This window comes from Tachyglossus aculeatus, chromosome X4 (genome assembly GCF_015852505.1).
Source record: "Tachyglossus aculeatus isolate mTacAcu1 chromosome X4, mTacAcu1.pri, whole genome shotgun sequence".
Classification (NCBI taxonomy): domain Eukaryota; kingdom Metazoa; phylum Chordata; class Mammalia; order Monotremata; family Tachyglossidae; genus Tachyglossus; species Tachyglossus aculeatus.
Window position 1 is genome coordinate 58,156,797 of NC_052098.1, and position 72,089 is coordinate 58,228,885.

The 72,089-nt window shown below is 43.3% G+C and overlaps 1 protein-coding gene across 1 annotated transcript; it reads left to right on the top strand.

Moving 5' to 3' along the window:
* The first annotated feature begins 25,440 nt into the window (after nt 1-25,440).
* LOC119947922 (cysteine-rich protein 1-like) lies at nt 25,441-50,889 on the top strand. The gene is made up of 4 exons (XM_038769573.1): nt 25,441-25,471; nt 26,939-27,033; nt 42,035-42,089; nt 50,798-50,889. The coding sequence occupies exons 1-4, from the start codon at nt 25,441-25,443 to the stop codon at nt 50,887-50,889; spliced, it is 273 nt and encodes a 90-aa protein (XP_038625501.1).
* The last annotated feature ends 21,200 nt before the right edge of the window (nt 50,890-72,089 follow it).

Here is a 72,089-nt window from a genome sequence, read left to right on the forward strand (position 1 = left end):
CAGTTCTGAGTTCTTTTTATTTTCATTGTCTCTGTTCATTTTTGCAATAATTCTATGGGGAACCTAGATGTCTAGCATTGTGTACTTTCACAAGCTCTTTGTACATTCCCAGGCACCTAGTACAGTGCTCTGCACACAGTAAGTGCTCAATAAATCCAATTGAATGAATGAATGAATCAACCCCACTGGGGAAAGAGAGGAACGGTTAAGTGATCAAAAGACTTAGGTTTAGTTGTCCTCTCCTCTGAATAAAAACACCCATCAATCAGAGATAAATAAGGAGTCAGGGTAAAGCAGACAGCTATACAGAGACTTCAAAAATGTTATTGTCCCACTGTTCCCCATCTTGGGATTTAACAGCAGAATGACAAAGAGCTGTATCCCTATGTTTTTCAGGACATACACTCTGGGACTTATTCAAACCAAGCTGAGTAGAGGACTAAGAACATGGAAAAAGAACAGTTTTCAAAAGCTAGAGGCAGAGAAGATCAATCATTATTTTATCTAGACCCATGTTCCTCTATGTCATTTCAAAACCCTCTCCAGTTCGACATTTCTTAGCTTACTCTTGTTTAAGAGGTCACTTACTGGGCTGCTCAGTGTTTTATATTACATGGTATTTTCAGTAAGAATGAGTAGGGTAGCTTTTCATTAGTATTTCTAAAGCTTTAGGCCTTTGATTAATTTGCTGTAGTCTTAGATATAAGCTTTGAAGTCTCTCTTCGAGGGAAATGAAGAGGACAGGCACTACTCATCTTCTGGTTGCCCATATGGCATATCAGATTAATTGTAGACCTATCACCCTCTGAATGTACATCCCTAGGCCCAAGGATGAAAGCCAAGGACTTGGCCTTTATTGCCTACTTATCCCCAAGTATCCCAACCCCAGTTCTTATCAGTGAAAACCAGCTGATATGCATGAGGGATTTGTAGGGATTTTTTGATACTTCCCTGAACTCCCTCTCTTCACTTCCTGTTCTGTCTCTCTCCGCAGTCTGTCTTCCACCTTCCAGGCTTTGTTTTCTCATCTCCACTGGTCCCTAATTCTTGCTACCAGTTCCAGGCACAGCTCCACGCGGTCCACTCTGGATTGAGCTTCAACTGCTAGGTGTAGCTCCAAGCACCCTGTTCACCACTAGGAGGTTCTGGCCTACTGTCAGGTTCTAGCTCTCTCTCCTCCTGGTCCTGAGGACTGTTTCTCCATCTGATGCCCTCCTGCCAAAGCTGATGGCCAGGCTGTGACTTTCCTCTCTGCTTCCTGGCTACCTACCAGACTAGCTCTGCAGAGCTACAGAACTGCCTGACTGGCTTCCTGGGCTCACCACATATGAGACAAGGGCACTTCACCACGGATACACTTCCTCCCTGTCTTGGGTTACTGCCTTAAGACCACATCATGGCTTTCCTTCCTCTCCCACCAAGTGGCTGACTGGGTAGATTTGAAGGTAGGGAGAGGGCCACCATCATTCACCACTATTTCTCTCAAGATTGCATAAGCAGCTTTCTCATGCTGGCTGATTGTCAGTCAAACCAATTCACATCTGGATCTCTGTTCCAACTTGCATAGGTGGGGGGCTTAAATTGACTGCCATTAAATTGATATAAGCCTCAGTACATGTTTTAGTCCTTTTCAGTATCTGTCTCTCCATGGGACTGGAAGCCATGGTACAAATCCTAAGTGGTCTTCAGCGTAACTCCTAGTTTGGGGCGATTCATATAAAGAAGTGCTCAGTTGCCGAATCAAGCAGCAAAATATGTTTTGGTAAGAATGCCTTTCTTGCTGGCTCTGATGTCCAGGGGAAATGAGATTTTGCAGCCCGGTAGTCTTGTTAAGGGTTAACTTTGTGTTTGCATTTGGCAGGCCTGAGATCTGAGTTTCATATGCAAATTTCATGGTTTCTGTTTTCTTCCCATATTATGGCACCAGCAGGTGTCATGGAGCTGGCAGACTTCTGCAATTTGAAATAATGTCTCTGTTATTCCAGAGAACCCATTTACTGTCCAATTTAATTTATTTTTTATTTCATGAATTTGGAATATGGCTACAGAAAAGGTGGCGAATAATGCATAAACAATACAGACACTTAATAAAGTGCAACAGACTTGGGTCTAGTAATAAAATGATGGATATATAAATTCCACCTGATTAGTTGACATACAGAGATGCTGAGAGCCACCCAGTACACGTAAGGCAGTGTTTGCATCACCAAAATTTTGCCCGGATCCTAGTAGATCATTTGTAATAGACTTTGTCATTGGTGAAGGCTCGTGTTTATTTTTACTCCCCATTCACTGATTCCTTTTCTTCTGCAGTCACTACTGTCTCCTTAACGTATAGATGGGATCGGTTTGAGGATAAGCATAGTAGCAATACAGATATTTTAGCAGGTAGCAGGATGGAGTTGTTATTTGAACATGAACAGAGTACTTGTTTTAAATGAGTTCTGCTCTTGCAAGCATGCTATTATTCTTGAGAAAGCCACAATGCATGCAGGCTGAGAAATTCTGATGTGATTGGCAGGAAACAGGAAGTAAAAGTCATCAACGAGCAGACTTCTTAAGTCTTCTACAGGAAATAGCAATCAGCTCCTGGTTAGGCAGTTTGTTCTGGTGTTGGTAGACTTTCTGAAGATTACATATGAAGGCTTAAAAAAGCCCATGTTCTAAGCAGTAAATCCTAAAATTAGGCCTAAATGCATTGCTCATCTCAAAACATTTCTTCAAGAAAATTGCTTCTTGAAGAAAATATAGATTAGGATTTCTTTTAAAGAGGAGATGGTACTTATGTAACTTGAAGAGACATCTGGCTTTAGCCAGTTGGGATTCTGCCTCACCTCCTAAAAAGCCAATCGGGTCCTATGTCTGGTTGGGTAGCAGGAGGGGACTTCACAATCATGGTCAAAAGTAGCAGCAGGAAAGTAGAGGAATGGAGGAAAGAGCCTTTTTCTCCCCTCCTATCCTTCAGCAGTAGTAGAAGCCATGGCTGCAGTCTCATCATCAGTAATTGTGACTGGAATGGCTGCAGCTCCTTGAGGGCAGGGATTTTTATTTTTAACCAACTCTATTGAATTATTCTCTTCCACATGCTTAGTTCAGTGCTCTGTACCTAGTAAATGCTCAGAAAATACCATAGATGGATGTTTTTCAAGCGTGGTCACTCAGAGGTGTTTGTGCCAACTTTTATGCCTCTGTGATTGCTTCTTGCAGTGGGATTTATGCAGTGGGATTGCCCCCACTCAGCCACCACTACATTGGCGCTGTCATTGTCCATGCCATACTGGCAGAAACCCAGCCACTGTGCCCTGGGTGGTGGAGCCCTGCCACCACAAGCGGTCTGAAGAATGGACGTCTCACTGTCCTGCTAAAGACCATGGCAATCAATCAATGGTATTTATTGAGCACTTACTGCATGTAGAGCTCTGTACTAAGTGCTTGGGAGAGAACAGTACAAGAGAGAGGGTCCCTGCCCTCAAAGAGTCTATAGTCACTCCCCAGCCTGGGTTGACAGAGGCTCCTTCTCCTAGAGTGTGTTGGCCGAGTTCCTGCTGGTCCAGAGGATGGGACAGGCAGAGGAGCCACAGCTGTCAAAAGTAATTATACCCTCATATCCCCACTCCTGCTTCTTCCACATCTCCCTTTTACCTTTCTCCCTTTCTTCCTTTTTTTTCCATTTCCCTCATTTTCCCTTCCCCTTCCTTTGTCCCACCTCACAGGACCAGAAATTTGTGATGTTGATAGGATTCTTCCTTGTGTCAGTCAGTTGTATTTATTGAGCATTTACTGTGTGTAGAGCACTATACTAAGCACTTCGGAGAGTACAGTATAGCAATATAACAGGCACATTCCTTGCCTACAATGAGCTTACAGTCAAGAGGACGAGCTTACAGTCTAGGAGCTCATCCAAAGTAGCTTGACAGCATCTGGAATTGACTACAGGGGTGTTTGGTACTAAAGCTGAAAGCAATGGCTAGGTCTTGGGAATGTTGTAGCACTGTGACAGACAGCACTACCCTATCCCCATACAGTGGATAGTAGTGGATGGGGCCATCATCCTTTGCAAATGTGTCCAGGTCAGTCATTGAGAACTTATTAACCCACACTGATGACTCCTCTTCAAGAGATAGTTTTTTTATTGCACTTTTGAATTTTTTTCAATCGGGATTATTAGAATATGATTTTTATCATAATTAGGTCTTTTTTAAGTGTTTACTGTCTAATGGGCCCTAGGCTAAGGATTAGGGAAAGGTATAATAATATTGAGTTAGATACTGTCCCTGGCCCAGAAGGGACTCACACAGTCTAAAAGTAGGGGAAGATGAGAGACACACTGGAAAAGAAATGATGGGGTAAATTTGGAAAAAAATTACAATCCAACCATAGTAGTGAGAATAGCAGTCCATCTTCTAGACACTAAGCTCACTGTGGGGAGGTAATGTGTCTACCAACTCTGTTATAGTGTACTCTCCCAAGCACTTAGCACAGTGCTCTGCACATAGTAAGCACTCAGTAAATATGATTGATTGTTGCTGGGAGGAAATACTTCTCTGGCTCGTCACTGCTCCAGGTAAGGCCACCATTCGTGAAAATAGCCACAGCCTTCACAATGCTCTGGGAGTTGGGGCCTTTTGCTTCTGTCTCTCCCTGCTCCAGCTTAATGGTTTTTACCCAGCAATGGCCTTATACCTCTTCCTTTATTTGAATAAGGTAAGCGCCAATCATCGGTACTGGTATTGCTGTCTCTAAGAAAGCACTCTGTTGGAACACTACCTGGAAATCTACTTTTAATATCAATGTCATATGGGATTTGTACTGTGTGCAGAGCACTGTACTAAGCACATGGGAGGGCATGGTACAGTAGAGTTGGTAGACAGGTTCCCATCCCTCAAGGAGCTTGCAATCTAGAGGGGGAGGCAGACATAAATATAAATAAATGAGTCACAGATATGTGAAAAAGTGTTGTGGGGCTGATGTAGGGTACTGTGGGAGACAGATATCAAGTGCTTAAAGGGTTCGGATCCAAGTGGACAGGTGACACGGAATGGAGAGGAAGTAGGGGAAATGCGGGCTTAGTCAGGAAAGACCTCTTAGAGGAGATATTATTTTACTAAGTATTTGAAGGTGGGGAGAAGGGTGCTCTGCTGCATACTGCGGGGGCGGGAGTTCCAGGCTCGAGGGAAGACATGAACAAGGGGTTGATGGCAAGATAGATTAGACCGAAGTACAGTGAGTTAGAACAGAGAGTTAATTGGCGTTAGAGGAGCAAAGCATGCGAGCTGAATTGTAGTAGGAAATCAGCAAGGTAAGATAGGAGGGGATGAACTGATTGAGTCCTTTAGAGCCAATGGTGAGGACTTTCTGTTTGACATAGAGGTGGAGGGGAGAGGTGGACTGAACTTTTTTTTAGAAAAATGATCTGGGCAGAAGAGAGAAGTAAGGACTGGAGTGGGGAGGGGCAGGGAGGCCAGTGAGGAGGCTGATGCAGTAGTCAAGGAGGGACCGATAAGTGCTGGATCAACGTAGTAACAGTTTGGATGGATGAGAATCTTCTGTACATTTATTCAGGTTCCACAGCATTTGGAAGAATTGATTTTAAAACTCAACATTACAACTTTTTATTCCTTTCACTAGATTGTAAATTCTTGAAGAGAGGGACTGTGTCTACAAAATCTATTGTACTATACTTTCCTAAGAGCTTAGTACAGCCCCTTGCACACATTAAGCTCTCAAGAAATACCATTGATTGATTGTCCCTTCACTTCCAGTCTGTTCCTGGAGAAAGAACTCTTATCCTACTGAAGAAAACTGTTAAGGAAGTTTACCGGAGTCAGAGGGTCCTGAAAACTGACCATCAGGTAATTATGCAGATGTATTTCTGTATTTAAAAATGTAATTTAAATGGACTTTTGTAAACATTCCCAGCGGCAATAAAGGCCCACAAAATGTGCAACATAATGAGGGGATAACTTGGTGAATCCCCTCTCAGAGTCTCACCTGGAGAGTTTCCAGTACTCTACCAGTCTCGACTATGGGAGGGAGAGTCAAGCAGAGGCATATCCACTCCATTCGTAGCTTGTGGAGGACAAAACTCACCTATGCTGGGCAGCAGCGGCATGGGAGAAAGTTGAGAGCGGAGACTCAAGTTTACTGCACAGAAGGAGGCAATGGTGATCCACTTCTATATTTTTTACCAAGAAAACTCTACGGATACACTACCAGAACAATTGCAGATGGAGGTGGGGCATTCAGGGAGAGACACGTCCATGGCGTCGCTGTGGGTCAGAGTCGAATCAACAGCATAAAAGAAGACAACTTGGTGAATATTGCTTGTCCTTTCACTCCCTTTCTCCAATATGATTACTTAGAAGCACACTAAACCCTCGGCCTAATTATCTCCATTACACACATTTGTTGGTTAACACACTCTTCAGTCCCCCAAGTCGCTTCCTATAGGGTTTTTTTTTACTTATTGTGACTTGCTTCTTGTTTATGAGATTAATTATCTCACTTTTGAGACTTTCTCAAGAGATAATGGGTACACAAACATTACCAAATGTGGTCGCAAGCAAAGCAAGACTATTAAATGCACTATAAATCAGTCTGATGGATCTTGAGAAGTTATCTGTAGCTGGATAAATTTGAAAAAATGGAAACCGGGTGGCCAGTGATGTTTTTCAGGAAACTGTTCTATATATAGCACACACTACTTGATCAAGAGCTGAGCAGATCTGTTGATATGCTATTTTCAAAGGAGACAAACCTCTTTGCTTGCCTTCAGAAGTGGAAGATTTTTCTTTCATTTTTGTTCTTCTACTGCTGCTTTGGAAGCTTTGGAAGCAATGGAGAGCCTTGCCCAAGATTACAAATGCTGAATTATTATTAAATCAAAACTAAATGATTTCTGACTCTATTTGCCACAGACCATTTAGTTTGATCAATAGCTGGAATCAAATTTGGTGTGTTTTTGATGCCAGAACTTAGTTAAAGTTAAAAAAGGGCAAATTTGGGCTTTGAGTTCTCATCTCCTTCGTGTCCTATGGAGACTAACTTCCAGAACTTTCCTTAAGGTTCTGGGACACATAGAATAAGACAGATGAGGCACTTTCCTACCCAAAATGGGGAGAAATAGGATTAGGCTGAGAGGGCAGTATGGTCTAGAGCAAAGAGCATGGGACTGAGAGTCAGGAGACCTGGATTCTAGGTCCAGCTCCTCTAATAATAATGATAATGATGGTATTTGTTAAGCACTTACTATGTGCCAAGCACTGTTTTAAGCACTGGGGTAGATACAGGGTAATCAGGTTGTCCCACATGGGGCTCACACTTTTAATCCCCATTTTACAGATGAGGTCACTGAGGCACAGAGAAGTTAAGTGACTTGCCCAGGGTCACACAGCAGACAAGTGGTGGAGGCGGGATTAGAAGTCATGTCCTTCAACTCCCAAGCCTGCTGTCTTTCCACTAAGCCACGCTGCTTCTCTAACCTGTTGTGTGACCTTGGGCGAGTTAATCGATCAGTCAACCAATGGTACTTATTGAGTGCAGAGCACTGTACTAAGCACTTGGAAGAGTGCAATAGAATAAAGTTAGTAGGTATGTTTCCTGCTCACAAGGAGCTTACAGTCTTTTAGAGGGGGAGACAGACATCAATATAAATTATAGATAGATTACAATATAAATTACAGACAGATAATTACTCTCCCCCACTTCAAAACCTTATTGAAGGCACATCTCTTCCAAGAAGACTTCCCTGACTAAGCCCTCTTTTCCTCTTCTCCCACTCCCTTCTGCGCCGCTCAAACTCGCTCCTTCTTTCATTCTCCCACCCATTCCCACAGCACTTATGTATATATCTGTAATTTATTTATATTAATGTCTGTCTCCCCCTCTAGACTGTAAGCTCGTTGTGGGCAGGAATGTGTCTGTTGTTATATCGTACTTTCCCAAGTGCTTAGTGCTTTGCATGCTGTAAGCACTCAATAAATGCGATTGAATGAATGAATAGGGAAAATGGTAGAGTGAAAGGATATGAATGTAAATGCTGTGGGGCTGAGGGTGGGGATTAAGGTCAGAGATCATGTCTACTAATTTTATTGTACTTTCCCAAGCTCTTAGTACAGTGCTCTGCACAGAATAAGTAGTGTGGCTCAGTGGAAAGAGCCCGGGCTTTGGAGTCAGAGGTCATGGGTTCAAATCCCGGCTCCGCCAACTGTCACCTGTGTGACTTTGGGCAAGTCACTTAAGTTCTCTGTGCCTCAGTTACCTCATCTGTAAAATGGGGATTAAAACTGTGAGCCCCCCTTGGGACAACCTGATCACCTTGTAACCTCCCCAGCACTTAGAACAGGGCTTTGCACATAGTAAGCACTTAACAAATACCATCATTATTATTATTTTTATTATTATTATTCAGTAAATGCTATTGACTGATTGAATGATTATCTTCCTCACCAGGAGAATCATAATAATGATAATAATAATAATAATTACGGTATTTATTAAGCACTTACTATGTGTCAAGCACCGTTCTAAGCACTGTGGTAGATACAAGGTAATCAGTTTGTCCCATGTGGGGCTCACAATCTTTTCTTTACCCCCATTTTACAGATGAGGTCACTGAGGCACAGAAAAGTTAGGTGGCTTGCCCAAGGTCACACAGCAGACAAGTGAAAGACATTAACCACATTTATCTTGTGGACTATCATTCCTCTGCCCACCAAACTGTTTAGAGATGATGAATTAAATAAGTGATGAATTAGGAAGTAGGAATTAAACAGGTCAACTGATGTTTTTCCTCATTTTTGCTACTTTTGTCAATAGCCATATTAGGGTAATTTATATTTATATGTCCTCAATATATTGTAAGCTCCTCAAGGGCAGGGATTGTATCTTTTACTTCCCAAGTGCCTAGTGAAGTGCTCTAAACACAGTAGATGTTCAATGACTGCTAGTGATGGTGAGATACCTATCATATTTCTATAACTCAAATGCATTTACAGGAAATTAACTTTATAAGAGCCTGAGATTTACTTCTTATTCCTATTCTGAAGGACTACACCTCTATTGTGAGCTCAGTGATTTCCGTGGAAACAAATTGTGAAAGTGCAGGATCCAATTTTAAAATGTCAGATCAGTGGATTAATAATGTTCAGGATCGGATGGAATTTTAAAAGAACAAATTCCAATTTACGCAAATGCTCATAATGATGAAGTAGATAGATGAGCAGAATATAAAAATATATGGGATACTGCACAACTAAATTTTGATTAAGAGCCTGATTATCCAGTATGTGGACTGTTTAAATCCTGAAAGCCCACTACCCACCTGAAACCTTCCCAGACTAATATCCCATATCCTTCATCACATTATGAACTCACTTACTTCACTGAGATTTTTATCAGTAGGTGTGAACATGGCTGAAAATACCCATGTGTGATCCACAGTCCCTTCTGAAAAGCGTAAATGTAACATTTGCACTGTTGTAGTTGTTACTCACAATACTTGGTGTGAGATTTATTTCTCCCTCTTGGGGGTCATGATTTTCATAATAATAATTGTAATAATGACCTTTGTTAAGTGCTTACTATGTGCTAAGTGCTGGGGCTATCGTATTAGACACAGTCTCACACAGGGCTCACAGTCTATCTCACCCCCATTCTGCAGATGAGGAAGCTAAAACACATAGAGATTGTCACTTCTCCAAGTTCACTCAGCAGGCCAGTGACAGATCTCAGACTAGAATTTGGGTCTCAGTCGTGTGCTCTTTCCACTAGGCAAAGTCTCTGCTCCAAGATAATCACCCTACTGCTGATTGATACATTCCAGGTTGACTTATCTGCTGCTGCTCTCTCCCAACTGTTCATTGCTCTGCTACAATCCTTGAAGTTTTGCTTGGTTGTATTTTTCAGACATTTCTGTTGTCCATCGTGTTTGGGGTACACAACGACATTGTGACTTGTTATGGAGAAACCGCCTTGAAACAGAAGGTTTTTGGTTACCTCTTTCAGGTTCAACCCAAACCCAGACATTGTTTTTTGACCCACCCCTCCTATTCCATCTTCTGATTGGTTCCCCCTAGAAGGATCTGATTAGTGGTCAGTAAGGTGTGGTAAGTTTGTTTAAGGTTGTCACATATGAGCTCACTATAGAGAAGTTGTTTGGATATCTTGCTGTCATCCATTCTGCTTGCATGTTGAATACATGGAAATGCATGAGAATACTGAGGTGGCTGATGGGATGGCATGCTTGGGAAAGTAGGGAGATTCATTCTTCTTGGGTATTTTATTTTAGTACCTGCTACACTTCTGGGCATAAAGTAGGTGCTCTTGATGCTGCTGCTGATGGGTTGAGGCAAGATAAGAGGAGAGGGTAATCAGGGAAAGCTTCCTGAAGGAGTGGCCCTTGAAGTAGAATGTCCAGAAACAGATGGAGGAGGTTATGACAAGCAAGAGTACGGAAGAACAGCTTAGGCCAAGTTTGAAGGTGGAAGAAAGAGACCCAGATGTCAGATTCTGTCGGAGGGGAAGATTTGCTGGGATGGGCGGTGAAAATCAGAATGTAGCAGCAAGTGAGAGCATATTGGAAGGGTGGAGTACCTTGGATGAGAGCTTGAGACCACATTTAGCGATGGGCGGAATCTGGGAGAACAAATAGAAGGTCTGATGTGACCCGGACCTGGGCAAGGTATTACGTGGTGGAGCCAGAGAAGGTGCCTCACTGTACCTCGATCTCATCTGTCACACTGCCAACCCCTTGTCCACATTCTTCCTCTGGCCTGGAACTCACTCCCCTCTCAAATCTGACAGACCACCACTCTCCCCACCTTCAGAACCCTCCTGAGGTCATATTGCCTCCAAGCGGCCTTCCCTGACTAGATCCTCATTTCTCCGATTTACCCTCCCTTCTGCTTCACCTAGTCACTTGGATCTGTACCCCTTAAGCACTTGTTACTCACCACAATCTCCAGCTCACAACACTTATATACCTCTCCTTGTACTATGCCATTTCCCCTATTTGTAAATTAAATTAAGTTCTTTTAATATCTCCCCTTCTAGACTGTAAACTCTTTATGGGCAGGGAGCGTATCTACCAACTCTACTGTATCACACTCTCCCAAGTGTCTAGTACACTGTAGGTAGCACACAGTTAGTGCTCAGTAAGTACTATTGATTGAATGATGGGTGGGTACCAGTGATAATAGGAGAAAAAATGCATATTAGCCACTGATTGTAGAGGATGAAGAGAGGAAGGTGTTTAAGATTACATAAAGGTACTGAGATTAGGGGAGAAGTAGAATTAGGATACTGCCCATATAGGGACGACTTTGGAATAAAGATGTCTTCATCATCTTGACTTTGAGGTGGTCACAGGGAATTGAATTAGAGATATCCTCTAGGTATAGGAAGTATGGGGCCATAAAGAGAGAGATCAGGGTGAGAAGAGAGATTTGGGAGGCATCTTCTCACAACAGGTGGGAGAAGCCTGGAAACCAATGAACTCCCCAAGTTACTGAGTTCAGAGAGATAAGTATAGAATGCTCGGCTAGAGCTCTGGAGAACATCCATATTGAGGGGGTGAAGAGAGGAGGAGGAGCCAGTGGAGGAAACTCTGGAGGAGCAATTTAAAAGGTAAAAGGAGAATTAAGCAATTGAAATCCATTTCAGTCATTTCACTGCGGCTGCTTTATTCAGCTACTGATTCCAGAGATGTCCTTAAGTGAAGGAAAGTGCGGGGCCTATTAAAAAAAATCAATACTAGGTAATGCCGTTAATTGACATGCAGGCTGAAGACACCGAGAAGTAAAGAATATCAAGTATATTATCTCCAGGCCCAACACAGCCTGGTTTAAAGAAAACTAAAACTGACTGGCAATTTGTTTCATTCAGAACTGAAAGCTGAGTGGAGGTACTTTAAGTAACACAGGTTCTCTTATATTTATTTTTCTGTTTCACATGTCAGTTATGTTTTATGTCTCACTATACACTCTAAATACTTTCTTCCATTCCTGAGGAAATGAATGAGACTGGATTTATCTGGCATAGTTTAAAGCAACAGCCTCATTATATCATAAAGCATGTATTCATCTTTCACATGTATCTGGCACTATAGTATGAAAGAGTCAAGTGGTGCTTTTCGGTCCGATACCCAATGGGTGATAAAAGATGTATTTATATAGTTGTCCTTTGTAGTCAAAGATGACACCAGTGTGGAGAATCACTATTAATGTTTGTGGTTGTGGATGAAGGATCTGCTACATGATACATGGTTATGTATCAGACTGACTGTCTCTCACATTTGCACACATAAATATTCTGTGTTGGTTTGCTCCTGGTGTTGCCATTTGCCACAACTAGTGCTGTTTTTGGTGTTTGCCGATTTGATTTGCATTCTAATTGATCTATGTATTTATAACAAGAGTTGAATCATTGTCTAATGATCTATGTCAGTAGTAATAATAATAATAGTAATACTGTATCAGCCTCCTTTACTATATCAGCCTCCTCTCCGATCTCCCTTCCTCTTGTCTCTCCCCACTTCAATCCATACTTAACGCCACTGCGCGGATTGTCTTTGTCCAGAAATGCTCTGGGCATGTTACTCCTCTCCTCAAAAATCTCCAGTGGCTACCAATCAACCTACGCATCAGGCAGAAACTCCTCACCCTCGGCTTCAAGGCTCTCCATCACCTCGACCCCTCCTATCTCACCTCCCTTCTCTCCTTCTACAGCTCAGTCCGCACCCTCCGCTCGTCTGCTGCTAATCTCCTCACTGTGCCTCGTTCTCGCCTGTCCCGCCGTCGACCCCTGGCCCACGTCATCCCCCTGGCCTGGAATGCCCTCCCTCCCCACATCTGCCAAGCTAGCTCTCTTCCTCCCTTCAAGGCCCTACTGAGAGCTCACCTCCTCCAGGAGGCCTTCCCAGACTGAGCCCCCTCCTTCCTCTCCCCCTCCTCCTCCTCTCCATCCCCCCGCCTTACCTCCTTCCCTTCCCCACAGCACCTGCACATATGTATATACATTTGTACGTATTTATTACTCTATTTATTTATTTTACTTGTACAAATCTATTCTATTTATTTTATTTTGTTAATATGTTTTGTTTTGTTCTCTGTCTTCCCCTTCTAGACTGTGAGCCCACTGTTGGGTAGGGACCATCTCTATATGTTGCCAACTTGTACTTCCCAAGTGCTTAGTACAGTGCTCTGCACACAGTAAGTGCTCAATAAATACTATTGATTGATTGATTGATTATTATACTAATACTACTACTACTAATAATAGTAATACTAGAGAGGAAAAAGGCTGAGCCATACTCAGTCACACAAAGAAAACCAGAGAGACCCAAAGAGATAGTGTAGTAGTAATGGTATTTATTAAGCACTTACTGTGTGCAGAGCACTGAACAAAGCACTGAGAGAAAACACACAGGTAGAAGTTAAACATGGTCCCTGTCCCTCATGGAGCTCACAATCTAAAAATTTAAATGGGGAGAAGGGATTGGAGATAGATGTAAAAGGCGTGAAGAAACATTAAAACACACACAAACAGACAAAATAAGTTCCAACTCAGTGGTGATGGAGGCATCTGAGAGCATGCGGGGAGCAAGCCAGGAGCAGGGATTCTCGTTGGTAGGAGGGAAGGTGGAGATTAATGCAGTGCTTTTCTTTATGGCAACGGAAGAGTCCAAGAGCACTTGGGAGTAGCTTTCATCCCTGTCTCATCACACAAGGAGCATACTGGGAGAGAGAGACCTCGATGGTGTGAGGGAAAGCCATGGTTACCACAGTGCTTTTCTCAGCAGCTATGGAAGAGTTTGAAAGCGCATGGGAATAGCATGTATCCCCAGTCTGGCACTCATGAGAATGCCAGGAGTGAGGACCCTTGGTGCTGGGAGGGAAGGCAGTGGTTACTTTGGTAGGTTTCTTGGCGGCGATGAAGTAATCCAAGAGCAAAGGATAGCGGCTTTTATTCCCAGCCTGGCATGCCTGGAGCACGCTGGGAGCGAGATCCCTCGTGGCAGGAGGGAAGGCAGAGGTTACTGCCATCCTATGAGACAGAAACACAAGCCATCTAGAAAAAAGGACCATAAGGCATATTTTTAAATGGTATTTGTTGAGCACTTATTATGTGGCAGGCAGAAGATAATCAGGTTGGACACAATCCATGTCCCACACAGTCTTAATCCCTATTTTACATATGAGGTAACTGAGGTACGGAGAAGTTTTAAATGACCTTTCCAAGGCACAAAGCAAACAAATGGTGGACTCAGGATTAAAACTCAGGTCCTCTGACTCCCAGGCCTGTGCCTGGGAGTGATGAAACATTAAAACACACACAAACAGACAAAATAAACTCCAACTCTCAGTGGTGAGGGAGGCAACTGAGAGCATGTGGGGAGCAAGCCAGGAGCAGGGGCCCTCATTGATGGGAGGGAAGGTGGAGATTAATGCAGTGCTTTTCACTGCATTAAACACCACTTGTTTAATGTTTCTCCAGGCCATGTTTCTTCTTGGGGAAGCACTGGTGAAAGTACAATATTCATATATTTTAACGTGGTACACCTAAAGCCAAAAAATTATCCATGGGAAAAGCCTAACAGAAAAATAAAATCTGAGGTCCTATAGAGAAAGAGGAAGCAAGCGTTTTGAGTAGAAGTAAGACAACTGAGGAAACAAAAATTCAATGACTTGATTACAAGATATACCATAAGCAAAAAATATATATATATTTGAAAGATGGTCAGAAAATGACACCCGTATTTCATGGACTCCTACTAGTGTCCAGGAAGGGCCTACCAGCTTTGTCTGCTCCTATTGCCTTCCCACATTTACTGGGACATTTTTCTCAAGACCACTTGGTCAAAGTGATAAAAACTGGGACTTTACTGAGAAAACTGAGCCTGTGAATGGTATAGGTCTCACATCCCTTCTTCTAGACTGTGAGCCCGCTGTTGGGTAGGGACCGTCTCTATATGTTGCCAACTTGTACTTCTCAAGTGCTTAGTACAGTGCTCTGCACACAGGAAGCACTCAATAAATACAATTGAATGAATGAATGAATCCCTATAAAATGTTGGTTACTGCCATCATTCTGTAGGACTTTAGTTTGATCTCGAGCTTGATGCTCTTTTGATCCCACACTCTAACAGCTTGATTGTTTATTTATTTGTCAACTAACTAATAAACACTGGGTGACCATCTTCAGATGTATATTTCCAACAAAAATCTTAGGATGTGACAGGTTGCCTGGTGGAGGTTAGAACATATCTTATTCTTCTTAAGGTTTATCACTAATCTGTAGCCTTGCCCTGACTCTGCAATTTTCTCCAGGATTTATCACAATCTCAGACTTTTGTATTGGACTGGTATCTTAGTAACACCAACTTCCTCGCCCCTTGTTGCATTCTCAAGGATGGATATATAAAATAGGCTGTATAAAACGTTTTACTTTGTTGACGATAGGGAAAAGATTAAACTAAGTATTCATTCATTCAATTGTATTTATTGAGTGCTTACTGTGTGCAGAACACTGTACTAAGCGCTTGGGAAGTACAAGTTGGCAACATATAGAGACGGTCCCTACCCAACAGTGGGCTCACAGTCTAGAAGGGGGAGACAAAGAACAAAACAAAACGTATTAACAAAATAAAATAAATAGAATAAATATGTACAAATAAAATAGAGTAATAAATACATACAAACATATATACATATATACAGGTGCTGTGGGGAGGGGAAGGAGGTAAGGTAGAGGGGAAGGAGAAGGGGAGGAGGGGGAGAGGAAAGGGGGCTCAGTCTGGGAAGGCCTCCTGGAGGAGGTGAGCTCTCAGTAGGGCCTTGAAGGGAGGAAGAGAGCTAGCTTGGCAGATGTGCGGAGGGCGGGCATTCCAGGCCAGGGGGATGACGTGGGCCGGGGGTCGACGGCGGGACAGGTGAGAACGAGGCACAGTGAGGAGATTAGCAGCAGAGGAGTGGAGGGTGCGGGCTGGGCTGTAGAAGGAGAGAAGGGAGGTGAGGTAGGAGGGGGCGAGGTGATGGAGAGCCTTGAAGCCGAGGGTGAGGAGTTTCTGCCTGATGCGTAGGTTGATTGGTAGCCACTGGAGATTTTTGAGGAGGGGAGTAACATGCCCAGAGCATTTCTGGACAAAGACAATCCAGGCAGCAGCGTTAAGTATGGATTGAAGAGGGGAGAGACAGAAGGATGGGAGATCGGAGAGGAGGCTGATACAGTAATCCAGATGGGATAGGATGAGAGCTTGAATGAGCAGGGTGGCGGTTTGGATGGAGAGGAAAGGGCGGATCTTGGCAATGTTGTGGAGGTGAGACCAGCAGGTTTTGGTGATGGCTTGGATGTGAGGGGTGAACGAGAAAGCGGAGTCGAGGATGACACCAAGGTTGCAGGCTTGTGAGACGGGAAGGATGGTAGTGCCATCAACAGTGATGGGAAAGTCAGGGAGAGGGCAGGGTTTGGGAGGAAAGACAAGGAGTTCAGTCTTGGACATGTACTGATGTAACCGGCTATATCATTGTGGAGTAACGATAGAGTGCTGACCAACATTTCTGGGCAGTTTAATATCTCATTAAGTAGACTGTGAAGCCGAGGCCCAGTGAGGGTGTCAAATGCTTTAAGAATTTGTCAGTTACACAATAGCGAGCTAGCCATTTCAGTTACAGCCATAACCAGACCTCAGACTGTAAAAGGAGGTACATGTTATGGATCATATGCTCACAATGGCTAAGAGGAGTGGTAGTTTCTGGTTTTAGTCCTAGATTTTGGAGAGCATCTTATTTTTGAACTATATTTCCCAGAAACCCATGGGAACAAATATGGCATCTGAGCACTAGGACTGCAGCCCTCTCAGACCATTGCAAGATTTGTTTCTCTATTGAATGTGTAAATCTGAAAGAAGGCAAATGCATATTTGGGACTTTTGACAGGGGTGAGATGGAAAAATAAGGTATTTTCCAGGACTCTAGGACTCAACTAGAGGTGTCGAGTCATCTGAAAAATAGAGGTCTGGATATGGTTCTTTACACTTCTTCTGTCTCTGGAATGTACCAATGACCATGCTTGCTGCATCAAATTCCAATCTGAATCCTGGTTGTGCTCTGGGGTGTGCATTGTTAATAATGTTGTTAAAGTAATCAGTCCATATGGGTCCTGGCTAGGATCTTGCAAGCAATGGACAGCTGTGAGGTTTTTTTATTAATGGTATTTTTTAAGCATTTACAGTGCGCCAGGCACTGTAGTAAGCTCTGAGGTAGACACAAGTTAATCAGGTCGGACACAGTCCATGTCCCACACGAGCTCACACTCTTTATCCCCATTTTACAGACGAGACACCTGAGGCCCAGCAAAGTTAAGTGACTTGTCCAAGGTCACGCAGCAGACAAATGGGCAGATCTAGGATTAAGACCCAGGTCCTTCTGACTTCCAGGCTTCTCCTCTATCTGCCACAGTTGTGTCCACAGTTAGCTTTCTCTCCTTTCTTCTCGAAGATGGTGATGAGGGTGGTGTCTTGAAAACTCTGCAGCGTGGCTCAGTGGAAAGAGCCCGGGCTTGGGAGTCAGAGGTTCTAATCCCGGCTCCGCCACCACTTATCAGCTGTGTGACTTTGGGTAAGTCACTTAACTTCTCTGGGCCTCAGCTCCCTCATCTGTAAAATGGGGATTAAGAGTGTGAGCCCCACGTGGCACAACCTGATCACCTTGTATCCCCCCAGCACTTAGAACAGTGCTTTGCACATAGTAAGTGCTTAAATACCATTATTATCATTATTATTATCATTATTATTTCCTAGCTGTTCAGTAGGCTGTGGAAAAGCCTTTGCACATATGTCAGCAGTATATCACCTCCTGATCAATTGGTGGTATTCATTAAGTGCTCATCCTGTGCAGAGCACTGCACTAAGCACTTAGGAGAGGAAAATAGAGTAAGATAGACATGATCCCTGCCCTTGAGGAGGTAATACAATATAGTGGTTTTTCGATCTTGGCAGGAATTCCAATGCATCAGGGAGTTTGACCATTCTTCATGCTTTGTTTGCACTCTAGACATCTTCAGAAGTTGGAATGAAGGCCATCCTCACAGGTTGAAGAGTTGTTTGTAGTTTATAAGTCCTTATTTTCCATGATGGAGGGAGTATTCAGAAAACCATATAAGTGTTTTTGCCATCTTTTACCTTCAAGTTCCCTGAATTTTCATTTCAAATGTTAGTGGAGGTTACAGGCATCTAAGGGTTGGGATGTCAGCCTCAAAAGCCTTAATGGAAATTGCCTAGCAAGAACAGAACCATTCAGTTTGATGTCCTGCCTCTGCCGTGTCCTCTGCAGCCTTTCCTCAAGCACTACATCTAGCTGATTAAACAGCCCCAAAGCAAAGGAGGAACAAAGGAAGATTTCTTCTTGACTTCAAGTAGTGATCGGCTTATTCCCTAAAGCATTCATTGTTGGAAAATGCCTTTTATTGAAAAGCCAGTCTGTTGGCAGGATATAAGATGAATTTTAAGAAACGCATGCATTTCAGTTCAGAATGATATCTATGCACACCCACTCAGGTTTCCCTATCCTAACATTAGCCTGCCTTGGCTTTCTTATACCAAAGCTTGGGAAATTTTTTTTTTTGTTTTTGGCTCCCTATGTACAGTTTGTCTTGGAGAGACTTGATCCTCCATCAACGTCCTTGTCAGTTGTAAAGGTCCTTGAGCAACCTCGGGACTCCTTTGGGTAAGCACAAGCACAATTTGCACACTCACAAGGAGTGGAACGCACCTGCTTCATCCGTGGTTGAAAATCGATGCTGGTGCATGCCAACTGAGCTGCTGGTGTGCCCACCTCCCCATTTGTGCCTTCAGTTGCCCACGCACAAAGAATAGGCTGGCGGAATTTGGGCTGACATCAGGGAGAAGCCTTGAAAATAGCAGGGCCTTGGCTGAGGAAGGGATTTATTTGGTTTCCTGGGGAGCTAGAGCTGTCCAAATTGTATTTAGTGAGCTATTTGGCAGCTGCTTTAAGTTTGGAAAAAGCTGTGTTTCCTGCTTCCCCAGGCAGATGGGAAATAACACAGTGGCAATTTGTAATGGGAGGAGGAAGTAGGCGCACACTAAATACCCGGGGTGGGGGTGGGGAAACATAAGTTTGATGGAGCTAAGGTAAATGAAAACCTTTAGTATCATTTTGGGTGAGAGAGAAAGAGAGAGAGAGAATAAAAGAGAGAGACATTCTAAGATGAAACCAAGACATAAGAAACTGGAACACAAGGATATGAAGTTCATTGAGTTGATTAATTTAAAGTGTCTTATAATTCCTACCAGATTTAATTCTATAGGAAGTGGAGCCTTCTACAGACTTTTAATGCAAATGAGTCTGTCATGAGATGTGCTGACAGGCTAATGTTTCACCTCTCCATGAAGAGAACAATGCTCATAGCACTGACACAAAGAGAAACTATTGGATTAAACACCACATTGGCATCCCTGCAATTTAGCAACTGAAGGAAAAGGTGTTTGAAAGAAAAAAATCATCCACCACCCCGGGCTGAACTATACTTTTAACACAGACTATGACATGATAAAAGGAGGTTTGACAAATCAACTGATGTTACTGCTCTGTGGAGGTAGGGTGGAAATGGAGACACTGCATTTTAATTAAAGATGGGCAAGAAAGTTCAGTTAAAATTAGAACTGTTTAGTTGCAATCTTCACCTGGGACTCATATTTCACCTTGGTCTCTTGGTGAGTACCCTAGCCTGCCCTCGGTTGGGTTTCTTCCTTCACAGTAATTTGCTGGTAACTTTGAGGAAATCCATGAATTGATGTGACTCAGTCAGTTTCCCCATCTGTAGAAAGGAGATAGGAATTTCTCCTCCCAGTTGATCACATGGGAATGTTGGAAAAATTGATGATTCATGGACATCGATTTGGAGGAAAGACTATTTGTTTTTTGGAGGAAAGACTATTTGTTTTTTTACTATTTGAATAGTTTTCAAGATATAAATGTCTTTGCATTTATCTGCAAATAGGTAAATGCATCTGAAGATAATATGCACAAAGGGAGACCAGAGTTTTGGGAAATTCCATCCAAAAACAAGTTCTTGTGTGATTTTTTTCTGCTCCGTTTTGCAGTCCTACCTGGTTTGGAGAATTTGGATCAAGTTTTATTTATTCCATCTCAGATTTATATAGTCATTTTTATCCCAGATGTCCTACTCCTTGCTTTAAACTCTACTGCTTCACAAGTAAATGGTGAGATTGCATTGTGCCTCTCCAGGAACAGGTGAGGTGTGTAGACTAGAAGCAAGTAGCTGGGTTCATGTCTGGAAAATGAAAGCCATTTGGGACTACTGAACACTGGATTAATTAGTTAAGTTATAGATTTGGAGTTAAAGGTCGTAGGCAGTTGTAAAGATTACTAATGTTTCCTGGGCTGTCAGCTTAAGTAAGTAGCTTTCTTACCAGGCCTCCCAGGCTCAACCACATCCCTTAAAATGTCTTAATTTTGCAGTTTAAAATGTTATATGCATATTGCAAGTAAATGGCGTTGTTTTCTGGAAAACGATTTAAGCATCCCTTGCCCTCCAAAACTCAGAGACGGTGGGTGCTAAAATGAGCATGATGTTGGACATCAACATTCTCGGTTTTTCCAAAAGTCAGACATTTTGTTACTCAACCATATGGATTTCAGTATCCCGCACCCCTTAAGCATACAGATTCTCACTTCTTTGGGCTCCCTATGGGCCACATAAATGTCTTCCCTGTTATGTCATAGAAATAAAAAAAGAGTGAGTAACAGAAGAAAACTACTGTCTTTCCCCGCTCCTGAGACCAAAATGCTAATCGTCTTTTAAATGTTTGTCTGAACCGTCATATTCATAGCTCTGAGCTATTTCCTAGTCTGAAAGAGTAACAAGATTCAATGACCATTTGTCTATAGGCTCTTTTTACAGTACAGCCATCATTTGTCCTGAATGGTTTCAGAATCAAATATATATCCTTTAGAAAATTGATCTGTAGGAAATGGAGATCCAAACATTGCAGATAAAGGGGCTTGAAATAAATCATCATGCAAATCCACCCAATAAGGCACCTAATTACATTGAGCAAGCCCTGGCAGAAATGAATAGATGGCCCCTGAGCCTTGTCCTATTATCTCCTAAAGTGAGCATATAGGCAATGGGGTACCTTGCCAAATTCCCAGTGGCTAGTCTGGGGCTATGAAATACACGTGCACGTTATTAAAAATGAGGTCTCGCTGATCTACTTTATGAGTGCTTTGACTAGGTTCATTTCACACCATTGGACTCCTTCCTTTCATTTGTAAACACCAGTTTCTTTCAGGCACACATGACCTGCAAACCCAGGCTTTTTATGTTTCAATGCTGAGACCCACTACTGATCGACCGTCCTCTTCTCCGATTTCTCAATAGCTTTCTTTGTCTGCAAGACCACAAGGGAGTCTGCAAAGTCAGTGACACATAACTCACTCTGAAAGAACAACAGATAAGTGCCTAGGGACCATTACAGGGTATCTATTTTGATCCCTTCAGTATGTAGAGAGTAAATCAGAATTGATGGAGGAAACTCAGGTTAATCTACTTAAAATTCCATCTGGCCATATCTAAATCATCATCAACGTCATCAGTAGCAGCCACAGCAATTTAGGGATATGGAGCGCTAAGAATATGCTAAGTGCTGTCCAGCTGGACGTGGCATATAGGGTATGATCCCTGCCCAGAGCAGCTTTTATTTTAAAGATGCTATTTGTCTCTTTTCAATGTAAAATGGAGGAAAGTTACCTCTTGTGCTTTAGGCCAGGAGCTGCTCATCTCCTTCAGGAAGCTAAAGGGAGAGCAAAATGGGAAATCATGGCCTAACTGTAACGGAAGGCAAGTTTACAAGAGAGCTATATATTTTGAGAATCAGCTGAATGGGAGGTTAAAAAAAAAACCAAAAAACTAAAGCATGCCCTGCAGAATAATGAAAGAAAGAGAGTGGGCAGCTTCAGAACTTGAATCCTAGAAGAACAGAATAAAATTCAAGAGGGAGAAGGGCAAGAAGGTTCACTTAGGGATGGAAAACAAGTGGTACAGATGCAGAAAGGGGAAAAAGTGGCTAGATCCAGGCACTGTGGAAATATGACCCAGAGGTCATAGTCGATGATACAGTAAACAGGAGTCTGTGATGCAGTCTTGTGATTAAAAAAGGTCAATAATCTGGGATATGTCAACAGTGAGACATGCAGGAGTTGGGTTGTAATTTTCCTGTTATACTCTGTCCTGCACTGGTTAGACCCTTACTATAATATTGTTTCCAGTTTTGACCACTGCACTTTAACAAAGATGTGGAGAAATTGGAAAGGGTCTCAAGAAATCCCTCTAGACTGTAAACTCCTTGTGGGGAGGGAACATGCCTACCAACTCTTTTGTACTGTACTCTGCCAAGCGATTAGTACAATGCTCTGCACACAGTAAGTGCTCAATAAATACCATTGATTGCTTGACTGATTGAGAAGGACACCATAACGATTGGAAAAAGGGTCCTGTGAGGAAAGAAGAACCCAATTGGCATTGTTTAACCTAAAAAAGAGCATGCTATGGGGTGACTTGATCACTGTCTTCAAATATGTGAAGGGTTTTTCTGTGGAGAATACTCACCGGTTGTTCTCCATGTACACAGAAGACTAAAGAAGAGGAAACAGGTTTAAATTGCAGCAGGCAAGTGTTTGGGTGGGCCTAAGAATATTAGTGGACTGGCTTTGGTGTCAACGGAGCTGTGCCCCTTCAGCCATCTTGGCCGGGGCTCACCTCACTAAGAGGCCAGTCTGACATTATATCTGCTGGCATGCTGCTTTGGCAAACCAGTAGAGTGACAGGATGATACTCACAAAATGCAGTTAAATAATAATAATTATGGTATTTGTTGAGTGCTTACTATGTGCCAGGCACTGTACTAAGTGCTGAGGTGGATACAAGCAAATTGGGTTGGACACAGTCCCTGTCCCACATGGGACTCACAGTCTCAATCCCCATTTTACAGATGAGGTAACTGAGGCACAGAGAAGTCAAGTGACTTGCCCAAGGTTACACAGCAGACAAGTGGTGGAGCTGGGATTAGAACCCATGACCTTATGACTCCCAGGCCCGTGCTCTATTCATTATGCCATGCTGTAGAAGATGGTATTTCCCACCACAGGCCTCAGAAAATACCCGATGGTTGTCCTGCAGGGTTCAGCAGTTCTCTTTTCTCCATATCACTGAGCAGCCGAGCTTGGGAAATCAAGCTTTCGACCTTGTTTTTTGTTGGACTCCAGGATCCACGAAGCCACATTTTTGACACATCCCACAGGGCATATACATGATGAGTTGGCCCATCTGAGACTCATTTTCATTCTGTGGTCATTTGAAACTCACGGCTCCATAAACTGATATAAGTTGGAGAGGGAAACGTTGTATTCTATCATTACCGCTATTTTACATGTGGCAAAGCTGTGGAGATTAAAGTACTTGCTTAAACTCAGCCAGCATGTTGGGGATTGGATTAGGGTGAGACTGTGTAAGTCTCAGCTCACCAAGTTAGCCCACTGAGATGTGTGGCCTTTTAGCACACCCCACCTAAATAAGTCAATTTTTAAGCATTTGTTTGTGAGATGTGTATTTGGTTTCCGAGGACAACGATCCTTCCCAGGTTTAGGAAGGAGATCAAAAAGAATGCTCATCAGAATTTGCTTTCATGACGATTTTGTGGGGTTATTCTCATGACTGGATGGGCTGAAGCAGTTCTCCTCCCTCAGGGTCTCTCCACAATGGTGTATCTTTTATGCTGTGATCTATAACTCTGAAGAAGTTCGAGATAGAAGGGATGGCAGCAGTGCCAGAGGTTACAGAGAAGGGAATTAGATTAGCCTAACACGATTTTTTTCTGTAGCCTTATACTCATACCTGGTCTCCTCAAAATGTTTGCCAATCAAATAGTGACTCTTTTTCTAATCTCTAATTTTCTCCCGGATCCTCCAGGAATTCTCAAAATGGGAGCAAATGGCTTAGCAAGGCATTCTTTTCTCTTCTAAAATGCAAGTCAGTGAGACCTGCATATGTGAATGAATCTGTCTCTTAAAGTGCTTTTTAACCAGGTTTTCCTGTCTTCTCAAAAAGTTAATTTTTCTGGTAATTTTTTTTCTGATAGTGGGGAAAAAAAAAGTTTTGGATTTTTCATGGGGGTGAACAGGGTGATTGCCTCTCCCCATCTGCTAATTGTTTTTTTCCCCTGGGATTGGGCAAAACAGTGCATGGAAACTGATCAGATCTTCATTTACCCATTTCCAGAACCCAACAAAGTGTTCTGAAACATTCAACTAACATTTGATTTCCAACATTTGCCATCTTTGGCAATACCCTTCCACGTTTCCTATAAGGCTAGATCTGGAAATATTCCTAGAATGCAAACAGACTGTGTTCAGGTTATTTCCAGCAGGAACAGAAGGAAGATGTGTATATTTATTTTACAATTGGTTTAACATCCCCATTTAGCAGGTGAGAATGCAGAGGCACAGCCCAAGGTCACACAGCTGAGCAGTAAACAGCAAACTTCAAATTCAAAACTCAGAGAGAATCAAAACCCTGGATTCCAGACCCAGGCAAAGACCTCAGAGGAGACAGTGTGGGAGAGTTGATGTGAGATCAAATGATCTCCCTTTCCCTTTGTTATCTCTCCTTGTCAGCCCACTGGCATCATTCCCTGTTCCCATTTCCACTTTTAAACTACCCTCTCACTCTTCCCATCTCCATTCACCTGTCTTTCCTTCTCTTCCTTCACCACCACCTCACTGCTCTAGCCTTTCTTTTATATGAGAGGAGAGATTTACTTAGTGGCTGGTGGTTGTGGTCACGTGGCCATATAATAATAATGATGATGACAATGATAATAATATTTGTGGTATTTATTATGAACTTACTATATGCCAGGCCCTGTACTAAACACTGGAGAGGATATTGTGACTGTGAGCCCCACGTGGGACAGGGACTGTGTCCAGCCCGATTTGCTTGTTTCCATCCCAGTGCTTAGTACTGGCACATAGTAAGCACTTGATAAATACCATCATCATTATTATTATTATACAGGATAACTAGGTCCCACATGGGGCTCACAGAGTAAGTAGGAGGGACAATAGGTATTGAATCCCCATTTTGCAGTTAAGGGAACTGAGGCACAGAGAAGTTAAGTGTCATGCCAAGATCACAGAGGAGATGCATATTTTCTTCATTTTCCTTCAGAAAAGATTCATCCAAAACTTTTGGAGGCTCTGGTGGGGAAGAGCGGTGAGCTGAGAAAGTCTCTGATGGGGGGCTTCAACAACTCCTCAGGCAGAAACTCAGTAGGTAAGTGGCAGAGCTGGGATTAGAACCCAGGTCCTCTGACTCCCAGGCCACCAGAGCTCTTTCCAGTAGGCCATGGTGGAATATCACATAAAAAGAAATGTATGTAAGGAAGAAGAGGAAAGAAAGAAAGAAAGAAAGAAAGGGAGGGAGGGAGGGATAAAAGATCTGAGGAAGCAAAAGTAAAGGAGAAGCCCAAGGCTATCCATGAGCACCTGAGGCTCTTGTCATCTATTTCCTCTGCTTATCTAGGATGTCTTTCTTACTACAGATCACTGAGTATGTTTGAGAGTGAATTAGAGCAGCAGGAGAAAGCACAAGCAATTGGTCCAGTCTCTGGATTTAACTGGTTCTGCAATTTGGTTTTCTGCTCCTCTTCACTCTTGGGGGTTGGGCCAGTTATTCAAACACTCTGCACTTCAATATACCCATCTATAAAGATATAGATAATGGCTCTTTCCTAATTCAAAGTGATAGTGAGAAAATTATATATACACAATTCATAAGAGCTCTTGGGAACAAAGACACTTTGATACTAAAAGTGAGAGTTCTGCTATTTAGATCTATGAGGTTGAAGGAGCTACAAAATAATAATAATAATAGTCATGATGATGGTATTAAGTGCTCATTGTGTGCTAAGAACTAGGGTAGTTGCAATAAAATTCAGTTGGACACAGTCCCTGTCCCACATGAGTCTTCCAATCTAAGAAGGAGGGAGAACAGATATTTTACCCTCATTTTACAGATGAGAAAACTGAGGCACTGGAAAGTTGAATGACTTGCTAAAGCAATGTTATTAATGTAGGGTGGAAGAGACCTTTTCATAACAATATATGGCACAAAAGGAATGGAGATCAGAGATTTTCAATGGAGACAGCATGGAAATATGTTGTGTGTATGATGGGTTTGAAAATTCAGGAATTACAGAATGTTGTGTATATTTTTAAATTGCCAAGAAGACCATATTTATAATCACAATCTAAATTTTCATGCTCTGGTAATACTACATGAGGATGTTATGCTTATCTTTATTCCCTTCTAAAAAGCTCTCCTGTAATGTGAATTTGGAATTGATTCTCACTCTGGTGGATTAATAAGTACTAGTTTTTCCTCAACTTGAATTTACCAAAAGAGGTCAAATAAACAAGGAATAGTTATGCTAAAGGAGACAAGAGAAATCCTTATTTATGGAGATAGGGTACTAAGGTTGTTGAATTTAAGGAGCAGAGGGGTTTGGTTTGAAACAAATCCAGTGCAACCCTATATACACAGTCCATGGAAAATCCTTAATAGGGGGTCAAATTCCTTAGTGAGAAATGAATCAAGAACAAGGAAAAGCTTCTCACTTCTTCCTGAATTGATCTGCAAAATTTATAGGGAAGGAGACATAAAGTACCGCTTACACTCTCTCCTAGAAAAAAAATGTGAAATTTCTCTCTTGTAAAGGATTCTGAGGTGATGGATTTGAAGAAGAGACTACTAAGAGTTCCTCCCCACCCCCCCACCCCCGGCCCACTTAGCAATGCTTAATGAGGATAATCATGTAGACCTTAATTTTTTTTCCTTTTAACAGCTGAAAAGAAACGTTCCCTGGGCAGAGACTACAATCCTCTTTGTCTTAAGTGCACCCAGTGCAAAAGGCAACTCAGTCCTGGTCAACATGCAGAGGTAAGGAATGAACTGATTTTTCCATCTATTTGTCTGAAGGTTACCACAGCCCAACCGCATCCTCATCTCCTCCCTGGTTTGAGGGTTTAATGGGCTGATGTAGCCTGGATTGCACTGAAGGGTAGAGGAGCCTACTACAGTATTTTAGGGTGACGAGTGGAAAGATAAAGGCAGTCAGAAAAGAAGACATTTAAGAGAGAGCAGCACATAGATGAGGCATACCCATTTCATTCCTAGCCCGGGCAGTGGCTAGCAAGTGAAAGGCTACAAGTCAAAACTCACCTGTGCCAGGCAGCAGCAGCATGGGAGAGAGTCAAGGACGGAGACTCAGGTTTACTGCGCAGATGGAGGCAATGGTAAACCACTACCATATTTTTACCAAGAAAACTCTACAGATACAGTACCAGAACGATTGCAGATGGAGGTGGGGTGTTCTGAGAGAGATGTTTCCATGGCGTCGCTATGGGTCGGAGAAGACTTGACAACATGAGACAAGACAAGCACATAGATGATAATTATTGTGTTCCCGGACCACAAGTCTCTTTTATTAAAAGTAATCATATCACCACGGTGATAAAAAAAAACAGAGTACTGCAGTCGATATTCATGCAATAGTTGTCCTTCATTTTCAGAGATGAGGCTACTGTTCTGAAGATCCTAGGTAAAAAAAGTAGCTAAAAAGACTGATCTGTGATTGGCACTCCCTCAAACTGTTTGTACTTAGAGATAGATACTTACTCCACTTAAGTCCTTATCCCTTACAGGACCTGTCTCTATTTTCAAGCCTGCTTCTTGGTAGAGAAGCAGTGTGGCTCAGTGGAAAGAACACGGGCTTTGGAGTCAGAGGTCATGGGTTCAAATCCTGGATCTGCCACTTGTCAGCTTTGTGACTTCAGGCAAGTCACTTAACTTCTCTGTGCTTCAGTTACCTCGTCTGTAAAATGGGGATTGACTGTGAGCCCCGTGTGGGACAACCTGATCACCTTGTAACCTCTCCAGCGCTTAGAACAGTGCTTTGCACATAGTAGTGCTTAATAAATGCCATTATTATTATTATTATCCCAGTCTTCACTAAGCCTTTGATCAAGGAGAGCCAACCCTCTCCCAGTTGTTGCTCCCTAGGCGAGTCTATCTAATAATAATAATGATGATGATGATGGTATTTGTTAAGCACTTACTGTGTGCCAAGCATTGTTCTAAGCACTGGGATAGATACAAGGTAATTAGGTTGTCTCATGTGCGGTTCACAGTCTTAATCCCTGTTTTACAGTTGAGGTAACTGAGGCACAGAGAAGTGAAATGACTTGCCCAAGGTCACACAGCAAACAAGTGGCGGAGCCAGGATTCGATCCCACGTTCTCTGATTCCCAATCCCATGCTCTTGCCACTAGGCCATACCCCAGGCAGTCCACTGTTATAGCCACTGGGTCTCACTATATATTCTTCAATAATTTATTCTGCCCTCCTGGCTTGGTCGTGGTCCTTTCAGTTCACCATACAACTGCTCGGAGTTTCTGGGTGGCATCAGTTCCTCTAACATGTCCTGCCCAGGAAAGCCATGTTGCTGTGAGTCTTGCCTCAGTCATGAGTGCCAACTCCATGGGAGAGGAAGTAGCAGGCATCCTCCCCATGGGATTGGTAAGAGTGGGGAAAAGCCATTAGCTTTGCCCTCACAACTTCTTAGGCAGTATGGGCAGCTGAAGCTAGCCTGCCCAGCCCTTCAAAGCCAAGATGTCAGTTACATCTCTTGCCGGTTGCTGACAGGAGGAGACACCATAGGTGCCTCTGCTTTTCTGATCTGCATCGGGCTTTGGGGCTAGTTATGTGAGACTCTTGTCCTCCTGCCTCAACTCCAGCCAATCTACCCAGACAGCCAGAGCAGTCCACTGGGGATGAGCTTACTACTGCAGGCATCTGTTGAGGACCAGAAAAGTGGCCGATGACATGGAGGCAGAAGAAAAGACAGCATAGATGAGTCCCTTTTCTTTCCTTCAAATTTCCCACCTTTCTTCCCTTCCTTTTTTCCTCCCTTCCCTCACCGCTTTATTTTCTTTCCCCCGTCTTCCAAGGCCCCTCAAAGCCTCACTCCCAAGTTGGCTTAACATTCAAGGAGGTGCTGGTGATCTGACTGTGGTCTAAGATCTCGTTGTTGATAATGGGGTCCTTTTCCCCTCTTGACTAGGCAGGGATAGTGTCTACCAAGTCTACCATACTGTGCTCTCCCAAGCACTTAGTACAGTGCTCTACACACAGTAAACACTCAATAAATGCCATTGACAAGTGATTGGACCAATTTGGATGGAGAAGAAGAGTTGGATTTTCAAAATATTGTGGATGAAAAGACTGACAGATTTTGGCAACAGGCTGAATGGGCTGAACTGAATCTGCAAAGCAATTCATATTTACTTGAATTTCTTCTTGAGTATATGCCACAAGAGCATGATCTTCTGCACATAGCAGCTTCTGTTTGAGGATGAATGATGATGCTTGAAGTCTGTTGAGCTGGAAGAGTTTCCCAGAGGCTCAGAAGCAAATTTTGACTCCATCTTTCACATCTCTCACTGTGTTCTCAAACCCCCTGACATGCAATAGGTTGAACAGGACCACAACCACCACACAGCACGGCTTCACTCTGACAGTGATGAGGAAAAGGTCAGATAGGGCGCCTTCAACTCTGATTCAACTAGCATACCGTTGTGGAATAGCCTAAGGATTTTAGTGAATGTTCAAGACAGCTGAATTGGCTTTGCAATTGCCAGAATCCTGGTCGGTTAAATGGCATAAAATACTTTTGAAAGGTCAATGAACACAGTACAGAGGTCTTGGCATTGCTCTCTGCACTAGTCCTGTCTCTTTCTTGCTGCAAAGATTATATCTGCTATGCTGTGTTTTGATCAGAATCACATTGGGATTCAGGTATATGTAATCGTCCTGGGTACTCAAAGAAGAAACCACTGGTGGTGAAATTCAACTATAGATACACATGTGGCTGAAAAGACCAAATGTGAGACCTGCAATCCTGACCATGCTGTGGCACACAAAAAACTGCTTATTTTGTGCCATCCTGTTTGTTGTTTGCAGTACCTGACCCTGGTTTCTCTTTTTCCTCCTTGTCTCATGATCCTTAACAAAACTTCTACTCAAATAAAACTGCTCCTTTCTTTATTGCTGTGTGGCACGTTGGCCTACCTGCAACAATTGACTCCTAGGTTTTAGCCGGGATGCAACAATGTTCCTTATCCTTAAGACATTTCCTCTCTCCTCCTTAACTTCAGTTGCCCATTTTTAGCTCATCTACAGCAACTGTTGGGGTATATTAAGGTTGTCTATTCCCCTTAAAATAATAATTGATATTAGTAACAATAATAATGACAATAATAACTGTGGCATTTGTTGAGCACTTACTGTGTGCCACACACTGTTCTAAGCACTGAGGTGGATACAAGCAAATCGGGTTGGACACAGTCCCTGTCCCACATGGGGCTCACAGTCTTAATCCCCATTTTACAGATGAAGTAACTGAGACACAGAGAAGTTAAGTGATTTGCCTAAGGTCACACAGCAGGCATGTGGCAGAGCTGGGATTAGAACCCAGGTCTTTCTGATTCACAGGCTCATGCTCTTATCCACTAGGCCATGCAGCTCAGGGTAGCTGGATTGCAGTGTTCAGAGTTTCAGTGCTAGGTGGCTGATTTTGTTCCAGGACTTCATTATTTGTGATCTTGTTTTACTATTTGATAATTGAATATATTAAGTCATGCTGATGGAACTGCTCAAATAATAATAATAATAATTTTGGTATTTGTTAAGCATTTTCTATGTGCAAAGCACTGTTCTAAGTGCTGGGGAGGATACAAGGTGATCAGGTTGTCCCATGTGGGGCTCATAAACTTAATCCCCATTTTACAGATGATGTAGCTGAGGCACAGAGAAGTGAAGTGACTTGCCCAAAGTCACACAGCTGACAAATGGCGGAACCAGGATTAGAACCCACAACCTCTGAACCCCAAGCCCAGGCTCTTTCCACTGAGCCACGCTGCTTCCCTAATAATGATGGCATTTATTAAGTGCTTACTATGTGCAAAGCACTGTTCTAAGCGCTGGGGAGGTTACAAGGTGATCAGGTTGTCCCATGGGGGGCTCACAGTCTTAATCCCCATTTTACAAATGAGGTAACTGAGGCCCAGAGAAGTGAAGTGACTTGCCTGAAGTCACACAGCTGACAATTAGTGGAGCCAGGATTTGAACCCGTGACCTCTGACTCCAAAGCCCATGCTCTTTCCAGTGAGCCACGCTGCAGAATCAGACGTGGCACCTGTGGGAGTCCAGGTTTCATAGCTATAGAGAAGGGTTTTTTTAATTGCATTTGTTAAGTGCTTATTATGTGTTAAACGCTGTTCTGAGTTCTAAGGTTGAATAACACTACAGCTCTGTAAACCTGTAGACCTTAGCTTGGTACCCAAGCTGCTACCACACTCTGTTTGACAGTCCCCAGAGAATGTGTTGGGCTTTTTGATTAGATTTTGGCATGGGATGTTATCAAAGTCTCTATTGCCTAGTTACTTTGCTTTTACCCTGCATACTCCCAGCTATGGGAAACTTAAGAGCCCGATTTTGGTAGTTTTGCCTATACATTGAATACTGAAATATCCCTTTGCTAAAAGGAGAGCTGTCTTTACATTTGTGTGTGAGCGCATTAACTGTAGGAAGGATAAGCCATTGCACTGGGGAGGAAGTTATGGCAATCAACTTTTTTTCCCCAACAGGCTGCTGAACCTGCAAGTTGCCAGTCGGCCACAAAACCCCCCAGAAGCTTCCTATGTCCCTGGGGGATTCTAATCTATCCAGTCACAGGATGATGGCATTGAATTACCTGGCTGAATATTATTGGGATGCACCATAGTGAAGGTGACACAATCCAGGAGTCCTACTTTTTTCTAGGATAGTTTCAACTAAGGAAAGGTTTCCCTTGCAGATTTTTTTCAGTCTGGTACAGGGCAGGAAATTTAGTACTGGGAGTTTAAGGTTCATGCCCTACAGCAATTATGAGACACCGCCTTCATCTTGCCTTGGAATGACCTTCCCAGCAGCTATGAGACACTGCCTGCATAAGTCCTAGAGTCATATCTAGGGCAAAGTCTCCTTTTAAAGTAACAGAGAACATCCTAATCTCCCAGCTGAATTACTGCATCAGGCTCCTTACTGGTTTCCTTTCCTCCAGTCTATCCCCTCTTTATCCTACATCATCATCATCATCATAATGCCATTTGTAAAGTGCTTACTATGTGCTAGGCATGGCACTAAGCACTACGTGGATCACCTTCCTACAACGCTTGACAGATTGCATCATTCCTGTCCACAGAAATCTCTCATGGATATCCATTTTTCTCCCCCCTACCAACCAGAACCAGAACTTTATGATCATTATGTTTAAAGCTCTCCACCACTGAGAAGCAGCGTGGTTCAGTGGAAAGAGCATGGGCTTTGGAGTCAGAGGTCATGGGTTCAAGTCCCGGCTCCGCCAATTATAATAATAATGGCATTTGTTAAGCGCTTACTATGTGCAGAGCACTGTTCTAAGCGCTGAGGGGGATACAAGGTTATCAAGTTGTCCCACGTGGGGCTCACAATCTTAATCCCCATTTTACAGATGAGATAACTGAGGCTCAGAGAAGTTAAGTGACTTGCCCAAGGTCACACAGCAGGCAAGTGGCGGAGCTGCCAATTGCCAGCTATGTGACTTTGGGCAAGTCACTTAACTTCTCTGGGCCTCAGTTCCCTCATCTGTAAAATGAGGATTAATGTGAGCCCACCATGGGACAACCTGATCACCTTGTAACCTCCCCAGTGCTTAGAACAGTGCTTGGCACATAGTAAGCGCTTAATAAATGCCATCATTATTATTAAGGCTGTCTTCTTTCCAATGAACTCTCTTGTCTTACTATACCCACCTCACATTCGTCACTCCCCACAGGCTAGCCCTCTAACTGTACTTCACTCTTGACTCTTCCATCTCGGACCCATTTTGCATTCTTTTCCACCCCCGGCGTGGAACTCCCTCCTTGCAAAAAAACCACCAAACCATCTCCCTCTCCTCTTCAAAGCCCTCCTAAAAAATACCTCCTCTAACAGGCATCCCTACCTCACAGGTCATCTGATCCCATCAGCCACCATTAGCACTCATGCACGTTTCTTTGTTCGATTTACTTACTGACTTTCTTTTGTTTTATATATGCGCTTACTCTTGCAATTTGCATCCACTTATTTCCCTCATTATACCATAAAATCCTCAAGTGCAGGGGCTGGATCTTTTACTTTTATTGGCTATACCCGGCTGCCTGGTACAATGCTCTGCACACAGTAGCTGCTCAGTAAATACTAACGATGATGAAGATGACGATGACTAGGTAGACACCCTCAAACATAGGCTCATTTAGGGACATTTCATGTAGTTTGCCAGAGCACAGGATGATGAACCAGTTGAGTGGGGAAAGAAATCCTTTCTCCCTCCTCATATCTTCAGTAGATACAAAGTAATCAGATCCAAGGGTACAGATCCAAGGGCATAAGTGATGCAGAAGAGAGAGGGAGTAAAGGAAATGAGGGCTTAATCAGGAAAGGCTTCTTGGAGGAGATGTGATTTAAAAGAGGCTTTGAAGGTGTGGTCTGTTGCATATGAAGGGGGAGGAAATTTCAGACCAGAGAGAGGATGTGAGCCTGGGGTCAGCAGTGAGGTAGACAAGATGGAGGTACAATAAGTAGGTTAGCATTAGAGGAGGGGGTTGATTTTGAGAGGAGGCAGTTGATCCCCTTCTTGGGACATTGCTGAGAGAGAGGGGAGAGTAAAAGATGGGGCAAGAGAAGGGAGGGAAAACGTGGCACCTAGCTTCAAGAACCTTAAAACTGAAGGAGAGATTTAAAAAGTAGTCTTCCCAAAAGGATTAAAAAGGTGATGAAGACTATGCAATAAAACAAAGTTGTTTTAAGATTTTATTTATAAAGACCTTTTTGGCAGAGTTGAAGTTCCCTAGAGGACCTGATGGAGGTACTGGGAGACATCACTTCATGTTACACTTACCTAAAAGCAGGAATGTTAGGAGCACTTGAAAAGAGAAGCAGCATGGCCTAGTGGATATAGCACAGTCCTAGCAGTCAGAAGGTCCTGGGTTCTAATTTTGACTCTGCCACTTTTCTGCTGGATGACTTTGGTCAAGTCACTTAATTTTTCAGTTACCTCTTCTGTAAAATGAGATTTAAGACTGTGAACCCCATATGGGACATGGACTGTGTCCGACCTGATTACTTTGTATCTACTCCAGTGCTTAGAGCAGTGCCTGGCACATAGTGAGTGCTTAACAAATCCCATTTAAAAAATAGCACATATGAGTTAAAGGAGGGCACATAATCAACTCCTTGAAGGTAGCAGTGTTCCAATATTTCAGACTTCATGAGGGGAAACAGGAAGCTTCTAATGACTCATCATCATAATTAAGCAGCTTGTGTTTACTAAATCCCAGCCTCGATGTGGCACTATGCTGGGTATAGTACAAAATGAGTGAGACGTTGACTATGAGTTGCCATTTCTGGGTGTGTTGAAGCATAATAATAATAATGATGATGGTATTTGTTAAGCACTTACTCTGTGCCAAGCACTGGGGGAGATACAAGGTTATCAGGTTGTCCCAGGTGGCGTTCACAGTCTTAAACCACATTTTGCAGATGAGGTAAACTGAGGTAGAGAGAAGTTGTGACTTACCCAAAGTCACACAGCTGACAAGTGGTGGAGCTGGTAGTAGAACCCACGATCTCTGACTCCCAAGCCCATGCTCATTCATTCATTCAATCGTATTTATTGAGTGCTTACTGTGTGCAGAGCACTGTACTAAGCGCTTGGGAAGTACAAGTTGGCAACATATAGAGATGGTCCATACCCAACAATGGGCTCACAGTCTAGAAGGGGGAGACAGACAAGAAAACAAAACATGTAGACAGGTGTCAAAATCATCAGAACAAATAGAATTATGGCTATATGCACATAATTAACAAAATTAATAGAATAGTAAATATGTACAGGTAAAATGAATAGAGTAATAAATCTGTACAAATATATACAAGTGCTGTGGGGAGGGGAAGGAGGTAGGGTGGGGGCAGGGGGAGGAGGAGAGGAAAGAGGGGGTTCAGTCTGGGAAGGCCTCCTGGAGGAGGTGAGCTCTCAGTAGGGATTTGAAGGGAGGAAGAGAGCTAGCTTGGCGGTTGTGTGGAGGGAGGGCATTCCAGGCCAGAGGAAGGAAATGGGCCAGGGATTGACGGCGGGACAGGTAAGAACAAGGCACAGTGAGGAGGTTAGTGGCAGAGGAGCGGAGGGTGTGGGCTGGGCTGTAGAAGGAGAGAAACGAGGTGAGGTAGGAGGGGGTGAGGTGATGGAGAGCCTTGAAGCTGAGAGTGAGGAGTTTTTGCTTGATTTGTAGGTTGACAGGCAGCTGCTGGAGATTTTTGAGGAGGGGAGTAACATGCCCAAAGTGTTTCTATACAAAGATAATCCAGGCAGCAGAGTGAAGTATAGACTGAAGTGGGGAGGGAAAGGAGAATGGGAGATCAGAGAGGAGGCTGATGCAGTAATCCAGTTGGGATAGGATGAAATTGAACCAGAAAGGTAGCTGTTTGGATGGAGAGGAAGGGGCGGATCTTGGCGATGTTGTGGAGGTGAGACTGGCAGGTTTTGGTGACCGATTGGATGTGTGGGGTGAATGAGAGAGCGGAATCTAGGATGACACCAAGGTTGCGGGCTTGTGAGATGGGAAGGATGGTAATGCTGTCTACAGTGATGGGAAAGTCAGGGAGAGGACAGGGTTTGGGAGGAAAGTAAGGAGTTCAGTCTTGGACATATTGAGTTTTGTATGGCAGGCAGACATCCATTCATTCATTCAATCGTATTTATTGAGCGCTTACTGTGTGCAGAGCATTGTACTAAGTGCTTGAAAGTTTGAAAGTGCTTGTACTAAGCGCATCTCCATCCAGATGGAGATGTCCTGAAGGCAGGAGGAGATACGAGCCTAGAGGGAGGGAGAGAGAGCAGGAGTGGAGATGTAGATTTGGGTGTCATCAGCTGCTTCATATTCAGGGTAAGTTTAAACTGCAAGGTCACTGCCTAACACATTTTTTTTTAGCTCCAGGAATGCAATAGACAGAGAAGAGAAGAGTTTTCAAATATTTATTTTGTACCTGTTCATTTGTGCCCAGTTCTGTTCTCCTTTACATAAAGAAAAGTGTCACCCGAGGGGAACGTGACATTATAAAAATATTGATCACTCATGCATCGAGCTATAGTCTTAGGAAGACCAAAGCAGGTAAAATTGAGGACTTTCCTGTCCAAAAGGATCTTACAGTTTATGGAGGAAGGACAAATCACAAATAACTAACAATTAAACATCCCAATTAACATACCATGAACGTCCAGCCATCTCGATTACAGTTTCTGTTCTTCCTCTCTTTCCTCATCCTTAGTCCAGTAACAAAAAATTCCCTTGAATTTTTTTATTCACTGGCCCTCTGCTCAAGCAGGAGGTGGGACTTGGGCACCAAGATGGTAGTGGGGGGAAGGAGGGTGAGGATTTGAATCCCTATATGGGTTCACCTGCCTTTGGGAGAGAAATAATGCAGATGGGCACATCACCTCAATGTAGCTGAAGTTAAAGAGGAGTGATGGACTATGGTTAAACAATTGGTCCATTCAGGTGAAGTTTTAATAATAATTAAAATAAATAATTTATTAAGTGCTTACTATGTGCAAAGCACTGTTGTAAGCGCTGGGGAGGTTACAAGGTGATCAGGTTGTCCCACGGGGGGCTCACAGTCTTAATCCCCATTTTACAGATGAGGTAGCTGAGGCCCAGAGAAGTGAAGTGTCTTGCCCAAAGTCACACAGCTAACAGTTGGCAGAGCTGGGATTTGAACCTCTGACTCCAAAGCCCGTGCTCTTTCCACTGAGCCATGCTGCTTCTCAGCCATGCTGCTTCTCACAGAACCAGGGCCATTGATGGTTGGAACCGTGCGGCTAATGAGAGCTCTATTCGAGGCCTAGGGCTCTATGACCCTGTAAGGAGAGGTCAAATGAGCTGGGGATGTGCAGCAGTCCTCCTGCCTGTGGCAATCAGGAGATTAAACTAAATGTGCCGAGAGGCTTCTTTCAACCATATCACCCTCATCCATTTTCAAGAGATTTTCCTTAAGTCCAAATGGAATCAACAGTGAAAGGCTACTGTGGCAATTTCTTTGGTCATCCATCCCTGTACCTAATTGGGTTCTGCCTGTAGCTCACAGACACCTAGGTACTTGGCCAGAAAACTGAGCCTAACGGAGGGGTCATTTTTATTCTTGAACCAATTAGCCACTACCCTAAACTGCCTGAATACTTTTCTAAAGAACTTGGGGGAAATAGTTCCTGTTGGATTTCTACTCTATAGAAATGACAGGCGTTTAAATGTTGGGTCCAGTTTTGGAAATCATTTTATGGGTGTTGATTTTCATTCACACTAATGGATACAGTTTAATTATCCATTTAAATAGAAATGTTCGTAATGCTAAGAGCCAGGGCCAAATATGCATATTTCATTGATTCCTCACCGCCCCCCCCCGCCCCCCCCAACCCAATGGCTTTAGGATTATCCAGGCCACAGCTCTCCCTCAGTCCCCTGAATAATTGTGAGCCAGGTAGAGAGCATGAGACTTTGATGCTTTGGGCAATGATGGTAAGATTAGCAGTACCCCATGTGACTCACCCCAGGCAAGTAGCAAATGCTTGTGTAGCCAGTTCATCTATGTGAACCAAGGAAAGGAAGCTTATCTAACTGCTCTTTCCAGGCTTCAGGGTCTCCTGTTCTCTGTGTATTAGGATAGAAATTTATTGGATTCCAAACACTGATGGAATTCCTCCAACACAGACGAGGAAATAGAACAGAAAAATTCATCTACATTTCATACTTGGTTAAAGCAAGGTAAATGGGAAATCAAAATAACTAATAGTGCAGGCCCTTCCTGCAGTCTGTTCCCTTTAATCAGGACCTGGAAAGCTTAGGTGTTTGCTCTTAAACTTTTTATTTTGGGATCCAGAAAATGTAAAACAAAGTGAAGAGATAAATGGAAAGAATTCATGTTGGCTGGCTATTAAATGTTCGCAACTGGTTTCTGGAAATCGGACTCTGCTTCCAAGGCATTTATTCTGTATTTTTTAAATTGCCAGACCAGAATGGACCTTCCGAACTCTGAGTATCTGAAATTCATTGTCGTATTTATTGAGCGCTTACTGTGTGCAGAGCACTGTACCAAGCACTTCAATCATGGAGGTGCAGCTGTAACCTAGGAAAATGCCATTATAATAAAGAGACCCTGTGTAGATTGACTTCAGCTGAAGATCCCCAAGCTGCAATATAGATGTTCAAGTCTGCAACTCGCTATTTCTGTGCGTCTTACCCTGAGCCAGAGCAGATACTTCTCTCTTCCTCGGCAATGTATCAGTCAGACAGATGTGCCACTAGGAGGGCAGTGTCCAATTTCTTCCAGGGCTTGCTGAGACTCAGTCTGGATACCTCTGGAAATGGCAGTTTTCAACCCCGCCACCTCTGGAGTTGGCAGTCAATAGCTCTTGCGTTACTAATAACATCACCTATTCCAAGTCATTACGAATTTAAAATGTAAAATTATCTAATCACTTGAGCCCCAGCACTTCTCATTTGTTATTAATTTGTAATTAAGCACTAAGGGGTGAAGAATAAGGGGCACTCTCAGAGGCGTGACTAGTTAAATGTGTCTCTCAAAACACTGGTCATGTCTGCCTGGTGTAATCCTTGCTAACGGTGATACAGCATGTTAAATCTGCTCTCAGTAGTTTTAGGCACCAAATGAAATTTTTTTATAGGAAAATTAACTTCAATATCCAGATCTGGCCTATATGGACATGGTTTTAATCTCCTTATTTACTTTATGATTTATGGTATTTGTCAAGTGCTTGCTATGTGCCAAGCTCTGCTCTAAATGTTTATACCTCAACTTTCTGTTCTGTGAAAGAAGGGAAACCATGCTCATATTTATTGAGCACTCACTGTGTTCAGAGCACTATACTAAGCGCTTAGGAGAGTACAGTATATCAGTGTAGCAGACACATTCCCTGGCCAAAATGAGCTTACAGTCTAGAGGGGAGACAGATATTGATATAAATAAATAATATTACAGATAGGTACATAAGTGTATACATGTATATATGTCTGCACGTATTTATTACTCTATTTATTTTACTTATACATATTCTATTTATTTTATTTTGTTAATATGTTTTGTTTTGTTCTCTGTCTCCCCATTCTAGACTGTGAGCCCACTGTTGGGTAGGGACCGTCTCTATATGTTGCCAACTTGTACTTCCCAAGCACTTAGTACAGTGCTCTGCACACAGTAAGCACTCAATAAATACGATTGAATGAATGAATGAAAGTGCTGTGGGGCTGGGAGGAGGGATAACTAAAGGGAGCAAGTCAGGGTGACACAGGACGGAGTGGGAGAAGAGGAATGGAGGGATGAGTCAGGGAAAGCTTCTTGGAGGAGACGTGCCTTCAGTAGGGTTTAGAAGGTGAAAAGAAGAATTGTCTGTCAGATATGAAGAGGGAGGGCATACCACGCCAGAGGTAGGACATGGTCAAAAGGTCGGCAGCGAGATAGATGAGATATAGGTACAGTGAGAAGGTTAGCATTAGAGGAGTGAAGTGTTTGGGTTGGGTTGTGGTAGGAGAGTAGTGTGGTGAGGTAGGAGGGGGCAAGGTGATCGAGTGCTTTCAAGCCAATTCATTCATTCACATTCACTCATTGTATTTACTGAGCGTTTACTGTGTGCCGAGCACTGTACCTTGTGCTTGGAAAGTACAGTTCAGCAACAGATAGAGACGATTTCTACCCAACGACGATGATAAGGAGCTTCTGTTTGATGCGGAGGTGGATGGGCAACCACTGTAGAAAAATGATCTGGGCAGCACAGTGATGAATGGACTGGAATGGGGAGAGACAGGAGGTAGGGAACTCTGCAAGGAGACTGAAACAGTAATCATGGTGGGATAGGATAAGGGCTTGGACTAATGTGGTAGCAGTTTGGATGGAGAAGAAAGACTGGATTTTAGTGGTGTTGTGAAGGTCAAAGCAATAGGATTTAGTAATAGATTGAATATGTGGGTCGACTGAGAGAGAGGAGTCAAGGATAATGCCAAGATTGTGGCTTGTGAGACAGGAAGTATGGTGGTGCCATCTACAGTAATGGGAAAGTCAGGGGAAGGACAGGGTGAGAAGATAAGGGGTGGGGAGGGGTTGGATGGGAGTGAGTTGATGGGGAAGGTTCAAGGGGAGGAGGACGAGGGGTGGGGCTGGGACAGGATGACAAGGATGGAGTGGGGGAGAAGGGTGGGCATGGGTTGAATGCGGAAGAGGGAGGTGTGTTGGGAGGGAAGGACTCGGGTGAGCTGTCTGGATGGCGGGGATTGAGAGGACATGGTGGAGTCAGGGAGTTTAAGCGGTTTAGGTGAGGTTACCTCAGAAGGCTTTTGTCCGAAAGCCACAAGTGAAACGTCCAGAAGACACTGCAATAATTTCACAAATAAAAACGCTACATTTCTCACCATGACTGAATATAGACATATTGAAAATGGATCTCCTCAAGGTACATTTAGATGCCTTTGGCTCCGTTTGGGGTCATGGCAAATGAGTGTTGGTTTTAACAGCTCCTTCCATCCCTCAGGATGGAATCACAGATCTGAGAGCTTTGTCCAAGGGTCTAGATGCTATTGAGGTTCAATGGGATATGTGGGAGTGTCTTAGAAACTTTATTGCCTGTTTTGAAGATCATACAGAGCCCCTACTGTCCAAGAGCTTACAAGATGCAGTCCTGCTTAATTACATTGGCATGTACCTTGTGCTCTCACAATGGGCTCCTGAACCTGAACAGCACTTTTGCCTAACACTGCCCACCCCCCCCACCCCCCCCCCCACACACATTTAGTCCCACACATTTTGCCTGTCTGCCATGAGCCTATAAGGGGCCATCAGTAGGTGCCAGTAGGTTTATTCATGGGGTATTCACTTGACTTTGGTCACTTTGGGGTATGTGACAAGCAAGCACAATATAAGAGGGAATCGCAAGGGAGGGAGTAAACTTGAAGTCCGTGACAGGCAGGGCCAGCTTCAGACAGTAAGTGAGGTAAGCTATCTTCTCAGGACGCTATGTGGTGGGGGAGGCCGGGCAGTACCTTCCCTAGTATGGTGGCCATCTGAGTCTTCTCAGAGATGGTGGCAGCTTAGCTCCAGTCAAAGGAGGAAGTAATTTTGGCTTCATTCATTCTTTTCTAGGTTGATGATAATTGCTCTTCTCAATAATAATAATAATAATAATGGCATTTGTTAAGCACTTACTGTGTGCAAAGCACTGTTCTAAGTGCTGGGGGGGATACAAGGTGATCAGGTTGTCCCACATGGGGCTCACAGTCTTAATACACATTTTACAGATGAGGTAACTGAGGCACAGAGAAGTTAAGTGACTTGCCCAAAGTCACACAGCTGACAAGCGGCGGAGCTGGGATTAGAACCCATGACTTCTGACTCCCAAGCCCAGGCTCTTTCTACTGAGCCACGCTGCTTCCAATGGCTTCTCAATGGCTTCCTTCCTCACAGACATGAAAGTCAGGGCTTAATATAGAAGTTTTTGGGCATAGATATGTCACTTCCCTACTTGTACTCAGTTTTCAGTCCCCTAGGGAGTAGGAGTTCTAAATTAGCTTCCAAATCCAGGTTACAGTGATAGCACAGAGTACTTCTGCTGCCTTGTTTCTGCAGAAAGGCCTGGGCTATGGCTCTGTCCATAAACTATACCTCAGAAGAGAACTTTCTCAAAAAAAATACCCCTTGAACTGCACTTTGTTCTGGTCACACAAAATGTGTTACCTCTCTCTTTTTTTGTTTTCTTACTTCACAGTATGATGACAAACCTTACTGTAATCACTGCTATCTTCGACACTTTGGACCAAGAGGTAAATCATTTTCTGGTCTCAAGATCGCTGTTAACTAGGCTAGCGAAGCTTGGGATTTCATCTTGCTATGTAGAAGATTCATGAGTAATACTGGCAGAAACTAGGACTCTGCGAGGAGGGTGAGGAAAATTGCAAGAGCATGATTTTTTGGTGCACATATCCTGCTTAATGACATTTATTGAGCACTTCCTATGTGCAGGACACTGTACTAAGCACTTGGTAGAGTACAATACACCAGAATTGGCATATTCCCTGCCCACAGTGAGCGTACAATCTAGATGGGGAGACAGACTGTAAGCTGGTTGTAGGTAGGGAATGTGTCTGTTCATATTGTATTATACTCCCCCAAGCACTTACTACAGTGCTCTGCACACAGTAAGCATTGGATAAATATGATTGACTGACTGACATTAATATAGAGAAATAGCTACACAAGTGCTGTGGGGTTGAGGGTGGGACAAATATCAAATGTCACGAGGTCACAGATCCTAGCTGGGTATGTAACTCTAATGTCCTGCTTGATTGCAGCATGGCTTAGTGGAAAGAGTATGGACTTGGGAGTCAGAGGTTGTGGGTTCTAATCACAGCTCCACTACTTGTCAGCTGTGTGACTTTGGGCAAGTCACTTAACTTCTCTGTGCCTCAGTTACCTCATCTGTAAAATGGGGATTAAGACTGTGAGCCCCACATGGGACAACCTGATGACCTTGTTTCTATCCCAGCGCTTAGAACAGTGCTCAGCACATGGTAAGTGCGCTTAACAAATACCATTGTTATTAATAGAAGCAGAGGGTTCAAGATGAGTGTCAATTTAGTCATCCTCAGGTTTAAGTATTGCATTCTTTGGACTGCACAAAGCCAAAGCCAGAGAGCACCTTCATAGCTGCTGTGACTCCAAGGCATTCAGAGCAGGCCAACCTTCCCTCCTATTTTATGTATGGCTTTCCAGGCTGCCCATTGATTAAGGACTGACTTCAAGTTGCACTATTCCAAGCTTGCTTAGTATAACAATAATAGTAATAATGATAGTGGTATTGTTAAGCTTCGAGCCGGAGGAATGGTCCAGAGCTGGGGTCCTTTTCCTCTTTCCTCCCCCTGAATGGACTAGAACAGAAGTAGCTCAGCAGCCTTACCACACTGCTCTAGCCCAGCATGGGGCAAGACTGGACCGAAGGACCCCATGTACCAGGCATGATTCAGTCCCCCAGCTTACATCCATCCAGCAAGACAATGAATGGAACCCAATTCCCATTGACCCACTTACAGGCTAACCGATTTCATTTGTCTGGGTTTGGGCAGAGTTCCTCCCTGTTGCTGATGTTCTGGGGTAACATCTAGTGAGAGAGATCCCTTCCCCCCTTCCCACTGCCAGAACTGGCTGCTGAATCACCAAGGATGGGCCTCCCTCGGTCCTAGGGAAACAGCTGATAAATAATAATAATAATAATAATGATGGCATTTGTTAAGCGCTTACTATGTGCCAAGCACTGTTCTAAGCACTGGGGCGGGGGGGATACAAGGTGATCAGGTTGTCCCACGTGGGGCTCACAGTCTTAATCCCCATTTTACAGTTGAGGTAACTGAGGCCCAGAGACGTCAAGTGATTGCCCAAGGTCAATGGTGGAGCTGGGATTAGAACCCATGACTTCTGACTCCCAAGCCCATGCTCTTTCCACTGAGCCACGCCGCTTCTCTTCTGTCTCTTCTAGCCCCAAACGTTTCTGTATTCATTGCTTCATCCGACACAAGCGCCGAGGATGTTCCCTTGGAGTTTTTGCAGGCTCTTTCCATCTTAGAGGTGCCTTGTGGAGAGCCAGCTTATATCCTGCTTAGGCCTTCTGTTGGGATGTCCTGTTCCAAATGTGGAGAATCATCAATATGATAATTAACTTGAAAATCATCATCATTATCACTGAAACTTTGAACCAGCATGGCCTAGTGGATAAAGTATAGGCCTGGAACCAGAGGACCTGGGTTCGAATCCTGGCTGTGTGACCTTGAGTGAGTCACTTAACTTCTCTGTGCCTCAGTTTCCTCAATTGCAAAATGGTCAATCAATACTTGGTCTTTCTCCTACTTAGACTGCGTTGTTTGGACAGGGACTGTGTCGTACCTGATTAAATTGTATTTACCCCAGCGCTTAGAACATTGCCTGACACATAACTTAACAAGTACTTAACACGTACTGTTCCAAAAAAAAAAAAACCTGATGCATGTCAGGTCAAGTGTTATGCCCCTGGCTCAAACACAGAGCCTCCTGTGTACCATCAACAGCATGGCTCAGTGGAAAGAGCATGGGCTTGGGAGTTAGAGGTCATGGGTTCTAATCCCGGCTTTTCCACTTTTCAGCTGTGTGACTTGGGGCAAGTCACTTAACTTCTCTGTGCCTCAGTTACCTCATCTGTAAAATGGGGATTAAGATTGTGCGTCAGACGTGGGACAACATGATCACTTGGTATCCCCTCCAGCACTTAGAACAGTGCTTCGCACTTAGTAAATGCTTAACAGATGCCATCATTATTTTATTATTATCAACACAGATAATGATGGTGCTTAGGGGAATGTGATCTTAGGTCTCTCCTTGGGAGTGAAGTCAGTTCCTTTGAGCTCAAACTCAACTATTTGTGGAGTGGCATAAACTTAAAATGGAGGCGGCCAACAATATCATCATCATCATCAATCGTATTTATTGAGCACTTACTGTGTGCAGAGCACTGTACTAAGCGCTTGGGAAGTACAAATTGGCAACATATAGAGACAGTCCCTACCCAGCAGTGGGCTCACAGTCTAAAAGATACTATTGCAATGAGCCTAAAGTGCAAAATGAATGGGTCTCTTGATCCCAAGGGTCAGGGCATGAAGCTTAGTGAGTTAGTGTACAGTTAAACATTAGCAAGACTCAGAGTTCAGAGAATTTTGGGAATTCTTTCCTAATCTTCCTTAAACCACTGTAGAGTCCAGTCCTCTAAATATGCTCCCCTGAAAAGATAGGAGGCTCTCCAATCTGTTTCCCTGCGATCAGGTAGTGTAGTACATAAGCCAAGCCAGAAAGACTACCTTCTCTCCTGTTTTTAAAGACTTCCTTGGGAGGAGAATCCACATCCTTCCTCAGTATCAAACTGTGATTGTTACGTCTCTCAACACAATATATCAGTCTGGTGTTATTTCATCGAGTAACCGAATTGTTGCCAAATTGTACTTTCCAAGTGCTTAGTACAGTGCTCTGCACACAGTAAGTGCTCAATAAATATGATTGAATGAGTAACCAGCAAAGGCTGCAATGTATAAACCTGGCAACGTGCCCAGAATATTATTGGGAGTTGTTTTGACACTTGTCTACATGTTTTGTTTTATTGTCTGTCTCCCCCCTTCTAGACTGTGAGCCCATTGTTGGGTAGGGACCGTCTCTATATGTTGCCAACTTGTACTTCCCAAGCGCTTAGTACAGTGCTCTGCACACAGTAAGTGCTCAATAAATACGATTGAATGAATGAGAGAGAGAGAGAGAGAGAGAGAGAGAGAGAGAGAGAGAGAGAGAGAGAGGGAGAGAGAGAGAGATTCCTGGTATGGAGTGGGTAGGGAACGTCTGCTAATTCTGTTGCATTGTACTCTCCCAAGAACATTTTTTACAGTGTTTTGCACATAGTAAATGCTCAATAAATATGATTGACTGGTGGAAGCAGGTGATTGGCAGGGTGGGGTCCAGGTATGGGGGTGGCTGCTGAAGAGCCAGCAGTGAATGATCCAGTTGGGGAAGGCTTCCAGGGAGTTGTGTATGCTGTGAAAGGGGGGAAAGTCCAAATAGCCAGGAAACTGAGAAACTGAGTCTGTGACCATCCTTCTTCTAGCTCTAACTCTTAGTCCAATGCGACAACCCTGATAGTCTATCAGTCAATCAGCGGTATTTATTGTCGGTCAGTCAGCCATATTTATTGAGCTCTTACTGTGGGGAGACTACTGTGGTAAGCACTTGGGAGAGTACAAGATAACAATAGACAGGCATACTCCTGGCCCAGAATGGGCAAGTCATTTCACTTTTCTGTGCCTCAGTTACCTTAATGAGGGTTGAAACTGTGAACCCCACGTGGGACAGGGATTGTGTCCAACTTGATTAAATTGTATCTACCCCAGTGCTTAGTACAGAACCTGGTGCATAGTAAGCTTTTAACAAATACTACAATTATTATTATTGATCATTGGATGTTTATTGTGTGTAGAGCACTTTACCAAGTGCTTGGGAGAGTATAACACAACAGATTTGATAGACAGGTTCCCTGCCCACAGCAAGCTCACAGTCAATTCTGGTTGGGAGTCAGAGGACTTGGGTTCTAATCCTGATTCCACCACTTGGCTGCTGTGTGACCTGGGCAAGACACTTCACTTGTCTGTTCCTCAGTTTCCTCAACTGTGTATTGGGGATTCAATACCTGTTCTCCCTCCCACTTAGACTGTGAGCCCCATGGGAGACAGAGATTGTATCTGGCCTGTATGATTTGTATCTACCCCGGAGTTTAGAACAGTGCTGGATGGGTTCAGCAGGATTGGTGATGATGAAAAATAGCTGGCTAATGAGGATGACAAAAACCTCAGCAGCTACCTGCTGAGTTATGGGCCTATGGTGCAGTATTGGCACATATGTAGGCCATATAGGAGTCGTGCATGTAAAAAGCCTTTGTATGCCCTTTGCCATGTGCTGCACTGCTACCTGCCTACTTGCTGATGGCACCCGGTGCCCCATTGTAAATAAAACCAGCAGGGACTAGAGAGTGAGAGTGATGCCTCTCAAACCACTGGCACTAGAATCATTTCCTTCATGTAGGCTCTTAGTCCTGGATTCTCAAGACCAGGGATCAGTCATCATTCTCCATGAAAAACTCCATCTATCATTTTGGAGCGCTTCTTTGGACCTTTTTCAGGGATTTTTTAAAAAGGTATTTTTTAAGTGCTTACAATGTGCCAGGCATTGTTCTAAGGGCTGGGGTAGATACAAGGTAATCAGGTTGGACACAGTCCACGTCCCACATGGGGCTCATTGTCTTAATCCCCATTTTACAGGTAAGGCAACTGAGGCACAGAGTGAAGTGACTTGCCCAAGGTCACATAGCAGACAGATAGTGGAGCCAGGATCAGAACCCAGGTCCTTCTGACTCCCAGCCCCATGCTCTATCCACTAGGCCACGCTGCTTCTCTGAATAAAATGGCATAAAATCAAACTGAATGCCCCCAAGTAAATCTGAAGAACAGGAGGGGGTATTACTTGCTGCTAATTGCCCCCACAGTATTTCTCCCCCTACTGCTCTAAGCATGTCATTGTGCTGTTACCAGCAGCATTTTACCAAAAACTTTGGAAATGCCTGGTTAGGAAGTGTGGGAAGGGAGAATAGGGTTGTGAGTTGGGAAGCCACTCAACTTTGTACCTCTTCTTTCCAATTGCTCCTTTATTTAGACTGTGAGCCCCATTTGGGACAGGGACTATGTCCAACATAATTATCTTGTATCTCCCCCAGTGCTTAAGCAGTGCTTTTTTATGCTATTTGTTAAGTGCTTAGTATGTGCCAGGTACTGTATTAAGCAGTGGAGTAGATACAACATAATCAGGTTGGACACAGTTCATGTGTCTTAATCCCCATTTTACAGATGAGGTAACTGAGGCAGAGAGAAGTTAAGTGACTTGCCCAAGGTCACACAGCAGACAAGTGGCAGAGCCAGGATTAGAACCCTAGTCCTCCTACTCCCAGGCCCATGCTCTGTCCATTAGGGCAAGCTGTTTCTTACTGGCACATAGTAAGAGCTTAACAAGTACTATTATTATTATTATTATTATCACTATTATTATTACTCCTGAGGCTATTTTAATGAAATTTATGTCTCCTCACAAATTCCAAGATTTCTTTGACTTCTTAAACTATGGGGCCTACAAATGGCTTCTGCATCTTAATATAATAGGAAGATTATTTTATAGCTCCTATGCATTTATCCTGGAATCACAGCTCCTTTTTAGCAATAGTGTGACTTTCGTTACTTTCAACTGGTGGTTAATCATCATCATTATCGTCTGTAGCAGCATTTATTTCATGTCTACTGTGTGCAGAACACTGAACTGAGCTCTTGGGGAACATACAATAGGAGGAACAGAAAGAGATCACATTCTCAAGGAGCTTACAGCACAGACACTCTTCTACCATACAGTATGGTATGATTGCCATCTTGTATTTGTGTAGTTTTCTTTTCATCCCCAAGGATGCTACCCTACCTTTAATCCTATTGAAACTCATCCCATTTGCCTCTGGTTACTTCTCCAGTTGGTCTAGGATCAGTAGAACTTAAATCCTGTCTCCCCAACTCTGCTTGGTGACTTCATGAATTTAATAAGCGTGTTTTCAATTCCATCTTCTAGGTCACCAAAGAAGCCTTGGAGCCAGGGCTGACCACTGTGAAATGCCATTTATTATGTCCTACTGGACTGACACTGAATTATTGATAACCATAATAGCTCTTTCAGTAAGAGGCCCACCCCTACCTCCTCCTAACTGTGCAACCCACCTAGCTGTAGTAATAATAATAATAATAATGGCATTTATTAAGCACTTACTATGTGCAAAGCACTGTTCTAAGTGCTGGGGAGGTTACAAGGTGATCAGGTTCTCCCAAGTGGGGCTCGCAGTCTTAACCCCCATTTTACAGATGAGGCAACTGAGGCCCAGAGAAGTTAAGTGACTTGCCCAAAGTCACACAGCTGACAAGTGGCAGAACCAGGATTTGAACCCGTGACCTCTGACTCCAAAGCCCGGGCTCTTTCCACTGAGCCACGCTGCTTCCTTAGTAGAGCCTAAACCACATCTTCTCAATTTGTTTATCAATATGTCCTTGGTCAGACACTCAAAAACATTACTAAAATCAAGATGAGCTACAATTATTTTTTTTCTTATTGCACTATTAGGGCCTAAGAGCATGGTCTAGTGGTTAGAGCATGGGCCTGGGAATGAATGTGTCTGTTATATTGTTATCCTGTACTCTCCCAAACAATTATTACAGTGCTCTGCACCCAGTAGGTGCTCAATAAATATGATTGACTGACTGATTGATCTGGGTTCTAGTCCTGGACCTACCACTTGTCTGTGCGTGACCTTGCGCAAGTCATTTCACTTCTCTGTGCCTCAGTTCCCTCATCTGTGAAAAGAGGATGAAGACTGTGAGCCCCACGTGGGACATGATGGACTGTGGCCAACTTGATTACCTTGTATCTATCCCAGTGCCTGGCACATAGTAAGTGCTTCACAAATACCATTAAAAATAAAAAAAGAGGCAGGGGGGCACAGAGGAGGTCTTGATAGTGGATGTCTGGTAACATGAAAATTTGCCCTATTCACTACAGGGCTTCCCTTAAAGAATGAACCTCCTTTCTAGGATGGAATCCCCATTGCTTTAAGGGAAATCTTGCCCTGATAAAGGGGAACATCAACTGCTTCCAGAGGGCACTTATTTGAAGGGCTATAGAAGAAAGAACCTTTGAACCTCAGGGAGGGTAACTAGGCAGAGAAAGTCTTACAGATGCCCGAAGGCTGGCTGAGAGCAGGGTAGGGTAGATCATCATCAATCGTATTTATTGAGCGCTTACTATGTGCAGAGCACTGTACTAAGCACTTGGGAAGTACAAATTGGCAACATATAGAGACAGTCCCTACCCAACATTGGGCTCACAGTCTAAAAGGTCTAAAAGGTTTAAAAGGTAGATGGGGCACAGGAAGCGGTTGGGCTTGAGCCCTGTGAGAAGGGAGCCCTAGAAGGTGTCTCCAAGGCTTCTGTGGGCATCGAGAGAAGACTTCCCAAAGTTAAAGGTCTTGGTTTGTCTAAGAATCACAGTCTCTGGGAACTTGAGTGCAGGTCAAAAACTTGTAGACATTTTTCAGGTTATAGGTAGCTCCAGAAACCACGCTGGGGGCATCTGTGACCTGTCTGAAGCTTCAGGAGGGTTTGGGGTGTGGAGGTGATGCCCCTCACCTGAAATGATATTCAGGCAACATATGGCTGAGATCTCCTTAGCTAGTAGGGGTTCTGAGCTGCATTCACACCTACCAGAGGCCTCAAACCAAAAAAATGATAGCTGCCTTCTTGCAGTAGCTGATGTCAGTGTTGCCCTGATCATCACCCCTGAGAATGGGAACCCTGAAGGGAAACTTCACTTTCCCATTGGAACTGACCCTGAAAGCTGAGGACAGGGAGAATGGATGGCCCTTGGAAAACACACATGGCTCAATGCCTGGCTGAAGCCTCTGCTATTAAGTTTTCCTCAACACCAAAAGGCTGACCGAATTATTTCCATCAGACCAAAAGCCCCTTGAGAGAAAATTAAACCCCTGCCTGCCCAAATGCTTGAGATCATTAAGGGCTCTTAAGGAACTTGTATAAAAGAGGATAAATATTGTTGGTGCTAAAATTTAGTTTGGTTTCTCATGCCCCACGTAGAGAAATTAATTGAACAGCTTGATAAAGTTTCCACAGTGATCTGGGCAGGATTCATTTTTTCTGGTTCTGATGGAAAATCGTGTCTCTGTGGAAGTTTGCAGCAATGATTGCATTGCACAGGTGGGCAATTTTAGTCACTGAGTCACCGGGCTTGTGAAATTCGAACATTGCCTTTGTCCTTCTTCATAGGTGCTTAGAAATAACCTGGAACACTACCTTCTTTTTCCTCTTTCTTTTTACAGGAACAAGGCATTCTCTGACTTCTTTAGCTCCTGGGGCAGCTTCCTCCAAGGTCCCAGTGCCCACTCAGAGTGGCTTGAAGACTGAATCTTAGAGGCTGGTTATAGAGCCTTCATCAAGTAGCAAAACATGGTGCTTATTTGTTTAGTCCCTTATAAAGAGAAATGCAATGGGAAAATGCATTTGCTGCCTAAAGTGAGTAATAAACCAGATAAATTGAAAGAGAGGTGCATGTTTGTAAATTGAAATACTATTTCCTCTGTGGAAAAACTGTGCTAAGCTTGAGGAATTTCAAAACAACCGGATACATGCTCAGTCACATGGAAGGAACATATTAATCATAGCCAATTACTTGTATAATGGGAGGAGGGGTGGGTATAGGGATGTTTACATTCCTATTGGGTTCATTTGCCAATTGCCACCAAGGACTTCAGGAATAGAGCAGTCTATTTTCTTCCATCCAGTAAGTAATTAATCTAGAAACAATTTCTGATTATGTCTTGCAGGCAGTTTATGAGAATGAACCTCACCTCTCCCTGTAAATAATCCAAAACACACTTTTCTGCACCAGTAGACATTCTTTTCCGCAGTCTCTTGTTCAAAATTTTCATTCCTTGCAGCGGCTCTGAGTGGATCTCACTGCATGGGTGGGAAAATTTTGTAACCATAAATAAGACCAGAGTTTGCATAGACAAACTAGATATCATGTTAATAAAAGTTGACAGAATTTTAAAATGGTATTTAAATTCACTGTATGTATAAAGCACTCTTCTAAGCACTGGGATAGGTACAGGCTTATCAGTTTGGACACAGTCCCTTTCCCTCATGGGGCTCACAGTCTAAACAGGAGGAAGTCTTCCCAATTCTTAACAGTGCTAATGTGACTTGGCTCTTTAACCAGGGTAAAACAAGACTGGTAATTAGAATGGTTTAATCTCAATTCATACGGGCAGTGTAGTGTGATTCACTTGGCACAGTGGATAGAGCACGGATTCTAATCCCGGCTTCACCACTTGTCTGCTGTGTGACAATGGACAAGTCACTTAACTTCTCTGTGCCTCAGTAACCTGAGCTGTAAAATGAGGATTGAGGCTGTGAGCCCCACGTGGGACAGGAACTGCATCCTACCTGATTTGCTTGTAATAATATAATAATAATAATAATAATAATGTTGGTATTTGTTAACTGCTGGGGTAGATACAAGGTAATCAGGTTGCCCCATGTGGGGCTCACAGTCTTAATCCCCATTTTACAGATGAGGTAACTGAGGCACAGAGAAGTTGATTCGCCCAAGGTCACACAGCTGAGAAGCGGCAGAGCCAGGATTAGAACCCACAACCTCTGACTCCCAATCCCGTACTCTTTCCACTAAGCCATGCTGCTGCTCTGTATCCACCCCAGCACTTAGTACAGTGCCTGGCACAAAATAAGCGCTTTACAAATTCCATAATAATAATAATTATCCAGCATTTAGTGCCTGGCACATAGTTAAGCACTTGACAAATACCATCATTATTATTATTATTATTCAGATTTGCTCTCCTTTCTCACCCAGTTCATCCCATTATAGCTTGGAAAACCAGGTCCACTGAACCAAGCCATGATAGCCAGAGAAGATAATTTAAAAAAAATAAAAATGTGTATCAGCTTTCCAGGGCACCCTAAATAGTCACCTGTTAGACACAGTTGTTAGACCCCATTGAATTATTATTTCCATTGAGCCCTTTACTCCTTGAGTAAAGGGGAGGACAGAACAATTTGAAAGCTGCAGAAATTGTCTTTTGGTGGCAGTTTTTTTTTTTTAGCAGGTTTAAGAGGGGTAGAGTAGAGCTGGCATTTAACTACATATTTAGGTGTGCATGGAACTTCTGCACAATCCTTTCTCACTGCTCAAGGTACAGTCCTACCTGCTACCTACCTACCTACCTACCTACCCTGCTCGTTCAAGCTCTCATCCTATCCTGTCTGGACTACTGTATCAGCCTCCTCTCTGATCTCCCATCCTCTTGTCTCTCCCCACTTCAATCCATACTTCACGCCACTGCCCGGATTGTCTTTGTCCAGAAATGTTCTGAGCATGTTACTCCCCTCCTCAAAAATCTCCAGTGGCTACCAATCAACCTACGCATCAGGCAGAAACTCCTCACCCTCATCTTCAAGGCTGTCCATCACCTCGCCCCCTCTTACCTCACCTCCCTTCTCTCCTTCTACAGCCCAGCCCTCACCCTCCACTCCTCTGCCACTAATCTCCTCACTGTGCCTTGTTCTCGCCTGTCCCATCGTCGACCCCCGGCCCACGTCATCCCCCTGGCCTGGAATGCCCTCCCTCCCCACATCTGCCAAGCTAGCTCTCTTCCTCCCTTCAAGGCCCTACTGAGAGCTCACCTCCTCCAGGAGGCCTTCCCAGACTGAGCCCTCTCCTTCCTCTCCCCCTCCTCCCCCTCTCCATCCCCCCCACCTTACCTCCTTCCCTTCCCCACAGCACCTGTATATATGTATATATGTTTGTACACATTTATTACTCTATTTATTTTGCTTGTACATATCTATTCTATTTATTTTATTTTGTTAATATGTTTTGTTTTGTTCTTTGTCTCCCCCTTCTAGACTGTGAGCCTACTGTTGGGTAGGGACCGTCTCTATGTGTTGCCAACTTGTATTTCCCAAGCGCTTAGTACAGTGCTCTGCACACAGTAAGTGCTCAATAAATACGATTGATTGATAGATTGATTGCATGATGGCATTTAGATATCGGACTGGAGAGGCTGGTGTAAATTGTGCTTCCTATTCAGCTTGGGCATGCCTTTGTGAATCCTGGCTAGGCATCCTCCTGGGGAACATGGAATGGCAGAAAATTTGGAGCATCCTTCAGCGAGGGTTCTTCTGTGAGCATCAGTTACCGTTTGAGGAGATCGGGCATGGTGCATCTGGTTACCCGTTTTAGGAATAAAGGTTGAAGGGAAAGATGAGCCAGTTCCATGCCCCTGGTTAAAAACAGGGGCAAACCACTTTTTCTGCCCAAAGAGTGAGAATGAGGCTTGGTAAACAATCCTCAAATCTGGCTTTCCACAGCCCTCTCCAATTACCACCTCCCATTTGGCGAAGTGAACTTTTTGCAGGCATAGAATGAGGGGAGTAAGTTCCCGCTAGACTGTAAGTACCTTAAAAGCAGGGAACACATCTACCAACTACATGGCATTTTACTCTTCCAGGTGCTTAGTACAGTGCTCTGCATACAGTAAGTGCTCAAGAAATGCCATTGATTGATTGGGAGGGGACCAAGAGGAAAAGGAAGAGAAAGTAAGGGAGAGATGAGGAGGGAGAAAGCCCCTTAAAACAATTTGTTTTGATTTGTTTTGGGTTTTTTTTTTTGCTTTTAAAGAAGTTTCACAAAACTTGTGGAAATGCTCTTCCACTGTGTTGATTGTCAAATCTCTCTGGCCCGCTAAATGAAAGAAGTATGCATTCACTGGAAATTTGAAAAAGTTGGCAGAAAATGAATTTAAGGCAACTCTAGCAGAGTGGTAGATTTGATGGTCTTGAATTAAAATTCCCTCCTTCCCACTCAAAGTCTTTTAGTGAGAGTGATGGGGGATTTTTTTGGAAATGTTTCCTGAGGATTTAATTGAGCTGACTATCCTGAAAACTCCCAATTACTGTATATTACAAAAAAAGTCAATGTAAATAAACGATAGTATCAATTTAGTGCATAAAATGGATTTTCCACTTCTTTTTCATGGAACACACTGAGGACCCCAAGGTCCATTTCATTATCTTTTTCCTTGAACTTGTGAATTTCACCTACCTCTGTAGTTTGTCAGGTATTATCAATTCACGAGAGCCTGAAAAATCCAACAGTATATTCATCTAGTGTAGTCTATCATTGATCTGCTGCGATGTTCGAGATGAAAATATATTTAAAGATTCTGCATCTAGATCACAAAGTTGGTGGGGTTGCTCTGGCTGCCAATTGATTAAAATCAAGGGGAATCTGTCTTGATCACAAAATTGAATTATTTGCCCTATTCTGCCGCCTGGGCAAGTAGAGGAAGCCCAGCTGTGGAAAGCCAGGGTGCCCTTTTTGGATTTATGCAGGTGGGGAGAATTTGATCTCTGGCTGGCAGGGTTTCTGATAGAGGTGCTTTCCTGCTTTCCCCCATTGATAGGCCATTCTCTTGGGAGTGGAGCTGAGATAAAGCATCTTCCATGAGCTACTAGTGATGCTGTTGTCAGTGCAGTGTCTGCGCATATGCATCCTTGCACCCCTCTCTAGACTGTGAGCTCATTGTGGGCAGGGATTGTCTCTATTGCTGTATTGTACTTTCCCAAGTGCCTAGTACAGTGCTCTGCTCACAGTAAGCACTCAGTAAATATGATTGAATGAATGAATGCACACTGCTAGTGATGTGACACAACTACCCTTCCCACAGACCCAACTGTCTTAGGGCAAGCATCCTCACTCAAAAGTCCAAGAACTCTCCAGGCTCTGGAAATGTATGAATGATTATTATTAATAATAATAATGATAATCGTAATTATGGTATTTGTTAAGCACTTACTATGTGCCAAGCATTCATTCATTCAATCGAATTTATTGAGCGCTTACTGTGTGCAGAGCACTGTACTAAGCACTTGGGAAGTACAGGTCGGCAACATATAGAGACAAGCCCTACCAAACAATGAGCACTGTTCTAAGCGCTGGGGTAGACTTCTCTGTGCTTCAGTTACCTCAACTGTAAAATGGGGATTAAGACTGTGAGCCCCCTGTGGGACAACCCGATCACCTTGTAACCTCCCCAGTGCTTAGAACAGTGCTTTGCACATAGTATGTGCTTAATAAATGCCATTATTATTATTATTACTACAAGGTAATCAGGTTGTCCCACGTGGGGCTCACAGTCTTAATCCCCATTTTACAGAGGAGGTAACTGAGGCACAGAGAAGTGAAGTGGCTTGCCCACGGTCACACAGCAGATAAGTGGCAGAGCCAGGATTAGAACCCGGGTCTTTCTGACTCCCAGGCCTGTACTCTATCTACTAAGCCATGCTGCTTCTCAATTGATAATTGATAATAATTGATTCATTCACTCAATTTTATTTATTGAGCACTTACTGTGCACAGAGCACTGTACTAAGTGCTTGGAAGAGTACAATACAACAATAGACACATTCCCTGCCCACAACGAGCTTATAGTCTAGAGGGCATTTGTCATGTACTTTGTGTCAAGTACTGTGCTAAGCACTGGGGAATGGTACGAGGATATCCATTCAGACAGGGCCTCTGGCCCATAGGGGCTTGCAATCTAAAAGAAGGTTTGGAGAAACTGGTGACAGCTACATAAGGAAAGAAATAGTGTAAATGAAGCAAGAACAATAAATTAATAATAGTAATGATAATCACAATAATTATGGTGTCTGTAAAACACTTTGTGCTGGTGCCTGGCACTGTTCTAAGCACTGGGGTAGATACAAGCTAATTGGGTTGGACACAGTCCCTGTCCCACAAAGGGCTCACAGTCTTAACCCCCATTTTACAGATGAGGGAACTGAGGCATAGAGATGTTAAGTGACTTGCCCAAGGTCTTGCAACAGAAAAGTGGCAGAGCAGGAGTAGAAAACAAGCCCTTCTGACTCCCAATCCTGTGCTCTCCCCACTAGGCCATGCTGAGTTTCCAACTTAACAAATAGCAATATCAGTAAGTATGGCAGTACATTTTCAGGCTTCTCTCTCTCCGGCAGAGCCATCCGTTGTTCAACAATTGCAATTTTCTGAATGTGTTAAGAGTTGGAACAGGTGTGTATGGCACTTGTCCTCTTCTGCCTGCCTGACTAGAGCAGGACTGGTCTCCACCCCATCGGAGAGGGTGGCATGCTTGTTGAAACCTGGAGCTCCATTAGAGGAGAAGCCCAAGGCTGCATGGCTGCAGCCTGTCATGTTAATCACGGGGTGGTCAGTGAAAAGTAATTGCGGTATTTGTATGGGCCAAGGACTGTACTAAACGCCACGATAGATACAAGATAATCAGGTCAGACGCAGTCCCTATGTCACATAAGACTCAGTCTAAGGGGTAGGGGGAACAGGTATTGAATCTCCGTTTTAAAGATGGGGAAACTGAGTCCCAGAGAAGTTAAGTGACATGCCCAAGGTCAGATAGCAAGTAAGTGGCAGAGCTGGGATTTGATCATAGATTCTTTAACTCCCAGGCCTGTGCCCTTTGCGATAGACCACATGAAGGGTAAAAAAGGGCCAATTTGCTTTGAGAATAATAAAATAATAATTGTGGTATTTGTTAAGCACTTACTGTGCCAGGCACTCTTCTAAGTGCTGGGATGGATACAAGGAAATCAGATTGGACACGGTCCCTGTCCCATATAGGGCTCACAGTCTTAAGACTTAATCCCCATTTTATTGATGAGGTAACTCAGGCACAGAGAAGTTAAGTGGGTTGCCCAAGGTCACACAGCAAAGTGGTAGAGGTGGGATTAGAACCCAGGTCCTTCTGACTCCCAGGCCCGTGCTCTATCTAGGCCACACTGCTTCTCTGAGAGACAAGACTTGGGCAGTAAAGCAGTGAGGGGATTCATAAGACCCATATTAAATCTAAAGACCTAACGTTATCCCTCTGAGTCTATTTTGCTACGCTAGCCAATACCCTTACAAAGCAACATCTATTTCAGTTACTGTCTCATTCTATGGTTCAAGTGGAAAAAATAAATTAAGTCTTATGTTGTGGAAGTATGACAAATTCCCAATTTTCCATGAGTTGGCAAATGAAATAATCCCTCTTTGGAAAAATCAGCTCTACTGACTGTGTATCCCACCCTGGTGGAATCCTAACGGTGATAAGAGCCCTAATCTGATTCATAGTAAAGTCAAAACTAGTATCATTCAGAAATCCATCAGTTGTTAAGCTGCCTCTACCTTAAATAACCGGTGGACTACCCACATGGAAAGTGATAGCAGTTGATAACACATATTCCTGTTCAGAATAGTTTGAATATAAATAAAACAGTAGTTATGTCCATGAATAGTGTGGGCTTCTTCATCGAACAAAATAGCTCAGGCAAGCTGATGAACTGGGAGGTGCTTCACGAAGTGATGTTCGTCAGGAAGATGTAAAGCAGAGTGAAGCAGAAGGAGCAGGAGAAGAGTGGGGGGAAGATGGATGTTAAATATTAAAACCAGCCTTTGTTTATTGTAGCTCTAAAACCAAATTAAAGTACTCTTGATCTGGAGGGAACAAAGATGAACGTGATTGATACGGGAAACCTGAGGGAGGGTCCCAGCAGCTTGACGGAAACAAGGATGTCAAAGCAGAAACAGTAGTTCCATTTTCTCTCTATCATTGGTACCCAGCCTTTTGGAAGTGATCACAATGTTGGTATTTGAATGATCCAGCACATTTAGAAGACTAGTTCGAAAATGACTCAAGTGAACAAGATCTATATACCTACATTTGTTTTGAATGGTTTTCTTTGAGTTTTATAAAAAAAAAGCTGTCACTGTTTAGAATCAAGGCTGTGTTGGTCTAACAATCTGAATACTGTAGACTAGCAGTTTTATCTTGCATAAGTAAATGAGGCGAGACCATTCTAACTCACTCAGAAAGGTTCATAAATATATGCTTCCTTCCAGCATGAAATAGAGTTCTGTCCTATTCTAGACTCCCCTGGCAGAGATACTGGAATGACCAGGTATATGTACATCAGTATAGCCTTAACTAGGAAGACCTTAGGCCATGATGGGACATTCAGGACACCTGCTTAACTCATCCCAGATCCACATTGGTATCAGGGATGCGGATACAGTTCTGGTGGTTCAGTGGACTTCTGGTCAACTAACTTATTCATAGGGGTGGCTCTCAATATTGGGAATAACTCAAGTGAGTTGCCCAAGGTCTCGCAACAGAAACAGAACAAAAACAGATCAGAACAGGCTGATCCAGTTCCCAGGAGAAGCAGCTTGACGTAGTGGATAGAGCACGGGCCTGGGAGTCCGAAGGTCATGGGTTCTAATTCTGGCTCTGCCACTTGTCTGCTGTGTGACCTTGGGCAAATCACTTAACTTCCCTGTGCCTCAGTTACCTCATCTGGAAAATGGGGATTGAGACTGTGAGCCCCACGTGGGACAAGGGACTGTGTCCAACTGGAATCATGGAACTGGTCCAGTGCTGGGATGACACTTGTCAGGCAATTTGTGTGGAGTTATAAAAACACTGAAATATCATAGTTCTCTCTCTTTCTCTCTCTCTCTGTCTCTCTCCATATAAATTGCTTCAGTCCACTGGAAGAAAAGATGAGTGATTCTCTCTTTGGCAAAACATGGAAAAAAGCACCATTTTTCAGTGATAGCAGTGCCTGATTGTGAAACTATTCAGGTAGAATAATAAGCTAAAGGAACAGAAGAGCAGTAGGAAGCATATTTCTTTAAGCCTCTCCTTTCTGGGAATTATACATCCCAAGATCCTGAAGAACTCCATTTCTCAAAGTCTTCTAGGAGATTCAAGCCTTCTTGGAGGAGATGGGGCCAGCCAGTCAGAACTAAACTGAGGTTTTTAAATTCAGGATAGGCTAGGTCTCTGCTCTGTTTCCATCTACAACTTCTGATGTAAGGATGGTTCCTCCTACCCAATGAACTGTGAATATATGTGCTCAAGCATAAGAAAGCCTGTGAGCTAATGGGAGTTTCTCTACCTATTGAATGCTTCATAATCGGGGAAATATATAAATTTTGACTTTCCCCCTTTCCTCTTTCTTCTCGGCTCTCACAATTCCTCTGATCACACACTTTGCTCTTCCTATGTTCTACTTCTAACAATACCGCAATCTCATCTTGCCGGATTCTGTCCCTTTTCTCATGTTGTTCCCCAGGCCTAGAACTCCCTTCTCTCCCAAATCCTCCAGACCTCTAATTCCTTCAAAGTCCTCTTAAAATCCCACCTCCTCCAACAAGCCATCCCTAATTAATTATCAGCACCTCAAATCTTATCAATCCTTCAGTTCCTTCTTATGCATATGTACTGATGAATGTATCCCCAGCCTTAACACTTGTGGAAATATGTGCATTTAATTGAATAGTCAGTTTTCTTTATTATGATTCCACTGCTTGTGAATATTTCTGTGTCTGCCTCCCCAGTTAGAGAATAAACTCTTTGTGGACAGGGAGTGTCTCGTCTTTCTGTTACACTTCTCAAGCACTCAGTATGGTGCATTGCATTCAATAGGCAGTCAATAAATAATCTTATTAGTATTACTAGAAGCAGCATGGCCTAGTGGCAAGAGCACGGGCCTGGGAGCCAGAGGTCATGGGTTCTAATCCCATCTCCATCATTTGTGTGTTGTGTGACCTTGGGCAAGTCACTTAACTTCTCTGTGCTTGTTACCTCTTCTGTAAAATGGGGATTGAGACTGTGAGCCCCATATGGGACAACCTGATTACCTTGAATCTTCCCCCAGTGCTTAGAAGAGTGCTTGGCACATAGTAAGCACTTGACAGATACCATAATTTTTTTTTACTACTACGTCTATTGTATTATTGTATTTGTATTACAACTACATTCCTGTGTCCAAGACTTCCATAGGGGTTTGAAAATAGGTAGAAGAATGATTAATTTTTCTCAGGTTCCCCCAGTATTAACTCTGGTCAGTTTTCACAAAATGTCATATATAGTATATTTTCAGTCCTTTGGTGGGAACTTTGGTTTGAGATATTTTGAAGAGTTAGGGATCTAACCACACTGATACACACAAGTTTGTGGACTGGGGTAAGGGTTACTTAAGATAAAGAGCCCTGAATGTGAGATAAAGGATGGTGTTAGGTATTACTAAACAATTCTAATCTCTAAGGAGGAGTGAGGTAACAGATTAGGACAAGGCCCACTTGTATTGACAACTCACAGACATCCAAATGGGAGAACCTTTCCTTTCTATGGGAAGCAGCATGGCCTAATGGATAGAGCACAGGCTTGGGAATCAGAGGACCTGGGCTCTAATCTTACCTCTGGCACTTCTCTGCTGTGTCACCTTGGGCAAGTCACTTCACTTCCCCATGCCTCAGTTACCTCATCTGTAAAAATGGGGATTAAGACTGTGAGCCTCATATGGGATATGGACTGTGTCCAACCTGATTAGCTTGTATTTACCCCAGTGTTTAGAACAGTACTTGACACATAGTAAGCACTTCACAAATACCATTATTATTCTTATTTCCATAGGCACAGGCCCTGTGCTGCCTTAAATGGCATTTATTACTGTATTGTATTTTCCCAAGTGCTTAGTACAGTGCTCTGCACACAGTAAGCACTCAATAAATATAATTGACTGACTGACTGACTGAATGAATGAATCCCTCCCATTCAGGTCAAAAAGGCACAGCAGGAGAATCTGGATATTGTGCTATATACATCATCTCCAAAGTGTGCTCTTTAATTTTTCACTTTATAACCCTGTCCTGCATGGAACATTTTCTTTTCCAACTCCAACAAGGGGGAGACAGACATCAAAACAAGTGAACAGGTATCAATAGCATCAATATAAAGAAATAGAATTATAGATATATATATATATATATATATATATATCCATCAAAACAAGGAAACAGGCATTAATACATAGAATTATAAATATGTACATGTATACACAAGTGCTGCAGGGTGAGGCGGGGAAGTGGGGGTAGAGCAAAGGGAGCCAGTCAGGGCAATGGGGAGGGAAGGCGGACCTGAGAAAAAGCGGGGCTTAGTAAATAATTAGGGGTTGTCTTGAGAGTTTGATTGATAGAGCTTGCTGATCCTCTATTTTATGGCTACCCTCGGGCTGTGTCACCATTATGCAGGGTGGTGTAACCTTTTACCTTCTGAAAAGAGCTGGGTAATCAGAGTTGAGTTAGAGGGCACAATTCTACCCCCACACCTCTTTCTTTCCCAGGAGGGTTCTCAGGTGAAACCACCCCTCATGCTAAAGGGGAGAATAGGGCTTATGTGCTTCATTGAAGTGTTTTACCAGTCTTGAAAAATAATTAATTGAAACCTAGCATTTCCCACTATAGCTCAGCTCACACTTTTGGTTCTTCCTCAGTTCGTCATCTCACTCTACCTCAGTCATGTCAAATCGAGACTCATCCTCATCCTTATGTTATTTGTTAAGAGTTTACTGTGTGTCAAACACTGTTCTGAGCACTGGGGTGGAGACAAGTGAATTAGGTTGGACACAGTCCCTGTCCCGCATGGGGGCTCACAGTCTAAATAGGAGGGAGGACAGGATAACTGTGGCACAGAAAAGTTAAGTGACTTGTGCAAGGTCACACAGCATGCATTTGTCAGAGCTGGGATTAGAACCCAGATCCTCTGTCTTCCAGGCCTATGCTCTTTCCACGAGGCCATGCTGCTTATATTGATTTTTGTTTATTTATATCAGCTTTGTGTGTTAATCTGTACAGTCAATTGTTAAGGTGTTTCATCCTTATGTTTGCAGTGCTTCCTGCTTTATATTCATTTTTTCTCCAGTTTTTATCTGTAAATGATTTTTTTACACTTCCCCCTATAGGTGGTAAGCTCCAGCAAGGCAGGGAACTTGTGTCTTGCAACTGTTATACTCTTCCAAACACTTAGTATGAAACTAGCACTCAGTCGATGCTCAATAATAGCCATTGATTGGTGGCAGATGAGCTAAGTTTAGAAATAGCAATAGCTTTTGCGTCACTAGGGTAAAAATGTAGTAGAATGGAGCATCATTAGACAAAATCTATCCCAGTAGCTCACTATTAATATTTTATTTCCCCATTAGATTGAAAGCTCCTGAAGGTAGAGGCTATGTCCTCTCTATAATCCTTCAGTTTGTCACTCTGTCACCCACTAGTAGGCTTAATGAGGATGATGATGATGATGATGATGATGATGAAGAAGAAAGTTGGGCCAGACTTGAACTTAAATTTCCAATTTGACAGTGTAGATTACTACCAGTAGGATAACCACACTGATCATGAGCTGGTAGCTAATTATCTTAATATGAATTCTTCATACAGGCAATAAGATTAACTCGAAATCTCTGATATTAGTGCCCTCTGAATGTGGAAGGCCGTAAAATGTTAATTTTTTCAACAGTAACCTTTAAGAAATTTGATTTCTTCAGTTATTCCGGGAAGAATGTCTGGGGAATTTTCCACTATGGTCTGGAATTGAAGAATTTGTAGATTAAAAATAAGGAAGCAGCATGGCTTAGTGGAAAGAGCATGGGCCTGGGAGTCAGGGGACCTGGGTTTTAATCCCAACTCTGCCACGTACCTTCTGTGTGACCTTGGGAAAGTTACTTCTCTGTGCCTCAGTTCCCTCATCTGCAAAATGGCGATTCAATACCTGCTTTCCCTCCTACTTAGACTGTGAACCCCAGAATTAAATGCTCAACAAACACCACTATTATTATTATTATTATTATTTGGGCAGGGTGAAAGGTGCTTTCCCTCCTACTTAGACTGTGAACCCCAGAGTTAAATGCTCAACAAACACCACTATTATTATTATTATTATTTGGGCAGGGTGAAAGTTTAAGGGCCCCATCTTAGCATCTAAATTTGTTTTTGCAGCATGGCATATCAGATTTGGCACAAGTTTGGTATCAATTAATCAATCAATCATATTTATTGAGTGCTTACTATATGCAGAGTATTGTACTAAGTGCTTGGGAGAGTACAACAGAATTAGCAGATGTTCCCTGCCCATAATGAACTTACAGTCTAGAGGCGGAGACAGACATTAATAGTATGGGCTATTTTGTATGTTTAAAATTGCTGTACATGGCAACTACCTGCATCATTTGAGAAGTAAGATGTTGAAATGCCCAGTGCACTATATGGAACATTGGAATGTATTCATGTAATTTAGAAGTCACTTGAAAAATTGTTCCAGAGTCAGAAACAGGCATTTTTGACTTTACCAGGGGGTGTATTATCCCCAAATATAGATATAATCATGAAGCCTCCATCAACCTGAATGGAAATTGGATGGCTAGATTGTATTATGTTGAGAATTCAGCTTAACTTGTGAGAAATAGTTCAGTGATGAAGCTTCCAGTCAAAATGATGCATCCACAAGTTAGCTAACACACAGTTTTGCTTTTCTCTGTTCTGTGATGAACAATAATATTACTTAATTCTGCTATAGACAACAGGACTGGTCTCATAGGAGCATGCCCTGTTATTAGGTCTTCTGATCTTAGCATTCTTAAGACAGTGGTTAGGTTGGGTCCGGGGAAACATATTTCAATGTGACTTTTTTTTCCTTCTTAATAATAATAATTATGCTATTTGTTAAGCACTTTCTAGGCTTACTATGGGCCAAGCACTGTACTATGTGCTGGGGTAGATACAAGATAATCAGATCAGACACAATCCCTGTCCTACATGGGGCTCAGAGTCTAAGGAAAACAGGTATTAAATCCCCATTATAAAGATGAGGAAACTGAGGCCCAGAGAAGTTAAGTGACTTGCCCAAGGTCAAGCTGGAATTAGAACCCAGGTCCTCTGACTTCCAGGTCTGTGCTCTTCCCACCAGGCCACACTGCTTCTTATCAATAAAAGCATTGATGTTTCAGGTTACCCATGTGGCTATAAGGATTTCATTTAAATTGTTTTGAAAAGTTATGTTTCATGGTGTATCCTATTAATAATTATCTTCAGAAGATTCCACACCAGGGCTCCCAACTGGCATTCATGTCAAATTAAAATTGCTAATGGTGGGCTTCAAGACTGTCTACCTCCTCCCCCTGCACTTACCCAACAGCCATCATCTCCAACTACGCTCTGAGGCTCTGGCTCATGTCCTCGGCTCCATCCAGGTAAACTGACTTGCCATCTCCCTGCATTTTATTAGATGCCATTCAGAGCTCTGGTTGATTCTCCTTGAAGCTTTGGGATAGGTTTCTGGAAGTGGATGCTAAGATTTTGAGGCCCTATGGGCCAGAGGCTTTGTCTGAATGAATATCCTCATACCTTTCCCCTAAATTTGGCACAGCGCTTGACACAAAATAAGCACTTGACAATTGCAATAAATAATTATTGAATTAATTATTAATTTAATAGACAGATTCAACGCCAACTTCTATCCCAGTGGGACCCAAATGGGGTGCAGTGACAACTTTAGATGCCTTTGAGGGCCTGAAGGGGTTTTATGGTCTTAAGTCGGGGAGCACCCTTTTTACTGCCTGCTTGTTTAGCACTGGAGGCAGAGATTTAAAGTGGCTGCTGTTCTGGTCAGCTTTCTTTTGAATCGTTACTGCTATTCCAAACCTAACTTCCCTTTCCTCTTGGTTAACCACTGACAATGGCTGGGATTTTAAAAAAGCTGCTAGCCAGAGTCCTCCCAAATGGAGCTCATTGTGGCTTAGTGGAAGGAGCATGGACTTGGGAGTCAGTTCTAATCCCGGCTCCACTGCTTCTCTGCTGTGTGATCTTGGACAAATCACTTAACTTCTCTGTGCTTCAGTTGCCTCATCTGTAAAATGGGGATTAAGACTGTGAGCCCCACATGGGACAACCTGATTAACCTTGTATCTACCCCAGCACTTAGAACCATGCTTGGCACATAGTAAGTGCTTAACAAATATCACCATCATCATCACTTGTCTGCTTTGTGACCTTGGGTAAGTTACTTAACTTCTCTGGGCCTCAGTTTCCTCATCTGTAAACTGCGGATTAAGGCTGTGAGCCCCATGTGGGACATGGATCATGTCCAACCTGATTAACTTGTATCTACCCCAGCACATAGTACAGTGCCTGACACATAGTAAGTGCTAAACAAATACCATTTAAAAAAAAATGGAACCGGAACCTGAGATTAATATGAATTGAATTGAATCTGAACTGATTGATTGATTGGGATCCTAGCTAGCAATCCCAGCCTACCTACTTATCCCCTACTCCTATAAGGCCCTTCATGCCTTTCTTTTGGTTTGAAGGGCAAAATACAGTTTGGAAGGGAACCATGTGACTGTATTTCACTAGACCGTAAATTCCCTGAAGGAAAGAACCCTGACTTCTGTGCTATTATTTACTCTCACGTGCTTAGTATAATGCTCTGCACACAAAAGACACTCAATAATACTGATGATGAAGATGATGAAAATGATGAGGAGAATTACACAGAAGGTCCCTGAGAGGAAGAGAAAGGAGAGAAGACCTTGAGTGCTTAGAACAGTGCTTGGCACAGAGTAAGCACTAAACAAATACCATAATCATTATTATTATTGAGGAGCTAATCTATTCTGCATGTACAATCTTTATGGTTGGGCGTTGTGTCTCCCATTTGGTGCTAGGTTCATCAGTCAATCAATCAATCAATGGTATTTGTTGAGTGCTCTCTAAGTGCAGAACACTGCACTAAGTACTTGGGAGAGCACAATACAAGAGAGTTGGTAAACATATTCCCTGTCCACAAGGAGCTTACATTCTAGAGAGGATTCATCTTCATTTCTTTGTTATATTAATTTAATGATGTCCCCACCAACTCTCATCCCTAATATACCAAATTGAATGCAGGATTTTATCTCTCCTTGATAAAAAGATGTGATTGTAAAAGTGATTTAGTGAGATCTGTTTGCAGCAGTTATGAAACCACGGAGAAAATAGCTCCAAATTTCTATTTTGATTTCTGAACTTTTCGGAGAAAAATTCAAAGTCTCTCCCAAGGATCACGAAAATGAGTCACATTAATTTTCCCTCAAGACTGCCTTTAATTTACAACCTGAGTGGGCCCTAGATTAAACTTGCATGTTGTGGGAACAAAGTACAAATTAAGTATTTTCTAGGTAGGCTCACCTAGAGCCAGCCCTACATAAATAGTGCTAGGCAGCGGTCCACGATCTTGGCACCCCAGGGGTGAAAGGTGGTGATGGAGGGCGTGAGGAAGGTATGCCCCTGACATGTATGGACCTTATAGTCCGGTGAAATAAGGTCTCAGTAGCAATCAATCAATCCATCAATGGCATTTTTTGAGTGCTTGCTATGTGCAGAACACTGTACCAAGTGCTTGGGAGAGTACAACAGAATTAGCATACACGTTCCCTGCCCATAATGAGTTTACAGTTCTGGGTAGGAGGGGTGAGGGGGGTGGGGAGCAGGAACAGATACTTCAGTTATGGAACCATCAGAGATCACTGCTCTTCAGAACCTTCTCGCTTTAGTTTGTGCCTCTGAGCTTTGTTAATGGCTTTGGGAGCTCCAACCCAAGACCTGTCTATGCACCCAGCGGGCAAGCAGCCAAGCAAGCAACAGCAAAAGAAAGAATGCAGGGCATTATGGGGGCAAAAGCAAAACACTGGGGGATGATAGGTGGGAGAGAGTTGATGGTTGGTGGCTTGTGACCTCGGCTACCTCTGTTCTCCTCTCTCCCCTCCCGCCGGAGCTGCTATCATGGTACCCCAGCCCCGCCCTCTTCAGTAGTGAAAGGGGTGGAAGCAGGAGCTACAGTCCTGGCCCCCAGTAGCAAAAGCCAGACTGCTTAGGGATTTGAAACAGTGTGGTGTAGTGGATAGAGCATGGGCCTTTGACTCAGAAGGTCATGGGTTCTATTCCTGGCTCTGCCACTTGTCTGCTGTGGGACCTTGCGCAAGTCACTTCACTACTCTGTGCCTCAGTTACCTCATCCATAAAATGGGGATTGAGGAGGTGAGCCACATGTGGGACAGGGACTGTGTACAACCCGATTTACTTGTATCCACCCAAGCACTTAGTACAGTGCCTGGTACATAGTAAGCCCTTAACAAATACTATTATTATTATTATTAATAATAATAATAATAATAAGCTTTAGCCTCCATTTCCTTTGTCATTGGCCATGATAGCAGGAGCAGAGGGTATATGAAGTGGAACCTTCATAAACACTGTATGTTGGGACTTTTTATTTGTTTATTGGAGTGGGGATGGGGGAAGGGAAGGGAGATGGAAGATCTGCTGAGCAATTTTGCTGAGCAGAGTTTGTTCAAATATTGATATGTTATTTCTGATGTTTAATTGGGCGTTTCTGTGTTGGTCTTCCCCCCTGATTTTAAATGCCCTGTGAGAAGGGACTCTTTTCAATTTTTATCTTTGTATGTTCCCAGGTGACCATGAAATTAATTAGGTTGATAGAATCTTCCATCAAAAACAACAGTTGAGTCTTGGTCCCATCACTACTTCAGGTCCAGGAGCCTGCGGAAAGGAACTTATTCTAGTGATGGTGGTTTGCCACTTGCCCTTTCTCATCCCTGCAGGTCATAGAGAAGCAGCGTGGCTTAGTGGAAAGAGCATGGGCTTGGGAGTCAGAGGTTGTGGGTTCTAATCCCGGCTCTGCCACTTGTCTTCTGTGTGACTTTGGGTAAGTCACTTAACTTCTCTGTGCCTCAGTGACCTCATTTGTAAAATGGGGATTAAGACTGTGAGCCTCACGAGGGACAACCTGATAACCTTGCATCTATCCCAGCGCTTAGAACAGTGCTTGGCACATTCATTCAATCGTATTTATTGAGCACTTACTGTGTGCAGAGCACTGTACTAAGCGCTTGGGAAGTACAAGTCGACAACATATAGAGACGGCACATAATATGTGCTTAACAAATACCATTATTATTATTATATTCCCTCTAAGGCATGGGTTGCAACAAGCAAGTCAGAAGGCAGAAGTGAACTCTGCACAATGTAGGTGTTCAGCAAATTTTAATGATAGTAATAGTTGTGACAATTATAACATTAAGTTCTTTTGCCACTTTATGCAGCATTTTAATGCTCCGGGTTCCATGGACATCTGTCAAATCTCTTCAGAAAATTGGACCAATTCCTTGCTCTGCAAAACTGTTTTAAAGACAGTGTGGTCTATAACCTCAGGAGGGATGTTTTTCACCTTCCATTACATGACTTTTATGGAAATTCCTTCCAGTCAAGCCAAACTGTTTCGAATGGTACTGAGTGTTTTCTGACCTAGAGAAGTGTCTTATTTGTCATGTGGGTGGATGAGGAGGGGTGGGAGTGGAAGGGAGACGGATAGTTTTATTTGGCATGCCCAATTGCTATCCTTATTTAGTTAACCACTGAAGTCCTCTCCCCCCAAGTCCCAGATCCTGGGAATGTTGACTCACTCCTAGGAGTGTTTTCCTTCTTGACTACTCTAAATTTTTGAGCATACCAGTTCCTCCTTTGGAGATTGAGTGCTGCCCACCTAAGCACAGAAGGAAGACAGTTTCCCTTCTGCTCTCTTTCTGGACTCTCCCAGATGTGAAGGGTGATACCCAGGTTGATACCCAGAGTGGCCTACTTTCTTACTGCAAAGTGCTGTGTGCGAAAAGTACTTTCTATAAGGTGCTTTTCAGATGTAGAAATGCAGAAACCTTAGGGAGACTTCAAAGCATTCTAATGAGCCTACAGCAGCAAAGTGCTCCTTTGTTCTCATCATCATTATCATCAGTGGTATTTATTGAGTGCTTACTGTGTGCAGAGCACTGTACTAAGTGCTTGGGAGAGAGCAGTGCAACAGATATGGACATGTTCCCTGCTCCCACTCTACCTCTTTCTCGTGCCCTTCCCCCCCCACAGGACAAAGCTACATATAATAATAATAATAATAATAATAATGATGGCATTTATTAAGTGCTTACTATGTGCAAAGCACTGTTTTAAGCACTGGGGAGATTACAAGGTGATCAGGTTGTCCCACAGGGGGCTCACAGTCTTAATCCCCATTTTACAGATGGGGTAACTGAGGCCCAGAGAAGTTAAGTGACTTGCCCAAAGTCACACAGCTGACAACTGGCAGAGCTGGGATTTGAACCCCTGACCTCTGACTCCAAAGTCGGCGCTCTTTCCACTGAGCCACGCTGCTTCTCTAGCAGCAGTAGTCCTGTAGCATTCTGAAACTGGGAGAATCAACTGAGACCGTTGGGAGACCCCAAAAGCATATTGAACAGCCTGACAGGCCGATCAAGAAAGGAGTTGCTTCACAAAGCTTAGAATCTCAAGAGGCAGGCTTGAAAATAGCTACAGGCTGTGTATGGGCAAACTCTCCTGTCTCTCCCCACTGCAGTCCATCATCATCATCATCATCAATCGTATTTATTGAGCGCTTACTGTGTGCAGAACATTGTACTAAGCGCTTGGGAAGTACAAATTGACAGTCCACACTTCACTCTGCTGCTCGGGTCTTTTATCCCCACGTTCAGACCATGTTTCCCCGCTCCTCTAGAGACTCCAGTGGTTGCCCATCCACTTCCACACCAAACAGAAGCTCCTTACCATGGGCTTTAAAGAACTCAGTCACTTTGCCTCTTCCTACCTCACTTCACTGCTCTCCTACTACAACCCTGACTGTACACTTTGCTCCTCTAATGCCAATCTACTCACAGTACCTCAATCTCATCTCTCGCCACTGACCTCTCCCTCATGCTCTAGAATGCCCTCCCTTTTCATATCTGACAGACAATTATTCCCCCCACCTTCAAAGCCTTATTGAAGACACATCTCCTCCAAGAGGCCTTCCCTGACTAAGCCCTCATTTCCTCTTCTCCCACTCCCTTCTGGATCACCCTGATTTGTTCCCTTTATTCACCCCACCTTCAGCCCCACAGCCCTTCTGTACACATCTGTAATTTGTACATATCTTCAAGCAGCGTGGCTCAGTGGAAAAAGCCCGGGCTTTGGAGTCAGAGGTCATGGGTTCAAATCCCGGCTCCACCACTTGTCAACTGTGTGACTTTGGGCAAGTCACTTAACTTCTCTGGGCCTCAGTTCCCTCATCTGTAAAATGGGGATGAAGACTGTGAGCCCCACGTGGGACAACCCGATCACCTTGTACATTCCCCAGCGCTTAGAACAGTGCTCTGCCCATAGTAAGCGCTTAATAAATGCCATTATTATTATTATTATTATTATTATTACTCCCTCTAGACTTAATTTGTTGTGGGCAGGGAATGTGTCTACCAATACTGCTATATTGTTATATTCTATTCTCTCAAGCACTTAGTACAGTATTCTGCACACAGTAAGCTCTCAATACATATGATTGATTGATTGGTTGATACCCATTAATACAGAAGGGACTGTCGATCACCCATTGAACTTTTCAGCCACTCGCATGCATCATTAAAATTCAGAAGTTTAAAAACAAAGGCCAGTTGCTCTCACACTTTATCTCTTTCCCTGATTCTCAAAGAAGAGCTATCCTTCACCCACACATGTATTCACACACACACACACACACACACACACACACAGTTTTACCAAAGGACTCCATTTATAATTCTTCAATATCTTCAGTAAGATCTTAATTACCTTTTTAAAACATGGTCACCTCTCACTTGCTAATTTGCACTTTAAACCCTTTCCATTAAACCGACAATTCTGATTTTGGGGATGGTGAGCTTAATGAGGGTAACAGGAAAGTTGTGAAGGTGTTCTGGAGACCAGAACTGTGGAGGTAAGCACTCCTCATTGATGGAGCCTATGATCCTGTCCTCACCTTCAATCCTGCTCTCTACTCTGGGTATGCCTCCCTCTCCCCTTTTCCTCACCCATTATCACCTTGTCTTCTACCATCTCTGTCATCACCTCTCTTCCCTTCTCTTTAGCACTCAACCTCAGATAGACCCAGCACAGATGAGTTCCTGTTATTTCAAATGTAGGTGAAGCTAAGGAAAGATCATACTATTGTTCTCTTCTTGACAGCATGGAAATTCTGTCATTTCAATTTCTTGTGGAGGAGTACTGTGGAGCCTGGAGGGAGTCATGAGAACACTTGAGGAAGGGGAGCAGGAGCAAGACGAAAAAGTTTGAGCACGGTTGTGCTATTGGTTTCAACTGCAATTAGACCCTGCAGTTGCATAGCGATTCCTCTACCAGTCCTGCCAAATGAAGTCATTTAATGTACATAGCCAGAATAATCACTTCCCAGAATAATACGATGGCATTTAATACGAAGCTATGAAATCATGAGATTTCTCATATTTTGCTCAAATTATTAAAAATGTTGTTAGGAATTTAAATATATGATTGACTCTCTTCACAATATAATTAACACTTGCTTCTTTTCTGAAATGTTCATGTAGCTGCCCCATAGAATTCACAGAAAGAAATTTAATCAGATGTAGAGATGTCAGGAGGAGCAACACCTGAGTAGAGAGGGGGATTTCAGCAGTATCAGAATAACCTAAAGGAAATCGGGCCCATAGGCAGTGACCTGTGGGCCCTTTTCCAGAGCAAGGGAAGGAAATCCACACCAGGGCCAGCAACATGCACTTCAGCCCCAACCTTAAACCTGTTCCAAATGATGCCTTGCGGGCTGT

Excerpts from the sequence above, each read along its gene's own strand:
- LOC119947922 (XM_038769573.1), top strand. The coding sequence starts at position 25,441 with ATGGTGGAATATCACATAAAAAGAAATGTAT. Across the intron at positions 25,472-26,938 it reads TCACATAAAAAGAAATGTAT|CTGAAAAGAAACGTTCCCTG; the intron begins GTAAGGAAGAAG and ends TCCTTTTAACAG. Across the intron at positions 27,034-42,034 it reads GTCCTGGTCAACATGCAGAG|TATGATGACAAACCTTACTG; the intron begins GTAAGGAATGAA and ends CTTACTTCACAG.